The sequence below is a fragment of the Indicator indicator genome, chromosome 13, assembly GCF_027791375.1.
Source record: "Indicator indicator isolate 239-I01 chromosome 13, UM_Iind_1.1, whole genome shotgun sequence".
Lineage (NCBI taxonomy): Eukaryota > Metazoa > Chordata > Aves > Piciformes > Indicatoridae > Indicator > Indicator indicator.
The window spans coordinates 1,736,880-1,808,968 of NC_072022.1; positions in this window are offsets into that span (position 1 = coordinate 1,736,880).

Consider the following 72,089-nt stretch of genomic DNA (forward strand, 5'->3'; position numbering starts at 1 on the left):
AGGCACAGAGATATGCTGCTGAGGGCCATGGTTTAGCAGCAGACTTTGTAGAGTTGGATCTTAAAAGTCTTTTCCAACCAAAACAATTCTATGATTCTATGATATGACACTGAAATATCTAAGCACAATAATTCTGAAGAATAAAATTCAATCTCCTGTTTCAAAAGCTCTCATCCATGCTGTAAATATGAAATATTATACTGAGATAAAGGAAGGCAGGAAAGTGAAAAAGAGCTCATCAGCAGTGAAGTGATTCTTCACAGTTACTAATGCTTCTTCACTCTCCTGGCATTTCAACCACTAGCAGCTCCCTGTAAAAGGGCAAAAGTTGCTCAAATAATTGCAATACAGTTTGAAGAAAGTTACTCCACAGCTACAGAGACTAATAATGAATACAATTTTCCTAACAAGCACTAACACCCTGGATCATGCACAGAGAGGTAAAGGCCTTCTTAAGCTAATGTTCCAAATAAATTGCTTCTAACCAATGATTTGCCCGCTTCCAGTGACTGCATCTAGGAGAAAAATGGTAATTTTATAACAAAACAGGGCATCAATGAGCAACAAACATTATCATAAAGATCTGCAACAGAGGCATTAAGAGTAGTCTGAATGAAGCATTAATGGAAGCATCTATGTAAAAACATCAGAAGAAACAGAGGAGGAGCCAGAACAGTGACACCTTCTGATGACCTGACTGACAGCAGCCAAAACGGAAAGCACCACAGCATGTTGTTTCCATGCAGATCAGGAAGACTAGGTAATTTTTCTCTCCTTCTTACCCCAACAGAAAATCATACTGCAGCCATAAAGGTACCATAAACCAGAGAAACAAAGGAAATGGGCAGCTTAAGATGCATGCAGGATAAAGTAACAGGATTGAGGCAAGTCTCATGCCATTAACTGCTGACACCTAAAGAATATAAAAGACCCATCCAAAACTCAGCTCATCACTGCAGTCCACCTGAATCCCAAAAGATGTAGTGAGGATCCAACACCCAGCATCCTTGCCCCTTGGGCTGCATACAAGGGTGTTGACCAGACCCCTTGGGCATACACAGTTTGGTGCTGGTGTTCTTTCAATATCTGAAGAGGCTGAAAACAGGCCAGTTTTCCCAGTCATCATGAGAAATATTGCATGGTTATTTCCAGAACTCATGAACTAGATTTTCTCTGGGTTTATGTCATCACAAGAGCTGAACTTCCTGTGCCTCCACCCTTCTCAGAAACTCCCTCTAAAAGTACCAGCAGACCATCACAAAGCAATATATGGTTTCCTAAAGCATGTTTACCCTCTCCTGGTTCAAGCTCTGTGGTCGATTACCAGCACAGAGTAGTGAGCTGTATGGAGGAAGTGAATGCTACTTAGTTTTTCTGTAGCTACACTTCTGCATGCTTTCCAGGAGAGAGTAACAAAGAACTTTTTTTATCTCCTAGCAATTCAGCTCACAAACAAAACTTGATGACAGTCATACATATAATTTTGATATTTCCTTCTTGGCAGTTAAAAACTAAATAAAATACACACTCTTCTCTGTAGAGGAAGAAAATGAAGGAAAACACAGGAATTAACAGTCATGTCATAAAACTAAAATATGCCTTAACACTCAGTTAATAGTTCTGTGCTGGTCCAATTTCTTGAGTCATAGTTGCTGGGTCACCATTCTCACTAAAGAGAAGCAAATTACATATAAAATAAGAACCGATGCATGTAAAAGATGAGACATCGTCCACTTATCTAAAGCCAAAGCAAAAGTATTTCTCTCGTCTCTGTTAATACTGGGGTTTATGCTGTACCAGTTTAAAGATAGGTTTGGGGTATTTACTCTAATCATTCACCAAAAGCAGTCCTTTATATTTCAACCAGGATTACTCAGAATAATACACTTTTATCCTTTTCCTCAAAACACATTTGTACCCCAGGAAATTTAACTGCCTCTACCTAATCCCATGAAAGTCCTTTCTGAATCACTCAGGGATTGACCTCATGAATTTTTCAGTTACTTCTTGGTGGGACTGTCAATCAGAGATGAAAAAAGAGGAAAACAAAACACAGAACGTAGCGGTTTGCTAGAAATAACCTTAGCCAGCGCCTCAATCACATCAGATGGCATAAAGAACAACCACTCTGAAGAATCAGCATGGAAAAAAAGCGACAATTTTGACTCTTTTTCTCTCCACTTTGTAGGATTAATAGCTTATTTCATCTTTTTTTTTTTTTTTCAGGCACACTAGCATTGCATTCTATTTCCCAAAAAGCTCATGGGCACTTCACAGAAGTTTACAACAAAACCCCAGCGTCAGCTGTGTTTTTCATCGAGTCACCCTTTAACCAAACGCTGCAAGAATTACTTTTGCTTCACACTTCTGTGTAGTGACACTCACAGTAGTAAGAGAAATCTGGAAGGTGTGGCTCAGACCTCTGATCGTGACTGACAAATTAAACGTGAGCACAAAGAATGTCCTCCCACAGGCAGTCAAAGCATGAACACTGTCCATCAAAACCTGCACTAGGCACAGAAGCTTGGTCTAAGCACTCTAGATGCAGTATTAATGTTTTCTTTTCTTTGTGTATTAAAAAGGACAGAGGTGATGTATCAGTCAAATAACTTGTGTAAAGCTTAAAGGTAAATCATTCTCTATGAAATATATTCTTTGAAGTTAAAGGCTTTAAATAAAATAAATCTTTTAGCACAAGAAAGGCAAAAAAGAAGGGTTATGAAAAGAAAGTCAAGAGAAGTGCTCAGAACTGAGAAACAGGAGGCACAGTGCGATTCCCACCCCCGAAAGCTCCAAGGATCTGCCCAGCTCAGGTAAGGACAGTCAGCAGTGTTACTTTGAAGAACTGGTTCTATTCTTCATAGCCACAGTTCAGATTCAGCTGCTATCTGTATTTCTAGTAATATAGTTTTATACTCGTGAGACCTTCATGTCTTTTCAATGTAAGAATCTATCCCATCCGAGCTCAAGGATGCAAATATTGCTAAAGATGAGTAATAACCTGTGTATTTTCAGAAATCCAGGGATCTGATTTTATCCAATGTGTACATTCTCTTTCCATACTTTTGATACTGCATTAAGTCCATTTATGATGTCTTAGTGTGTTCAATAGAGTTCCAAGGCCTTTCAGTATCTGCTTTCTTTGAAACTGGTTCCTTAAACTTCCAGGCTGGAGCTCATGATGTACAATATCAGTAATCTACTATACCTGTATGGACTCAGGGACTGCTACAGAACCAGCATATAGGAAAGATGTATATATGCTCGAGATGACCTGTTCCAGTACAGTTCAGCATTGTGGGAGCTTTCCTTCCTCAGCCACTTTGTTCTGGGAAGAGTCAATTTCTTCTGAGGAAACATAAGTAAATTTTTGTTTGGGGAATAATTATCTGCTGTGAGAGCAGATCAATTAGTCCAGAATAAAGGGCTGACATGGGAGTAAGTCAGTATAAGTCATATTATAACATTGTGCCATTCTGTCTAACTGAGAAGAAAAAAAAAAAAAAAGAGAGAGAGAAGGAAAAAGACAAAAAAAAAATCAAACCAAAAGTGTTATGACACTGCATTTACAGGTTTCAGATTTCCTTTTGCTGGCTAACAAGGTTTACCTTCATTGTATTTGAGCAACATTGCTGACCTTGGATCATGTGGGCCTGAGTCTTCTCAACCATGACAAAATTCAGGCTCTCCTTACACATGCACATGAGAGAAGGGGTAGGATTTTCTTACACCAATGTAAATCAGAAGTTTCCTTAATGTAAGAAAGAACAACTCAAAGCATATAGTGGTCACAAGAGGGGAGTTCTACCTGTGAATCTCAGTAATGTTCGGGGGTATTCATGGTGCAAAATGAAGCTAAATTTCTTTTTTTCGTGATGAACTTTGTGTTTGATATTATACATATATATAGATAACTAACTCCAGCGTGGAATTAAACATGAGATTCTGGGGCAGAAGGGAAGAGAGGTTTCCTCCCATGTTACTCCTTGTGCAGCATGGCGTTTGTGCATTCGGAGGCCAAGCCTCCATGAAGACTTCCTATTACCACTGCAGCTGCTATGGGTCAAAAGAGCACTAAGAACTGTGGGTTTGTTTTCAACAGATAATTTCTGACTTGCCTACTTGGGTTTGTGTTGGCTGCTGGAGAAGTAATTCTTCTCAGGCTTCTGTGTTTGTTTTCAGTGGATTAACAGGTTGTCAAGCATGCAAACAACCCAACATGGAGGCTGTAAACATCACTGTTTTGTCACCCTTGACTTTTTTTCTCTACCAAATGCTTTACTTTTGCCTACAGGAAAGTTTACAACAGGATTTCTCACTCATTTTAGAGTAACTCCCAGTACTAGCAGAAGCAGAACAACTAAACAAAGGGTTAGTAGTAACTTGATGGTAAATAATAATCAGAGAAATGTAATGCCTAAAATAACACCAGCCACCTGAAGCCATTTAAACAAACCTCACCAATAAGTAAATTGCAGTTTATTTCAGCTCTTTCCTTTGGTAAACAAAAGCAATAACAATAAACTAAGTAAAGAAAAATCTGTCCAAAGCTAACTAACTAGAAAACTAAGTAACTAAGTAATATAAATTTTCATTAACTAAAGACTCTGCACCCAAGAGTGAGAGTTGAGAGAGCTGCAGATTAAGTTCAGTCATCCTTATCAGGCTTATCCAAAAGGTTCCAGAGTGAAAAAGGGAAAAAGATGGGGAGGTTGGTTTTTTTTGTGTGTGTGTGGTTTTTTTGTTGTTGTTGTTGTTAGTTGGTTTTTGTTGTTGTTTGTTCTTTAATGAAGTTTTTAGAAAAATAAGAATCCATTTATGTAAAACTCTGTGCCAATTGATTGCATCAAGAGGGAAGAAATGGCATGTCTACATTTTTTTTCTTTTCCAGTTAAGTTTAAATCTCACTTGAAGTCTCACTGAACTTTCTTTGTGCAACTTAAATCACAAGCCAGACTTCAAAAAGAAGTAATACAGCAATTATGTCAAAAAAGCAAAGTAATTGGGAAAGTCATCAGACCAGCAGACAAAGGACTGAACAGAGCATTAGTTAAGAGGAGGAAAAATATCTATATGAATAGAGCAGGATTCTTTTCCAAGTAAGCTGAGAAGTAATAAGCTTTGAGAGTCAGAAATAAACCTTTCTACACTAGAAACACCACATCCTTCCTAGTAAAGAGATGCCCTTTCTTCAGTTTCACTTTGCTTTCCTTCCTGTTCTGTAATCATTCTATCAGCCAATGAAATCTTTCAGCTTTATCTTTGAGTTTGGCAATTCTTTCCTTACTGGTTGTATCAATGGAGGTAAGCAGGGCACTGGTTTGGTATCAGCAGGCCTGGGTAGAAAGTGAAACATGTCCAAAGTATAAAAACTTGAAATACGCTCTCCATCTGCATTTATAATGCCAAGAGCTTACATGCAGATGTGAAAGTACTATGACATTTTACCAAGAACAGTTCTTTTTTCCTCCCCTTTTAACTTTCTGGCACCTCGCATCTACTGGCATCTACTCAGAGCCCCAGGTACTGCACGTAATTTGTTAGCTTTCACACACTGTCTTACTTTTTTGGTCCCCACTTCAGACTGCCATGTGTTGGTGGCCACACTATATGTAACTGCAGTATGACACAGCTGTCTCTGTCTTGCTCTAGACCCCCTTGTGCCAGAAGCTGCAGGTAAGCAGATCTATGCCAGAGACATGGTGAATGAGAGAAGAAATAAGAAAGCAAGGGGAGAAAAATGCTGCTCAAAGACAGCAACAGTTCTGCCCTACCATTCAAAACAAGACATTATCCTGGGTCATGCTTTTGCTATTGCTTTCCATCAATCCACACTAACAGAAGCAGTTAGTAGTTATATAGTATTGCAGAAAGTTTGAAAAGGACCTTTAAGATTGAGTCCAACAGTTAACACAGCACTGCCAAGTCCACCACTAGACCACATACCTCAGCACTACATTTGTGCATATTTTAAATCCCTCCAGGGATGGTGACTCCACCACTTCCCTGGGCAGCCTGTTCCAGAGCTTGACAACCTTTTCAGCAAGGAAATGTAAGACATGTATGATATACATGCAATGACATCTTTGATATAGCCATTGTATGGCAGCAGAATTGACCTATACACACTGAAGTCCACATTAGTTCAGTATGTTTAACTCTAAATGAGACTAAAGGACATTCTTAAAGGGAGAAATGCATGCCATATCAATAAATACTGCAATGCATTCTTCAATCAACTGCCAAATCTTCCTTCTATTAACATTCAGCCTTCTTTTACCTTGAAAAAGCCTTTACAGACATTCACAGGAGGAAACAGAAACAGCCTCATTGCACAAATGTAACTTCTCAAGCATATTCCAGAATACATATTTTAACATATTTATACAATCAAAAAGGGGCCTCAAGTTGTAACACGCTGTCAAATAGCAACCAGGTGCTTCCACATCTGATTAAGTAAGCACGAAAACTGGTCTTTGAGGCAAGAGAACGCAAATGAAAGCTCCCAATAATGGACAGCAATAAAGGGACAAAAGTGCCTGTAGCTACATTTTAAAAGAAGTACAACTCTAACTTCTGATTCTACTTAAGTATCTCCGGTAGAGCTTTGTTGTCAGATTTCAATTTTCTGATCAGGTGTTTCACATACTACATATGTACATACTCCTTGTATATAAAAAAGGCTAGGTTTGTGTATTTGTCAGAGCAGTTGGGGGACAGTAATCATCCTGGAAGAGACCAGAGGGATCTCAGGAAGTCCCTACACCTACTCAAAGCAGGGTCAGCTAAGAAGTCAGATCATCTTGTTCAAGTCAGGTCTTGAAACCCTCAAAGGCTGGAGACCGCATAATCTCTCTAAGCAACCTATTAATTACCTCACTGCCCTCATGTATTTAAAACAAAAATGTATTCAGTCTTAATATGTTTTGTTTCAGTTTATTTCTGTTGTCTCACCCTTCCACAGTGAAAAGCCTGGTGCTCCTGAAGAATGACATACTGTTTTTCCTAGAGGTTTGTGACTGCTTAATAAAATGTGAGGTTCTTCCTATGAGAAGAACCATGAATTTGTACTCCTTCGAGAAGAAAAGCCTACTACATTTGTATACATATCTCAAAAGAGTTCACTGTAAACTACACTTGCCTTACAGAAGAGCCAATTCCTCATTACATCATAGTAACAATAAACATTTTGGAAGAGTGGGAAATATCAATTAGCTAAAAAACAGGCAGAGAAAAGAGATCTCAATTTCAGGGACAAAACAAAGCAAAATGTTGATCATGGAAATGTCAAGATCAAAATTAGGCAGCTTAACTGTTTGGTTGTGACATAAACCACAATTTTCCAATCACTGCCTAAGGGAGAAATGTCAGAGCTGAACTAAATTGCCTAGATTAGGATGTTTAACTTGACGTGTTTATTCTAGCTGAAAGCCAAACAAACCTTTCTAACTTTCTAGAGTTTTCCTCATCCACTTTCTTTTTGCAAAAAACTAATCAACTCTTTCTAGCAATTCTACAATAAGAAAGGACAACTACTAGTGTATGTATACAAATCTGTTCATACAAATGTCCATAAAATATAATGATTCTATATTACTATATATATATATATACACACATATATACATATTTATTTCTATTTATGTATGCATCTATTTATAATTATATTTGTATTTAGAGTATATTTGTATTATTTATATATATAAATTACAAGATTTCTTGCTATTTGCAAGGGTAGCCTGAATTGGCAAAAGGTTTCATATATCTCTTTAAGTAATTTATACTGGTCAGCTTTAATAAGCAGTCACAGGCAAATGTACCTTGAACCACACAGTTTAGCAAAGTCAATCCAGCATGCTAAATATCAGTGAACTTCATTTTGGGGGATCAGCAACCCTTTGTGCTTGCTGTCACAACTAGAGAAGGAAGGGAGGAAGAGGGGTAAGAGACCAGGCTCTCAGACATGAAAAGCCCATTCAAAAGCAGGTTGGATGGGGATTTGAGCAATCTGGTCTAGTAGGAAGCATCCCTGTCCGTGGCAGGGGGCTGGAACTAGGTGATCTTTAAGGTCCGTTTCAACCCAAACCGTTCCATGACTCTACGAAGCTGGCACAAATGCTGGCTATGTCATCTTGTCAACACATCCAGCCAGCATGGTACAGTGTCTAAGTACCCCATTAACAGCAGGAGAAGCAAATACACTGATACATCTTAAAAATGGTCAGTATCCTACCTCATAGTCAGGGCAGAAGAAACATTTTGCATTCCAAATTTGCCTAATTTTTGGCTTAGAAAAGTCAGCAGGTACCTAGAAGAAAGCTGAAAGAAAAGGAGCCATTATAAAATACCCCATGTGCACTACAAACGGTCCTTACACAAGCACATGATGCATTCTAATACATCAGTGAAATCAAAGTCTTCTCAGGCATAGCAACTGGGGCATTGCAGAAGACTCTGCCATTTAGTCATGTGCTGCTCATGTGAGGCTGTATTACTGTGTCTCAATTTTTGTGGCTGTTTAACAGCAAAATGCTCCATCCAGGACACAAGAATGCACCTCTGTGAGGAGGACAGATGAGGGATTGAATGAGAAGAGCTGTCCTCATGTGTGAATGAGCAAAACAACAAGTATTCTCTATCTCTTCTCATATATTTGATTGGTAAGGGGTCATTGGATCCAGGCACTACATTCTCTACTGTCTCCTCTACAAAGAAAGCAGCCGAGAATGGAGTGCAGCAGACAGAACCTGACAAAGGAGCCACAGGCAGATACTTTGCACCACCATGCCACTAGGATTTATGGCTTGGGGATTAGAAAGTATTTGGGGAGAAACTACAATCAGAAATTAAGATTCTACTTTCCCAATCTCATGCTAAAGACAATTCTACTGAAAGGGACAATCTACTTCTACCCGTGTCTTTGGACCCAGAAATATAGACTCATAGAACCGTTTTGGTTGGAAGAGATATTCAGATTGAGTCCAACAGTAAACCCAGCACTGCCAGGTCACCACTAAACCATGTACCTCAGTACCACATCCTCCTGGCTTTTAAATCCCTCCAAGAGATGCTGAATCCACCACTTCTTTGGGCAACCTGTTTCAGGCCTTAAAAATCAATTCAGGGAAGAATTTTTTTTCCTAATGTCCAACCTAAACCTCCCCTTGTGCAATTTAAGGCTGTTGCCACTTGTCTTGTCACTTGTAACATGGGAGAAGAGACCAACACCCACCAACCTCCTTCCTGGGAGTTTCAAAGAACCAGAAGGTCTGCCCTGAGCCTCCTTTTCTCCAGGTTGAATAACCCCAACTTCCTGAGCTGCTCTTCTACAACTTGGGCGCTAGAGCCTTCAGCAGCTTCATTGTCACACACGCTTTTTTTTCTTTTTATGTGTTTAGCAAGTGGAACTTCACATTATTTAGCCTCTCTTTAAAAACATATCCTTTACATTAAACAAAGATTTCTGTTAATAAACTCCTCTTTCTACTAATATTTGAAATACTAACAACTAAGCATCCATTGTTCAATGCCCTAGACCTGCTAGAGTAAGACTAAGTACATCAAATTGGGCTGTAAATTACATGAGTTCTATTTTGAGCTTGACGTCACTCATCTTGTTGTTTCAACTTAGTTATATTTAGCCTCCAATCCAACCCCAGCAGCTCTAATATTTCATATTTTGTTAGTTTGTCTGCTTCACTCTAACTAGAGGCTTACGAAAATAACTGCACTTGAAAACATCACTTTAGAAAATTAACCCTAGAGCAGTGTTCACAACCCATCAACACTCCTGTGCAGAAGAAAAAATAATCATCAGTGCCCAGCTGACAATGGCAGTTGCTGAAAGCAGTAACAGAATGTGAAAACTCAGAAAAACACACATACAGATTTCAGTTCTGAGATGTTTGATAGCCTAGAATAGGAATTGGACAGCAAACACTGCAGTTATTTTATTATAACCTAGATTCATATGCATAAAGCTTTCTATTTAAAAAAAGCCTACACGTCTTTTCAGACAGTATTTCCTCTGCCAAATCTCAGACAAGAGATGATATTTTTCCTTCAGTATTTTCACCAAATTCAGTTGAAATGACTCTTATTTTTAATATGCTTTAAAGACATACAAATTATCATCATCAATTTTTTTTTTTTTTGCATTATTGCATTAATTTTCCTTGGCTCATGGAATAATACATCAAGTTATGTATTTAGTGTGGGTAACATACATATGAGTGCATCTCTAAGGTGGAAACAATTAATCTGATACCTATACTCTGCTATATCTAGTTCCTGCAAGCATTTACTAACCAAACTTGCTTGTTATATAAAAAGCCCTTTCTACAGATATACCTTGTTCTTCTAAACAGTATTGCCTAAAAAGTGGAATACTAAGAGTTCACATGCAAGGAATTGTCCCAGGACAGAATGTGGTATGATCAGAAGATTCCAGTAAGTACAAACATCTCCAAATCCCATCCTTTGCTGACCAGACTCGGCAGTTGATCCAGGTTTACCTTTGGCAGGATGACCCTTCCCTAAAACAAGGCCTGAGTCCCCACTGCACTCCACCTTTTTGGAGCAGAGTTGTAACACCTGTTGGGAACAAATGATGCCTCAACATTCCTTCCTGGATTACAGCATTTATCTATCAAAGAGGGACCCTTCAGCTTAGGAGAAAGTCTAAATATCTCATCTGTCCTGAATTCAAACAATCAGCCCGAACATAAATACAAAGGTCAGCGCTCCAACTAGCAAAAATTATTGCTGCTTTTCAGCTGTCGATGTTTCTAAACAAGGCAGAATGTTATTATTTCCCAGACCCACCAACTAATTCAAAAGGATGTCAACATAATTGCAAATTACTCAACTTTACACTAGTGGAAGTGACTTTTCTGTTACGTTCTTCCAGTCTAACATGAAAATCCTTTTCATCCACTCCTGCTAAGACAATGCTTAGCAGCATTAGGAACATAGGACAGCAAGGTTCATTTCAGCTTCTAATGTCTTACGGTACAAATTTCTCTGTTGTTATTGCTTAAAAATATTTGTTAAGTGCCAAATTTCTCACTGTTTGTGACATGAAGACAACTTACCAAAATCATCTTTCACAAGAGTGAGTACAGCTCAAAGCAGCAACAGAACTGCTTTGTGTGACTAAACACATTTTGAAAATAATCAGCATTGGATGATTGCAGACTTGGATGTGTAAAAAGTGGAGCTTAAAAACTGAAAGTGCAGCTAAGATCTACCCTGCTGTATTTCCCTGAAATCCAGATGTAGCATTGCCTCCTATTGCTGAGTTCAGTTCAGCATCTTACCTCAAGGTGTTGAATGACACTCTCAGGGTTCTGCTGGAACAGACTAAAAGTTTTTTCTCTCAGTTAACCAATAAAGAGCAAGTCAGCAGCACTCCAGGAACAGCTATTAAAGCCTACCAGAGTCTAATAAAACAGTTACTTAAACACTAAAGCCATTTCATTGCTAGTGGCTGGAACATGAGAAAGCAGACACTTCAACTTGATCAAGCCTTCATCAAAGGTTTAAAAAGAAAATTTGTGCTATTTATAGGCACAAGCATAGAAGAAGTGTGTTTGCCAGCCATTTTATTGCTAAATTTAAATAAAATTTATCTTTAAACCAATTATCTCTTAAATGCTGCACCTGGAACTGGTGTTTCAGGCACTCGAAGGACAGACAGCCCAAAACAAGCTATGATCGGTCAGAACCATTAATATCAACTATGGAGTCAGAGTTTATAAATCCTTTCAGGGTGTTAAACACATCAGAAACACCATTTGTGTTTAGATAGATGTAAAGGAACAACAGATGATGAACTCACAAGCCTTAACAAAAACAAAGGGTGCAAAGGGAAATGAAAGGAAATGGGTACAGATAAGATACCTGAAACTCCTCACCACTGAGTTGAAGATAAAAATACAACCATTTATAAAATAAACTTGTCTTAAGTCCATAATTACACCAAAACTTTAGAGTTTACTTTCCTTTAAAGTGGATTCTCTCACTGATCACTAACGTCAAGGTTTACTTAATCCTTTCCTCCCCTTCTGTTGCATACCATTCCATCCTGAAAAACAGCAGTACATATTGTTTCAGTTCACAGACAGTTTTGTTGTGAAAGGCTCAGCTTTGTACTAACAGCTGTGGGTTGCAAAGGAAGAAATGCTTATTGGACTGGGAATTTTGGCAGTCCCCAGGCAGAAGCCTGCCATGAAGAACTTAATTTTTGACTGCATAGGGATGTCCTCACTGCCTGTTCTCTTCTTTCTCTCTGCTTGCCAGTCTCAGAAATACATTTGATGAAGGATTGCAAGTTCATCTTCTTCACGTTTTGATTATTCACACAAGTGTATAGTTAACACCTTTTTAAATGTATGCTTGAAGTTGATTACAACTCTTACACTTGTTCATCTAGTTCTTGAAGCCATTTAGGGATGAACTAAAGCATACTCTTGTTCAGCAAGTCACTTAAATGTGGTGTGTCTTTAGCTGTGCTTTAGGGGAAGCAGTGCTAATTAACAGCCTTGTATCTCTTTGGATTAAAATCTTCTTGTAACATCACATTAAGGAAATTATTAATTATCCAAGAATATAAATCTGGGTTATTTCTCCTAAGTAAAACATCTCTAAGGCATGTGTATGTATGATCTAAGTATCATGAACTGACTATGCAGTAATCCCTGTCTTTCCTCAGCTAATATTCTTCTACAGCCACATCAGCAATTTGCATCACATCTAACATTTAGGATCAACACACTTTCATGGCAGATTCAATCCTTTTCTGCTCAATACACAGTGGATTCCTATAGTAACATTGGCTGCAAACATTGAGCTTCTTATGAAAAAAAAAAATAAAAGTTACACACAGAGAGATAATGCAAGTTTTGATAGTGTGTAGGGCAGCATCAAGCTGACACCAGAATTCTTCTGAGCAGTCCCAGAGAGCACATACCGTCAGCAGCAGTAATACAGTCATAGTCTGCAGGATAAGTGTGTTGGCAGCACTGGAGTTACGCGCACTGCAAAGTAGTAGATGCTGATCTTGACACTGCTCAGAAATTCATGCCATCCAGCATGAGTGAACACTAGGAATTTTTTCACACAGATGGGGAATGCTCCATCCACTTTCCAATAACCAGGTTAAGACATATGCCCTTAAGAAGCAAGAGTTACTGGAATGTAGTGTCTGTAAAAAGACAATCCCAGGACACACCGCAGTGCATAACCTCACTTAAAAAATAGTTAAGTGTTGACATATGGTAAAAATCTTAAGTACATCTCTTTCTCCTGGTTTGAGTTAGAACAGCGTTTTTGCTTCTCAGCTCAGTATCTTCTCAGTGACAGCACTTTAAGTTCACGGCATATTCTTAGAGACAGTGGCTGTTTCCAGCAGTGATAACACTCATATTTAGAGTTACTTCCAACAGTTGGGGTGCAGACCGAGGTCACTGCTAAACCTTGTGCTGCACATAGGGCTGTAGTAAGAGGTGACACTTACAGTGAGGAGCAGACAGGACAGGTAATCCTAAACTGACCAACAAGGGATTCCATTCCATGGATGTCATACTCCGTTGTGGTGGTTTGGCCCTGGCCTGGAGGCCAGATGCCCACCAAAGCCGCTCTATCACTCCCCCTCTTAAATGGACAGGAAGAAGAAAAAAAAAATTGACCAAAGCTAATAATAAGATAGAAGCGAATTTAATAACAATAATACGCAAAAGCAATAGACTGCGCGGAAGCAAGAGAGAGATGTTAGTCTCTACTTCCCATTAGCAGGACGATGGTCGGTCTCGGGAAGCAGGGCTCTCTAAGCTTGATAGTTGCTTGGGAGGATAGACGCCATGGACCAATCCCCCCACTTCCTTCTTTTACTTCATTCTTATATCTGAGCTGACGTCATATGGCATGGAATACCTCTTTGGCCAGTCCAGGTATGCCAGCTCAGCCATGTCCCCTCCCAAGATCCTGCCCATCCCTCAATGTACTCTTGGGGCAGGGAAACACTGAAAAGACATAGCCTGGGTACTTATTCAACAGTAGCCAAAACACTGCTATGTTATCAACTGCTGCTGCAAAACACAGCACTGGAGAATTAACTCCAGCTTGGCCAGCCAAACCGCTGCTCTTCTCCAATCCAATTTGCAGAGTTCAGCACAGGAACCATCCTCTGCTACCAAAATCTGTGCTGGTTTGGGGCCAGACAGATCGTCTCTTGCCCCGAAAGGGACAAAAGAATGAGACTCACACAAACGGATTGGAGAGTGATGGAAAGTTTAAATGGAAAAGCAATTGGTGAAGCTACAGAGAACTACAAGCTACAAAGCATAGTGACAAAGAGTATCCCAAAGCGTACAGAACCCCTCACAGAATTCCCAAAGGCTTCCCAATCCTTTCCTTCTTCCCACCTGAGGGTAAACCCAAACCCTCAGGGCTCTTTCTTCCCCCTCCCGCTGCTAGGCAAGTCTCAGGCTGGCCAGGTCTGAGACTGCCCCCCCCCCCCTTCCATTCTCCTCCTGGCATTAGGCCTAGACAGGCCTAAGAGGCCTTGAGGATACTCCCCCGGCATTACCCGATAAGAGAGGACATCTCCCATGGGAGCAGAGAGGGAAGAAAGAGGAAGAGAATGACTTTGCAGATGGCCTTATAGGGTGCAGGACTTATGGGCAGAAATACGTCATTTCCTGTGACCACCCCTTTGGGTGGGCACCCAGGACACCAGAGGTGTATCTCATGCGGCAGTGGCAGGGGGCATCCAGCCTAAACTGCCACATCCGTGTAAAGCTGAGGCATCACCAGCATCAAGCCTCTTCTTCAATGGCCAGCCTCTCAGGAGGACTCTCTCTGTTCTGCCTTTGATCCGAATCTCTGTGTTCCTGAATCCAGTTCCAGAATCCAGCTCTTGAATCTGATTCCTGTCTACCACTGAGTCAGTACCTGCCCACAGCATCAGTGGTGGTGGTGACGTGATTGTCAGGGACTTAATTAGGTACTGGTTTGTGTCTATATGTCTTTACATCAATTTATTTATACTTCCATTAAAGCTGGTTTAGTTTCTTTCCAAACCAATCAGTATCTTTCCCTTATTTGCTTTCTCTTCCCCTGGGAAAGAGAGAAGGGTTCATGGAGAGTCTGTCACTCATCTAGTGGCCAGCCCATCCCTAACCCTTGGCAACCTTTAAAATAATTTGCTATGTAAAAAATAATTGAAACTTTTATGTATTCCAAGAATCTTCCCCCTCAAATAAAGAGATGTAAAACACACAAATGAAAGCCCATGAGTATGACAGCAATGCCCATCTGCCAGAGGCATTGCGCTCACTATGGATCATCCAGTTCCCTTTTCCAGGCAAACCGTAATTACGTGGTCAAAGAAAGAGAATAGAACAAAACGAGCTATGACACAGCACTGGGAAACAGCAGCTCTGCCCTTTCAACATCCTCAGCAGCAGTTTGCTGTAGCTCAACTAAAGAATCATAAACCAGAGCCATTCATTTCATTTACTCTCTTATACCAAACGAAGGTCAACTACATTATGTAATTCTTACCTTTTCCTCTTAATGATTTTTATAGAGACTACTAAAAGAGTACTGTAAGCTATTATACTGTAAGATTTTACCATTAAGTGAAAGACATTATTTTTCCTACAAAGCCAAAAGGTCACCTTGGTGGCATAACTGGAATCCATTAAGAGTTTAAGCTCTCATCATTAATTTGCCTTTTTTTCCTTAAAGACTTGTGCCTGATGAATTTCTTTTGAAGAATTGATTTTAAAGTGTATGACAGGTCATGGTTTTCCTGTTTTTTCCTGACCCTGCTTCTGTAGATACAGAAGCAACCTGCAGGTTGCTCTGTGTGCACATGACACATACACACCAAAGTACATACAGGGCTTTCAGATCTGTTCTTTGGAAGTCACTTATTCGAAGGCATTGTCATACTCACCACATGAGGCTCCCCTGGGGTAGGTTTTGGGACAACAAGTCACAGAGCTTTGCTGGTTTATGCCTCTATGAACCATGTCGTAAATCAGCTTGGAGGAATTCAAGTGCTAGGCTCTGGCATTCTCTGCAGCCAGGGGCCTGGAAGCCTGCATGTTTGTGTGCGGTGTGTGTCTGGGTACCTACAGTTTTTCTAACGACAGCCTTCACCTGAGTTGTGACCATGGCTGAATCTCTACAGACAACCGAGCCCGCAGGACACGCCTGGACGACTCACCCTTGATGGGCCCCCCTCGGTACTCCCGGGCGTTTAAATAGCCCGCGGGGCTGGGGCTGGGTCTCGGCCCGCGCCTGTCCCCGCCTCCCGCGCAGGAGGGGCCGGAACGCGGCTGGGGGCTGCAGCTTCTCGGAGCTGCCGGGCTACAGAAAGTGAGTGAACAGGGACCCGTGGCAAACAGCCCTCAGGGACAAGGCAGAGGAGCAGAGCTGGCAGATCTTTAAGGATGCTTTCTATAGGGCAAAAGAAACCTCAATCCCCACATGTAAGAAAGCAGGCGAGGAAGGCCAGAGACCACCATGGCTGAGTCGTGACCTGCTGGTCAAACTAAAAGGCAAGTTGGGACTACACAGGAAATGGAAGGAGGGACAGGCATCCTGGGAAGAGTACAGGGATGCTGCCCCATTGTGTAGGGATGAGGTCAGGAAGGCCAAGGTCCAGCTGGAACTGAGCTTGGCTAGGGATGTAAAGAAAACCAAGAAAAGCTTCCACAGGTACATTAACCAGAAAAGGAAGGTTAAAGAAAGTGTGTGTGTCCCCTCCCTTGATGAGCAACAGTGGAGAACTACTAACAACAGATGAGAAGAAGACTGAGATTATCAACAACTATTTTGCCTCACTCTTCACTGGCAACACCTCTCATGGCTCTCACTTTGACAGCCCACAAGATGGAGACCAGGGAGACAAAGTCCTTCCCACTGTAAGCAACGACAAAGTGTGTGATCATCTGAGGAACCTGAAGATATACGAGTCCATGGGACCTGATGAAATCCATCCCAGAGTCCTGAGGGACTTAGCTGATGCAGTTGCCACACCACTCTCCATGACATTTGAAAAAGTCTTGGCAGTCAGGTGAGGTCCCTGGGGACTGGAAGAAAGGAAACATTACACCCATTTTTTTAAAAGGGGTAAAAAGGAGTACCCTGGAAACTACTAATCTGTGAGCCTCACCTCTGTGTCTGGGAAGATCATGGAACAGATCCTCCTAGATGACATGCTAAGGCACTTTGAGGACATAGACAGTGGAATTGAGTGCACCATCAGCAAGTTTGCAGATGACAGCAAGCTGAGTGGTCCTGTCGATATGCCAGAGGGATAGGATGTCATCCAGAGGGACCTGGACAAGCTGGAGAGGTGGGCACAGGTGAACCTCATGAGGTTCAACAAATGCAAGTGCAGGGTTCTGCACCTGGCCAAAACAATCTTCACTGTCAATACAGACTCAGGGATGAGGTGGTAGAAAGCAGCCCTGTGGAAAAGGACTTGGGGGTGCTGATGGACAAGAAGCTGGACATGAGCAGACACTGTGTGCTTGCAGCCCAGAAGGCCAATGGCATCCCAGGCTGCATCAAAAGATGCAAGGCCAGCAGTTCCAGAGGGGTGATTCTGCCACTTCACTCCACTGTGGTGAGACCTCACCTGGAGTACTGTGTCCAGGTCTGGAGCCCTCAATATAGGAAGGACACAGAGCTGATGGAGAGGGTCCAGAGGAGGGCCACAAAAATGATCAGGGGGTTGGAGCACCTCTGCTATGAGGACAGGCTGAGGGAGCTGGGGTTGTTCAGCCTGGAGAAGAGGAGGCTCTGGGGAGACCTGATAACACCCTTCCAATACCTGAAGGGGGCCTACATGAAGGATGTTTACAAGGGCTTGCAGTGACAGGACAAGGGGCAATGGCTTTAAACCAGAGAAGGGCAGACTAAGATTGGATGTTAGGAACAGGTTCTTTGCCATGAGCATGGTGGAGCAGTGGAACAGGTTGCCCAGGCAGGTGGTTGAGGCCCCTTTCCTGGAGATATTCAAGGTAAGACTTGATGAGGCCCTGGGCAACCTGATCTAGTTGAGGATGCCCCTGCTTACTGCGGAGGGGATTGAACTAGATGTTGGAGGTTGGAGGTCCCTTCTAACCCAGACCATTCTTGATTCTATGATTCATATGTATAAAAGCTCCTTTGGGTGATTTTTGTAACATTCTGATTAAACTGATGAGATGTAACTCATTCCTCCTTTCCAGGACAGTGTTGTTGGATTTCTATTACCAGACTGGCTGGGATTTATTGCAGTAGGGTACACAAACATTAAGATCTCAGCAACGGTAAATCAACAAAGTAGTTTAAGTGTAACAGATACGACTTCCATGGTAATGTGCAGTAGTTGTACTGTGCCTCTATTGGAATGCAGTCAACCCACATATCCTCACACAATTCATTATCCAGGAGAACTGAAATCATAACCCAAGCTTCAAACTTCAAGCATCAAATATCCCTACAGAGCTGAGTTGAAGTGGTTTTGATTTCCTGTCTATCTCCACACTTCAGCATATAAACAATGGGATTTATTTCATCTTAACTACGAATGATAGCTATCTGATGTAGACACTTGTCCAGTTTTCACATGCAGGTACAACAGAAATCCACACTGTCCACACAAGGTGGGATGAATTATCCCCTGAAGGTCATCCTCTCCCACACAGAAGCGTGGGAGAGGAATACCTTTTCATAGAACTGTAATCATAGAATGCTTTGGGTTGGAATAGACCCTTAAAGGTCATTTAGTCCAGCCCTCCTGCAGTTAGCAGGGATATCTGCAACTAGAGCAGGTTGCTCAGAGCCCTGACAATCTGATCTGGGATGTTTCAAGGGATAGGGCTTCTACCACCTCTCTGGGAAACCTGGGCCAGTGTTTCACCACCCTCAGTGCAAAAAATGCCTTTGTCCTTTCTAGTCTAAATCTCCCCTCTTTTTGTTTAAAATCATCACCTCTTGTCCTGTCACAACAGGCCCTGATAAAAAGTCTGTCCCCATCTTTCCTATATGCCCCTTTTAAGTACTGAAAATTTGCAATAAGTTCTTCACAGGCTGAACAACCCCCACTCTCTCAGCCCTTGGATTATTTGTGTGTCTTCCTTTAGACCCCTTCCACCAGGTCCATGTCTCTCCTGTGCTAAGCACTCCAGAGCTGGACACAATACTGCAGGTGGATTCTCCCCATAGTGGAGCAGAGGGGCATAATTACTTTCCTCAACCTGCTGGCCACACTGACGAGGATGCAGCCCTGGGCACACTTGGCTTTTGGGCTGTGAGTGCACATTGCGGGCTCATGTCCAGCTTTTAATCCATGAGTACCCTCAAGTCCTCTACAGGGCTGCTCTCCATCCCTTCATCCCCCAGCCTGTGTTGATACAACCCATGTGTCAGTGGCTATCAGTGTTCCCTGCCGTGAAGCTTCCCCAATGGGAGGCGCACCTGGGACCTCAGCTCTGCCCTGTCAGCTCTGGCTGTGGAAGGGCAAGGAGCTGGTCTGTGGCTGAAAGCGCTCCTATGATATCTGTGATGGTGTCAGGGCATTCCGGGAGCATCCCTGGCTGCCTTGCTGCCAGTGTCAAAAGCAGTCACCCAGCTGTTGGTGGTACTGGTTCTGCAGGCTGGGTTGTGTGTTCTACCTTTCTTTCACCTTTACTAGGAGAAAAAGTAGACATTTTTCTCTTCCAGTTGGGTGCTAAGTGCCTTTACTATCAGGTATGAAGACATTTGATATTGCTTGTTTCATTACCTTTTTTTTTCAACTGCACTCACTTTATCTGCACTATCTAATTTATTTTCTTCCAGTTCTGCTTTTATTACTGACATTTGTTATCTCTTGTATACTAAATAACAACATCTACAGTATCCAAAGTGAACAGAAGGGTCACTGTGGTAATCAAGTCTGGGAGCGGTGAGGCCACAGCTGGAAGCATCCTTCAGTGAGCACAGGATTGCCCAGAGCAGTAATGAGTGATGCAGTGAGATGTTGAAATAAGGCTAACAAGAAGCTTGTGTGGCATTGCCTCAGAGCATCACGGGTGACCTCCTTTCTGGGATGGTGGTGTAATGTTCATTCAGGCTTTTGGCAAAATGGTATTTTTGCCACCTCATTTTTCACATAGCGTTACATGTACCAGTGTTGTCACATGGCATAGCTCAGCATATCCTGTAGGGTGCTGAAGAGAGCTACTGTACAGTACAATTCAGAATTGCTTCAATCTCTTTTCTGCATAGGGTTTTTTTGTTTGGGTTTTTTTTTTTTGGAATGCTGGACAAGGAAGTGAAAAGACCTTAAACCTGTACTTTTATATTTTTCAAGACACAGACCACAAATGTCTATAAAGGGAATACACAGGATAAAAGCAAACATTTGTTTCCAGCGTGTTGCAAATGTGTCTCAGTGAGTAGTGCTGGTTTTCATTTTGCTTTCATTACAAATACAATACCTTTGAGGTCTCAGAGGATCTGGAAGAAGCTGAGACCTCCATGTGGAGCTTCCTGATCTTGTGTTAACTGACCTTGGAGCCTCAATGATTCTTGAACTGTCGAACGCTCTCTGGAAAGAGTTTGTTGGTGCAAAGAAATAAATCCATCGGATTTTTGCCTTTCTGCCTCCCTATGGGTGAGGGTTCTTGTGCGTGTTGCAGGGAATAGTTAGTGGTGACACCAGATGTGCCAAGATGGAATTCTGTGTGGAGCAATTCTCATATGTATTTTAACATGAGTGTATTAAAATCTACATAGAATTTACTATTCTCTGGAACTAAATGTGAAAATGGTGTATTTCAGTAAGCACCTCTTTCAATAAATCAAATTTAGGAAGTCTTCCGTAAATGATGCCTTAGAACAATGTAGGTGCTTTTGGACCATTAGGACAAAGAGGTTGATGTCACTAAAAAGTTATTCAAACTTAAGCTTACATCTGTGTTCAATGTTAGCAGCTTTTAAGCCTTATTTAATTCTGGAAGGCTTTAGAAGTTAAATGCTGTCACAGGAGAATTTGTAGAGAAGCTCAGTTTTTAGGTCACAGAATCATAGAATGGTCCAGGCTGGAAAGGACCTCCAAGCATGTAAAGCAAAGTATTTCAGCCTTCCATTGGAATAAAGCATTTGATTCTCACTTTGTTCATGAGTTACCAGCTTTTAAAAGTGCTACCAGTGCTACATCCATTTGTTTGAGAACCTTTTCATCATTAGAGTTGCACAATTCCTGATCTTAGGTTAATAAGATTTCTTAATCTCCACAGGCAAGCTTTAAATGCAGTCCTGAATGCCTGTTCCAGGTGCAGAACTAAGAGAGTTCAGAGCTTGTTTCTGTGAAAGGGTCAGTTCTGAACAGGATGCATCCATCCAGGAATTTTAGATGATTTAGTTGAATTGCTTGAAATTCACTCTGAAGTACTCCAAATGAAAGTGATGTTCCTTTGGTTTGTATTAATTTTAACAGTATAAATTTCTGTAATTCTGTAACTGAGAACATCTGCATTGGGGTTTACCAAGCTCACCGTTTTTTCCTAGTGAAAGATGTAAGTTTGCCAGTCAAGACAAATCTGCAGATTCTGATGGTGAAAAGGCTGACTCGTGTTAAAATCTCTGATAGAGCTTTAGCAACTTCCCAAAGTCTCCTTCTCAGAACCTATTCACTGGTCATGTGTTAAGCAGCCATAAAACAGATTACAGAGGCAGCAGTAAGTGTAAAAGACAGTTGATGTTACTTGGAATGTAGCTCAACTCTCAGTGCAAGCATTCCAATTATATATAGTGTCTCTGCTTCCTGTGATAAATATTGCTCATGCTCAAGGCCCTGCATTTGATATTTTACTGGACTGTGGTTCTCATTTCTTTTATGCTTGTCTTATAATAGTCATATGAATTATATGCTTTCAGTAAAGTTACTCCTGATTTTTTCTTAAGTGAGTTCTTAAGAGAATGTCCATCTTGGATCCCCTTTCTGTCAGGCAAGCACTGTAAAATGTAGAGAGACCTAATCGTGTCTGTGATACCATGTGTCTGTAATACATGGTGTGTGCCTGCAGTAGAATCCTGTCTCCCTTTGGAATGGAGGTTAATTAACTTCCCTTTTGTGGTTTCTGTGATGAGTTGGGTGTATGTTGATGCTGGCAAGGCATACCTTCTTGTATGCATGATCTGACCCAGTGGTCAGTAACAGCAAGTGATCACTCTGCTCTTCCTAAAGCATACTGTGGATAAACCAAACTTTCATATCCAACAAAGTGAAGAGCAATCATGTTCATTTTTGGGCTTGCCATCTTCATCTCTGCAGCAAAGGAGAGATTACTTCAGAGCCACACCAACAATGTCTGTGAATGGACACTTTCATTATGTGGGCTTAAAGGAAAAAAAATAGGCCTCTTCCAACTTAATTTAAACATTCTGTCTACTCAAAACAGCATTAAAAACAGTGAGCTGCCAAGTTTTTATTTTCAAAGCTTTGGTGTAGTTATTGCATTAAGATATAGCACAAAACAAAGATTAGAGCACACATTTCCTATGTGATTTTAGACACCTTTCATGGTGTGTTCTAGTGGTCTTGTAGTGTTGTTTGAATGTCTTGATGTTTTTGACACGCTCTGTAAAATGTTTCTTAACCCAGCAGTGCATTTTTTTCATAAGAATATTCTGTTGTCTGTTTATAAAACTGCCCTTTAAAACTCTGCTGAGTAATGGTCTGGTTACAAAGTACTAGTGAATAATCAGCTTTGTAGCCTGCAAATGTATTTTAAGCATCTGTTGAACAAAGTAAGAACTTATCAGTTATGGCCAAGTATGCCCCAGTTACTTCCCTTCTGCCCTTGAGGGAAACCCTCAGGGCTTTTAAGTCTTTCAGTTTTGAGATAAAGGAACAAAATCACTTTTTGGAGTAGAGCTGTATTTTACTTTAGCAAATATTATGAGCTCCTGCAAGCCCAATTAACCTCAATCTGCACTGGCAGTGCTCTGCATATTGCCCTTTGGAAGCTCTGTGGAAGCTTGCTGATGTTTACAGTGGCTGCTCACTATAATTAGATGTTGAAGTGATGATCCTTGGATAGCCAAGAGGCTGCAATGCATTCTTAAGGGATCAAGCCCAGCAGAAGGAAAGATGCTAACCTGCAATCTGAAGGTGGGGTAGAGCAGTGCTTAACCAAAATTCACAATTTGTGTTTTGTTGGCTGAGAACAATTGCCACTTTAGAACTAGCTGAGTGTTTCATGATAAGTAGAGAGTGCGTGTTTAAATGATGGTTCATTGATCATATGTTGTTTCTTTGTACATAATTACTTATCCTGGAAGAATGAGGGCTGGGAAAAGATGGGAGATTTCCAGAAAAATCTTTTAAATCCTGAAGAAAACAAAGATTATGTAAAGTCTGTATAAATTTATTCTACAAAGGAAACTCTTTGTTGATTCAAAAGCAGTACTCAGATGGAATCCGTGTGGATTTTTCATGTCTATTGTCTTTTTCATGACAGTCATTTTTCATGACTATTGTATAGCCTTTCTTGTTAATCTTGAGTTACAAACATGATAGAAGTGTTTTGGGGTTTTGTTTATTCGTTTTTTAAAATGAAAACAGTATCAGTAGTTCTGCTGCACTGTTACCAATGATGATACTAAGTATATTTGAATTAAATTATTCAGGAAAGGGCTAATTGATGGTGGTTCTGTGAAGCTTTTGTGACAAAATGGATATATATGAGAGCAGAGCAAACCTTAGTGTGGGATGAAGCTGGAATGAAGTCCTGTCTATTCTCCTTTTTCAAGGTATGGTGGTAGTCTGTTCTTCACTGTGAAAATCCTTTGTTCTGCAGTTAGGCTCCTCTCACACAGGTCCAGTTTTCAGTGAGCCTCTTTCTGAGGAGTCTTTCTGGGAAGGCTGAGCCTTCATCAGATGGGTGTCCTGTCCAGTTGCAGGAGGCTGTAAGTGCAGTTTGAGATGTCAGCTCATCTTCGATGTCAGCTACGGTGGATCAGCTTACGTTATGTCTTCATGAGGACTCTAACTCAGATTTGTCACAGGGCATTTAGAGGACAAGTACTTCAAGTGAAAAAAGGTCATTTCGTCTAGTCACGTTTTTACGTAAGTAATGACTAGTGTTAGAAGTCAGATACTACAGCTAGAAAGTAGCAGTGATTTTCATCTACTTCTTGTTCATTTCCCCATTTGAGTGCTCCAGAGTGTTCAGGATCTTTGTCTCTCAGATCTTTCTTACTGTTATTTTTTTTTTTAATTAACAAATGAGACAACCCTCTCCTCTGTCAGTACTGCTAACAAGTCTTTCTACTACTTAACCAGTGTAGTTTACTCGGGGTTTCTCTCTTGTCCCTTTCTCTCTCTGAGAGATTCCAAATCTGCCTGGATATTGTGATCCTGTGCAACCTGCCCTGGGTGACCTTGCTTTAGTAGGGGTGTTGGACTAGGTGGTCTCCAGAGGTTGCTTCTAGCCTCCACCATAGTGGGATTCTATGACAAACTGAACAGATAAATTTGCCCTTCCTTTAAGAACTGTTACAACTTTTTGATATGTGCATACCTGTATGTTTACTTGGTGCTCAGAAGAGGTCAGTGAAAGTTGATGGGATGAGGAATGTTTGTTGTCTGTCCACACAGGGAGAATGATCAGCACTTCCAAAATACAGTCAAGGGAGACTGGGTTTAACATGGTGGGGTAGAGGTTCCTGTGACAGCAAATCCTATGTAAATTGAGTTTATCCAAATGGCTGCATTAATTCAATTACAGCTTGAATGATGTTTACTTCTGCCTGTAAAGTCAAATAACATATTGACTCTTCCTGAGTAATTTCCTGCTTTCTTTTTCCTTCACCATGTCTCACCCGGACAGCTGAAACAGGTTTGATGCTCTATCTGGTTATTTGTTCAGTGGAAAGCAGAGGCGATACTTGCAGAAGAAAAACAGCAGTATGCACTCTCATCACAGAGAAATTCCATAGTCCTTTTTTACCTTCCCCATGACTTTTTATGCAAGTGGGAGGGGGTTTTGTTGCATTTCTTTGTTTGTTTGTTGCTTTCTTTGGTGCAAGTTCATCTGTTTAGATAATAACTGGAAGAAATCGAACTGCCTGGGAATTGTCATGTAAGGAAGGCAGTAGTCATATCACATATCAGTTTACATCAGGGGAGCTTCTTGCACAATCAGTTATTTGTGCACCAAAATATGTGAATAAAACTTCAATAATCTGGTCTAAGCATGAGAGATGTAAGAATTATGAGTTAGTCTTCACACATCAAAATATGTGAATGTTTTGGGTTTCAAATAAATTACCTCCTGGTGCATTTAGAGAATTACAAAATATCCATTTCCTCCAGAAATAGCTGACCATTCAGATTTAAAAGTCTTTTGGAAAACAGATTATAGAAAAAGCATAATGAAAGTAAAACATTCACTTTTGAAACTGTACATAATGAAATATTCGTAGTTATTCTACAGATAGGATGTAGTTTGTGGAGAGAAATGAAACATTTTGCTGCAGACTGCAGCTCAATTAATGTTATTTGACATAATTAGATGGCATAATACTTTGGGATAGGAAAGAGGTATGGTTTTGACTGAAAAGGTTGTTTTATACAGAGGAGGATGTCCTACCAGCACCCTGGGGAGTCTCTGCTGGTGGCCTAGACTGAGAGTTGAAAAAGTACATTGTTGTTTCATTTCTTTTACATCCATTCTCATAATGAGAAACATTTACTACTTTATTCTGTATATAGAATCATAGTATTATAGAATTGTTTGGTTGAGAGAGACCTTTCAAGTCATCAAGCCTAAGTATTAAGCTGGCACTGCCAAGTCTACCACTAAACCATGTCCCTCTGCATCACATCTACATGCCTTTTAAATCCCACAGGGATTGTGACCCTACCATTTCCCTGGACAGCCTGTTTGACAACCTTTCTGGGGAATAAATTTTTCCTAATATTCAGTCTAAACCTCACCTGGCACAACCTGAGATTGTTTCCTCTTGTCCTGTCTCCCCTGAGCCTCCTTTCTTTTGCAGGCTGAACAGCCCCAGTGCATTATACTCAGTATCCTGCCTTAGTCTTGATTCTCTTTCTTACTGCAACTCATTAAAATGATTTTTGGCAAGACTAATTCTCGTGTTTAAAAAATAAATCATTGTCTTTAACTTTTCTTCTTGAAGTAATGCCCAGCTTCAGATGCAACTGCTACTTCAGACTGCTGTTAAAGAGGGCCATTAGTCTTACCTGACTTCTTTGTTTTGCTTGTCAGCTCAATTACAGATTGTGAGGGGCAAAGAATATGCTCTTGTTAGAGGAGTGGAATAGATGGACACGTTAGCACCTGCTCTCCACAGAGTTCCTGACTCTGCTTACTGCTGCACTTGGTTTTAGGAAAGAGGCTGAGCTGTACCAAAGATATCTTCACTTCTTTGAAACTTACTTCTGTGTAAGTTACAGTAGAATATTGTGTCACTTCGTGTGGGGAACTACTTTCTCATCTCTTGCATGGGTGTTTAGTAATATCAGTTTTTTCCCTCACAATTCTAAATTGGGAACAAACTAAACTGAAGCTGAAATAGTCTAAGAATGCATTTGGTTTGCTCCTTCAAAGGAAACTGTTGTATACCTAATTTACAAATTAATATATATTTAAAAGTCCTATGTTTAAATCTTGTCATACTGATCTCACCAGGCAGTCTAAGAGCCAAGTCCTTGTTGGAGGTATTCTTTTGAAGAGGGAGGAAAAGCAAAGAGGCAGTAATTGCCACAGTGATCATCTATGGTTAATTTGAAACTCTTCCAAAAACACCTAAAAGGGCCTCTTGAAAATCAGGGGGACTTGGGGATAAAGTACCCAAATTATTTGTGAAAATGGCACTTAGGAACCTGGAGCATGTGGAATGCAGACTTCTGACTGTGCTTGTATTTTCTTCAAAAAGGTTTTGGCGCACATCTGTGAAACCAGAATTAACTTTCCCAACTGTGGACTGTAAAATAATTTCTGTGTACCTAGAAAAATATATAAAATATAAACTCTGTCATCTTTATACCTTTCCTCGTTTCAGAGCTATCTAGGTTCTGATCATAGGTGCATTCTCAGTTATCATAGGTCAGTGGACTGAGGAGGTTTTCAGAGGATGGAAAAGAAGGAAATCTATATTTTTGTTCATGTTCTTTCCTTCCTCATTAAGCTGCTGCTTCTTTATGTCTTCTGATAAGCATCTTAAATTGAACATTACTAGTGAAGGGACTGAGCCTCAGGTGCTAGACGTTCCTGTGGTTGCTGGTGAGACTGGTTCCTTTAAATAGTCTGAAAGAGATAAGCAATCTAGTCTGCTGACTGGTGAAACTGCTGCATAAGTTCATGCTAAGTTCATGCAGTTCATTCAGTTCATTCACTAGAAGTTACAGTATCAAATAGGTCATAATTTTGAGCTGTCTGTGTCCCAGCACTGGATAAAAAGACTCCATTGTTTGCTTTATAATAAATACAAATCTTGTATTATTTTATCAGATCAGCAGTAATGTCTTTAGCAAAACAAATGTATGTTTATTGCAAATTACAGAAAATCCCAGAATCCCAGCATGGTGGGATTTGGAAGGGACCTCTGGAGATCATTCGCTCCAACCCCCCTGCTAAAGCAGGGTCTCCCAGAGCAGGTTGCCTAGGACCACAATGTCCAGCTGGGTTTGGAATCTCTCCTTCGTTCAACCACTTTTTCCCCAAATTATATTCTATATGCTCCTTGTTTCTTTATATTGTATCATTCTTTAAAGAACAGGAGATAAGGGAACCTTGCTCAGAGTTTTAGAAAGTATCTGATGACTTTCATCTTTCCTTTTTAAAGAGCACAATTTGTATACTTTCTGCCTGCTTCTTTTTGAGTCTCACTTTTGTCAGTTTTAAAAATTTCATTGGGAGTTTGAGGTTATCAGAAGCCCTTGTGGGCGGTCTTGAGGATGTGTATACTCTGTTGGGTGTGGGAAGAGTACTTATCTGTAGAACTATCTGCCCTCAAATATTACAGTCTTTATAAAACGATTTCTACAATGTTTGTTATCAAACAGCCATTTTTGATTTGTAGACTTGTCCATGAAATCTCCTGGTTTTCTTTAAGCCCTCTGAAAAATGACCATTGTTACATCAGTATCTTCTGCTTTGCGTGGTGCATGTATATTTAACACGTGAAACAAGAAAAATACTCTGTTATAAATATACAGCAGCATGAAATAGATGTGGTAAAATCAGTCATCAAGTATGTCCTTGGCCACAGTATTCAAGTGCCTTTCTGATAAACTTCAAGAATTTCCATGATGCAAAGTACTATAATTTCACTTTAATATTATTTTAATACTCATATTTGGCAGAAATATAGGCTTTTAGTTGACTTAAACTTCTTTGTGGATTTATTTGTCTTTCTTCAGACTAAGTTTTGTTTTATAGAAAAGTCATGAAGTTAATCTAGTTTCTTCAGGGTTCAAGTAAACCAGGCTAAAACACGGATATTTACTGCCTCTAAACTGCCACTTCTGTTTATGAAAAGGAATCAAGATATCTTAGTTTCACAGCAAACAGGTACAGATAGTGAGCTGCCCTTAGGTGCCGGCTGAAGTCTTCAGCTGTATTTATGGGAAACTAGTTGGGAGTGTGCCATAAAAATTTACTTCATGTCCAGTAAAATAAATGCAGCTGAGGCTCCTGCTACACACATCATTAAGGCCTGAAATACTCCTCTTTTCTCCTGTTGCTGAAGTTACTTACATGTGGTCATAAAGACACCAGGTAGGTTGCAAAATGATTATAAATAACTATGTAAGTAATTAAAACCCATTTCTTCCCTAACAGTAATAAAGTACTGGCAGTCCAATGGGTTGACACCTATTGATCCTCACTTGTAGATGCAATTTTTTACCTCATATATTGAGGACTTGGAATTGTGGCTACAATTACTAGCAGATCCAAACAGCACTTATCCTGGACATGATTGTTTTATTTCAACCTGCTGAAATCAATAGAACCTTTTTCTATTGTCTGCAGTAAGTATTGGGATTGGGCCTATTATTTACACTTGCAAATAACTATGGGCACAGAATTACATCTGCAGAAATGAAGGCATTTCCTCAAACCAAGGCTACCTTCTGCTGACAAGTTTTTTTTGGAGGGAACTCAGTAATGGGCTGTGGTTTTCCCTTAGCCTCTGGGGCTATCACAAACTCAGTCATTTTTAGACACTGTCAGATCACAGTGACATGATGCATAGTTGCCTCTCTGGAAGGAAAGGTTTCTTTAGACTTAAGAGGAGCTGTGCTGTGATGAGCCACAAGGACCTTCATCAGAGAAAAACTGCTGGTTCAGTAGGTGTGACTGTTGTCCAGGTAGTGCTTGGGTTTTCTGTTTGCATTGATCCACACAGAATTTGACTTTCTGTAGGAAATAGCATAATTAGCTGAGGTGTGATCAAAGGTGCAAGGCAAAAATGCCTTTTACTTGTAACAGAAACAAGGCAGATTTTGCTCTTTCAACTCACAAATTCAGACATGAAACTGTAACAATGGTGATAGATGTAGCTGGTAGACACCAACCAAAACAAAACAAACCCAAAGGCAAGCAAAAAACCAAAAATAGAGCCTTAGTGTGCTGCTTTAAATGTTTGCATGACAAAAATTCAGTGTATTTCCTATCGATTGTTTAGTTCAACATAACTAGAAATTGCAGGACAACTTGAAGTCATACTCTAGAAAATATTTCTTTATTCTTAGGTAAAGCTTAATTTAGAAATAGTTTAGAAATGCCAACTTTAAAATGTATAGATGAACCTTAAAGAAAGAATACAGTATCAGTGCAAGAGATGGATGATTTGATTTCTCCTATGTGCTGCAGTAGGAAGAGTTGCAGTTAGACATGATGTACCTTCTCAGTACAGCACCAATGGGCCTGATGCTGGAAGGCAGCATTTTGACTGTGGCATTAGGACTGAGGCTTTTCAGTGTGCTGAATCCTCCTATATGACCTTTACAGTCCAGGAGGAGTTCATAGTAAAGTGTTTATCCTCTGAATGGCTTATTTAAAAAACAAAACAAAACAAAACAAAAACCTCATCTTGCATGTCAGGGACAGGAATTTCAAATGCTCTAAAAAGCAGAGACTTGTGAAGTTTTCCTTGCATTGTTGTTCTCCTGTGTTAATTGTGACCAGGTAAAAAAAAGCAACACTGCTTCCTATACAGAGAATAAATAGCTCAGTCAGTGTTACAACTTTCTGGAGGTTTCTTTCCTTTACAAATACTCAGCATTCATGAACCTTTAATTGGAGTGACTTCTATCATACTTGGTGTCTACAAGCTGATTTGTAATTATTACCAACAAGCTTCAAGATATGGTCCTTTTGTACCTCTCGATGCAGATCAAATTCTTCTTTGCCTTGTGGCTTTTGTTGTTTTTTTTTTTTCATACTGCTCTTTGCCTGTTCCCAGCTGTGAAGGATATAACCTTGGAAGTAGTCCAGTGATTGTTTACATAATGACATGATGTGGTTTTCACCCAGAACATGTAGGTGAAGAAGTTAACACTACAGACATTTGGTCTCAGTTTTCTCTTGTCCTGTCTCAGTTTTCAAAGGATCAATTCAAATCTGAGCTACCTTTAGTTGTGATAATTAGGGGAATGAATATAAAATTTTTAATTATTATAGTTTGTCTGCAAATGTTACTCTTCAAGATAAATTAGGTAACAATACCAGGTTATTTAAACATTATTAATAGGTGAGGCCAGAAGAGATGTCTTCTCCCCTAACAGGCAAAAAAGGGAAATCAGGACAGCTGGATTGAAAAGGCCAGACAAAAAAGAATTTAAATCTTGCAATTTTTAGATGTAAATGTGATTAAGAAGAAACATTTTAAACCAAAATGTTGTGCAAATGTTGTGTTGAGACAGACTATGACAGTCAGGAAGCTCAGTGCAGTGAAAGCACTGCACTCTGGTAAGGAGGAATCAAAATCTGTTCAAGTAGAGGTATTTGCCCTTCTTGCCCACACTCTTGGCTCTGTGCTTTTCCTGGGTACTCAGGAACAAATCACACTGTGCTCAATACCTCAGTACAGGACCAAATTCTCATGCTGTGATGGATCAAAGGCAGAGGCAGTACAGTACTGCAGTAGCAACTTACCTGTTATCTCTGTCTTGTGTCCTTCATAACATCAGACCTTTGCAGTTTCCAGATTCTCTGTTCCAGGTGGGAAGTGAAGGGAACCTGCACTGCTGTCATGTCACATAACTCAGTGCTGTCTTTGGGCACAGGGATAAGGACATAGCTCTTTTGTGTGTGTGGGATTGTTTGTTTGGGTTTTGTTTGTTTGTTTGTTTTTAATTTTAGTTTTGTTTTCCCTCACAGCTTTGCATATGTTCAGTCTGGGCAGGGTAGGAACCAAGTTCTGAGCAAGGATCTCCAGACAGAAGAGACCAGAGATGTAAGATCAGGTAATGGCTCCATGCTGCTTTGTCTTTGGTTCCCAAGTGGATCTTTCTGGATTTGACTACAAAAAGACCCAGTTAAGCAGTCCCAGGTACAGTACAATTCAGAGCAAGAATTCACTTGGGGGTAGGTAAAATGATGAGTAGTATATCAGCCAGTTGGGTTTAAAACACACACAAAATGAATGAACCATTTGAATCATCTCTGCCAGCTGTCCTTACAGCTTGTCTTTTTAACAGCTTCAGAAAAATGTGCTGTCAAAAGTAAGCTACGCTGTAGTTTGTAGAAGCAGCCTGCACTCAGCATTTAAACATGGGGGAAAAGAAAAATATGCTTGTAAGTGGAAATTAATTCAGCACAACTTTTTATCTTCTGTACTGTGCACAGTTCAACTGCTCTGTAGAGGGTATGTATACCAGGCTGGCTTCCTGGGGCAGAACTAATCCAATAATTTATGAGTTCAGCAGATGTTTCTGCTTTTCAGGCCAGGTGTAATCTCCTGCACCATTCTTTTCTATTCTTCTTTATTTTTTCCCCTGGAGTCAATACTAGCTGGACTGATAGTTAAAAACTTAATTCCCTTTTTTCTTTTTTTCCTCAGTCCTTCTAGATGTGTGTAGTGTCACCTTACATTAGACTTCCTCTCTTTTAAGGAAGAGTATGGTGATGCATCTGCTCATGCTTCCAGGAGAAAATGGTCCCTAGTTGCTTTACCTTTACAATAGCAACTACTGAGTTGTATGGATGTGTTTGGCATAACTGGAACAGTTGCAGTAGTGAGTTTTGGCATTAAATAAAGATTTGTGTTGTATATCCTAATGGTATTTGTATTGTTTTCTGTTTACTCCACCCACAGCCTAATTCATCATTTCTTTACCCTGATTTTACTCTGAAGTCAGTGTAAAACTTGAATCAGAACTGGGCTGGGAAAGTGAGTCATCACAGCTACAGACATTGAAGATATACTGTGAGATGTGAAATAACTCTCTGGAGATCTGCGTTCCTCTAAGAACCATTCACTCATATCCTGCAGGATGATGTGTCTGTGTGGCTGCTGATTGACTGTACCAGTAGATTGACCAGGAAAAGAAAGAGTAATGACAGCAAGAAAAGTATTGAACTGTAAAGATGCAGGAATGGTACCTCAGGGGTCACTGCTAGGGCTGGAATGACAAACTGTCTTCTCACTTACCTGGAAGGAGAAACCAGCATGCTAGAAAAATTAAAGACATTAAATTAGGAAGAATTAGGTGCATTAAGAAGATTGCGACCAGCAGATTGAGGGAGGTTCTCCTCCTCCTCTACTCTGCCCTAGTGAGGCCACATCTGGAGTATTGTGTCCAGTTCTGGGTTCCCTAGTTCAAGACAGACAAGGAACTATTGGAGAGAGTCCAGCAGAGGCTAGAAAGATGATAAGAGGACTGGAGCATCTCTCTTACAAGGAAAGGCTGAGAGACCTGAAACTGTTTAGCCTGGAGAAGACTGAGAGGGGATCTTATCAATATCTAAAGAAGAGGGTCAAGAGGAAAGAGCTGGACCCTTAAGTGATGCCCACCAAAAGGAGAATGGGCAGTGCAGTGGGCACAAACTGGAAAACAAAATGTTTCACCTAAACACAGGAAAAAACATTTTTCTTGAGGGTGCTGGAGCACTGGAGAGATTCCAAACCAGCCAGGACATTGGGGTGTTTAACTAGATGATCTGCAGAGGTCCCTTCCAAATCTAACCATCCTGTGATTCTGTGAAATGATAACAAATACCTAGAAAACAAGTAAATGTTGCCTGTGAGGGCTAGAAATCCTCCATTCATCTCTCCCGGTGCCGTACCTAAGGTAATTGTAAAAATTAAACATAATAGACCATGATCTTTCAGCTTTTTCTGGCATAAACAAACTGCCAGTAACAGAAGGATTTAATTATTTAGATACTGAACGTGAATTCTTTGCTAGAGGACTTTTTCTGGCAGACTTGTGATTATCAAGGGAAGGCAAGTTTGCAGCCCTGTCTATCTTGTCTGTGAATGTAGAAGCACTGGACATAGTGGTAATTACCTTAGCCAGAATGCCTTTTGCCAAGACAGCTTGTTTTGCTGGAGAGAAGAAGCATATGCACTGTGCTGGCCATTCTGCTGCAGATAAAAGTATTTCATAGTTATGATTACATAGGCAAAATTAAACAAAAAAAAATAGCTGGTATTTTTATACTGTCAAAATGATTCTGCAAAGAGCTGGCCTTGGGTGCTTTAGGAAATTAAGTTTAGGTGGTTTGAATCACTACTATTACATTATTATTACTATCACATAATGAACTATGGTCCCTAAATTAAAATATTGTTTGTACTGGGCTCTGAAAAGAGTTGGTTTTGGAAGCTGGCTCAACATTTCAGTGGTTCTAGATTGCTCTGCAGGCATCTGTTTCTAATTGGTGTTCAGCCACTTCAGTTAGGAGCTTAAAGTTAGGTAGTCTGAAAGTACATATCTATACTTTAAGCTAAACTTGTGAATATGGCTCATTTAAAATACTAGATGTGCTCTCTTAGCAGCTAACCTGCTACTGCAGTGTCAGTCAGGTGTGTGCCAGTCAGCTAAGGGACGGTGGCAGCAGCTCACTTGTGCTAGAAACAGAGGATTGACTGAAATGTAAAATGTGGGATGATAAATTAACACCTTGTTGAGTTTATTCTTATTTACAAAACTAGTGTCCATATTTCCAACTTTTTTAATCGTCTGGAATCTTGGCAAATATGTTTTCTAAACAAGAAAGAACAGCTCTGTGAGCTTGCTGTTACTACAGGTACTTGGCTGTCAGAGTGGCATGACTTGATGGTCTTTGTTGTGCAACAAAATTCACTGCCTACACCAACTTAAATTTGCAATATGTAAAATTTGAAAATGTTAGTAAGTGGTCTGTAAATATTTCCAGACAGATTTTGAGTCCTTGGCTAAGTACTAGATGCATTAGGAAGAGTGTGATCAGCAGCTTGAGGGAGATTCTCCTCCTCTACTCTGCTCTATTTAAGCCACATTTGGAATATTGTGTCCAGTGCTGGACTCCCCCATTCAAGACAGACAAGGATCTACAGTAGAGGAGATAATGAGGAGACTGGAGCCTGTCTCTGAGGAGGAAAGGCTGAGGGACCTGCATCTGTTTAGCCTGGAGAAGAGAGGACTAAGAGAGGATCTTCTCAATGCTTATCAATATCTAAAGGGCAGGGGTCAACAGGATGGGGGCAGACTCCTCAGTGATGCCAGCAACAGGAGAAGGGGCAATGGGCTGCAGCCACAGATGGGAGCCTGGAGTTCTCTAAATGTTTGCTGCTCTGTGTTAGTATATTCTGGGCTGTTCCTCAGCTGCTGCATTCATGAAAAGTAAATATGCAAATGTGGGTTATGTCTCACTGATAGGTGCCAAGTGTTCTATAAAAAGCATTTCAGAAAAGTAGTAACTTTAAGCTGACATTTGCTTGAAAGAGAATGAAGATTATATGGGCATGTAGCTGCATTTATTGCTGGGCAAGAGACAATGGTGGAGCCTAAAGCAGGTCAGATGTAGTGATTTTCATTAGAATCTTTAATTCTGCATTATCAGATAATTAATGGTGTTGTGTAACTCCCCACACCAAATATAACTTGGTAAGAATAATTAGGTAAGAAGTGAAACTGCTTAGTTTTGATGTTAGCACTACAAAATCAGGTGTTAAAACGAACAGCCTAACTGTGAAAGGAACCTGAACTTCGGTGTTCTGCTCTGTGGTGCCTCCAGCGCAGAGTTCAGGGTGTGATGCTCATGCCAAAATTCACTGATTTGATCATGCCAGTATTGAAGGACTGGGTGTTAAGAAGCTTGCTTGCTAATGTGTCCCAGTCGTCATGTGCAGGGACAAAGTTTTCAATCAGTGACAGACTGGCTCATTTTCTGGAGCAGCAGTAGCTTACTGTCAAGGGTAAGGGCTGGCCCCACCACTAAACAAGTGATGGATGCTCTCTATGAACCCCTCTTCCTTCCCAAAGGGAAGAGAAAAGGAATAAGACAGAGAGACTGAGAGGTTAGGAAAGAAAACTAAAACAGCTTTCATGCAAATAATAATAATTAAATACACACAAATTACACAAAACTAGTATCAAACCCAATCCCCTGATGGCAATTCTGTCATGCCGTGGGCAGGTACTGGGGAAGTCAGAGACTGGACTCAGCAGCAGGTGGGAACAGGGGTCTGGATCTGCATTAAGGAACACACAGATTGGGATCGAAGGCAGAACAAAGAATCTTCCTTGGATGCTGGCCATTGAAGAAAAGAATTGACACTGGTGACCCCTCAAATTTATACTAAATATGACATCTATGGGATGGAATCCCTTGTTGGTCAGTTTAGGGCCACCTGCCTTGTCCACTCCTCCTCACAGATGCCACCTTTTATTTAAGTAAAGCCAGACATGGGACACAAGATTTAGCAGTGACCTTGGTATGCACAGGAGCAAGGATAAGCAAGAACCTTTCAGCACGCCAATCCTTGGTCGTAGCTAATCATTAGGGTTGTCACTTCTAGAAGCAGCCACTGTTTCTGAAAACATGCCCTGAACTTCAGAAAGGGCCGTCACTGAGCAGAGACTGAGCTGAAAGGTGAAATCACTGGACAGAATTAGTTCCGGTCTAGCTCAAACCAGGGCACTTATTTAAAAGCTGTCCTTTAATAGCAAGATAATTTTAAACGAGGTATATATATAGTTTTGCTTTTTTTGCCTGCTTTGAGCTGTTCCTAACAGAACAATCAGTTTTGAGTTTAGTAGTGATAACAGCTAATGCCTTAAGTGCTTTCCCTCTGTGAATAACAACAGTGCAACTATATAAATAACTATTGCTTCAATGCCTAGATATGGTTGTGCCTTATAATGAATTAATCTTCCAATAAGAAAACCAATTTTAGAAGCCAGTATTTTTGCATATCTGTCTTTCTTCAGAGGAATTTAATTTCACAATAATTCAATTATGTAACCACACTTATTCACTGTTAATGTTATTAGAGCAATTCTTTCTAAAATAATTGGATAACTTTAAGTGTTGCTAATGATTTTGAATACTTTGCCTTCAAATTTCTCATTTAGTCAGTACTTCAAGTGAGCATGGTCGCAATATTTGCATATTTTCTGCTTCTTCATTATTTTTTCCTTTTAAATAATTATTCTCTTTTGCTAGGCATTGGCTCTAGAACGTGTCTGCCTTGACCAGCTGGCTCTTGCTTATCTACTTTATTCTCCTATTTTTATAGAGTCCCAAGAGATTCATGCTGTAACAGTGCAAAATGTATATGTGGGTGCTCATTTTTTTCTACTATGAATTGTATTAATCACTGTTGGTGGGGAAAACTACAGTACATAAGTGGAGGCATATGCCTCTTCATTTAGAATGAAAGCTTAACTTTTTAACTTATTTTGTAGAAAGACATGTTTATGGTGATTTTTGTTTATACTGGGTAGGTATGAGAGCAATGTGTGAGCTGGGAAATCATAGGATGGTTTGCATTGGAAGGGACCTTAAAGATCATCTAGTTCTAACTGGCCTGCCATGAGCAGGGAGACCTTCCAGTAGATGAGGTTTCTGAAAACTCCATCCTACCTGGCCTGGGACACTTCCACTTTGGACTCTTCTCATTATACCAAATTCCTGTGGTGAAGTAGTTCCGTAGCACTTTCAGTGTTGAGCTTAAATTCCTAACAAGGTGATTGACTGCATCGTATCAGTCTAGCAAGTATTCTGTGGACGGATGCATAAGGTAAATTAAAAATATATCCAAACTCCATCACTGATGGCTTCTCAACTGGCAAAACAAAAGGCAAGAGATGACTCTTGATACTGCTTGACAGAAATGTGAGGGCAGCATCCAACTAAATACCACTGTCAGGAGAAAAGACAATGTTGGAGGTACCAAGCTCTCATTGTAGCAACAGCAGGACTGAAAGCTGACTTGTTCAGTGCTAATACTGTTGGGATCTCCAATCCTGAGTCTTAGAAACAGTGTAGTAAAGTGCATCTAATTTCCCAGTGTCCAGATGTACTATCCCGTGTACCTCTGGGTTTGTTAAAAGCTACTAGAAGATTTTGTGTTAGGTGAAGCAGCTTAATGTTGTATAAATCTGAAGAATCATAGAATCTTCCAGGCCAGAAAGGACCTCTGAGATCATCAAGTGCAGCCATTTTGCCCACGCCACCAAGTCTGTCACTGCACCATGTCCCCAAGATCTGTATGGCTTTTAAACACATCCAGGGATGGTGATTGAACCACCTCCCTGGGCAGCCAATTCCAGTGCCCAACAGCTCTTTCTGTGAAAATTTTTTCCTAATGTCTAGTCTAAACCTCTGCTGGTGCAGATTAAGGCCATTCCCTCTCATTCTATCATTAGTTACTCGTGAGAAGAGACCAGTGCCTACCTCCCTACAACCTCCTTGCAGGTAGTTTTAGAGAGCAATAAGGTCTTCCCTCAGCCTCCTTTTTTGTAGACTGAACAGCCCCAGTTCCCTCAGCTGCTCCTCACAGGACTTGTTTTCCAGGCACTTCACCAGCATAGTAGCCCTTCTCTGTACCTGCTCAATGTCTTTCCTGTACTGCAGTGCCCAAAACTGAACACTGTACTCAAACTGCAGCCTCACCAGTACAGAGGCACAATCACCTCCCTGGTCCTGCTGGCCACACTATTTCTAATGCAGGTCAGGATGCCATTGGCCTTCTTGGCCACCTGGGCATGCTGCTGGCTCATATTCATCCTCCTATCATTTGAGACTGTGCATAGAGCTTAACCTTTGTCAACAGCTTTTGTGGCATTTGCTCTTCTTTATCTGCAGCCGGTTAGATCCATGTCCACATTGCAATAATTAAACCTCCCTGTTCAGTCTTTTTAATCCATTTTGGGCTGTTTTGCAAAGAACATGGCTCCTCTGTCTGACATCTGGGTATTTAGTTTTTCTGAGGTCTTGAGTTGGTCATGTAAATTGAGCATCTCTGGTTTAGCTCTACTTCTTGATGGATAAATACATCCTTGCAAATGGGCTGCAGATCTGCAGCTGGAGTGCTGTGTCATATTTACTTGCTTGGTGTTGCTGATTGGTTTTGTGATGGGTTTTTGTCTATTGTGGGGCTAGGAAGTTAAAGACAGGGAAAGCAGCAGAGGGCAAGCAACTAAGGAAGTGGTACTGGGACTTGAAATGCGTATTCTAAGGTGTTAATAGCTGTTATGGGGATCTGCAAGTCAGTAAGTGCATTTCTGCTACCTACACAGAGTAATTACATGACTGTTTCTGATAGTTCTGTTTCTATCAGTGTTTCCAGCATAAAATTTTTGTTTTCAGGGATTTATAACACAGGCTGAGTCTGTATCTGGGTAATTTTGTTAAAGCAGGTTTCAACAAACTGTTTGGCTGTGCAAGCCTGGAAAGAATATTAAATAAAAAGATAACTCTGAACCCAGGGAACCTAATGTTCTGATATGTGACATTAGGCTCTCTCATCACTAATACATTGTATAATTTTTGGTTTGCTGTTTGTTGCATGCAGTCATGGGTTTTTCAGCACTGGTAGCTTCAAAACTAAGTGTTTTAATCATTGTAGTCATTGCTATGTTAGTCTGAAAATCACAATTTCTTAAACGATTTTTTTGCTTTCTTTTTTTTTTTAAACTTACCTTCACTAAGCTCGTGATTTTCAGTGTTCTCATTTCCTTAACCACCAGGAGAGTTCAGTGCTTAATCTTGTCAATACGTATGGGTTGGTATGTGACCATACCACGAAGCATAAGTAGCATTATCTGCTTATTACTTGCAGTTCAGGAAGGGAAATGCTTTCACTGGATTCCGCAGAGTGACCTATAGTGTGTTACTGTAAACTTTGGTATACCAACAGCAATCAACAGTGTCCTGCCAAGAATCTTTATCCATTTCCTGCCATTCCTCCCCCCTTTGCATACTGTCAGCAGTTAGCTAATAAAAGAGCATCCTTCAATTCCACCTGAACATGAGGGAAAAAATTCTTTCCTGTGAGGGTGCTGGAACACTGGAACAGGCTGCATAGAGGGGTTGTGGAGTCTCCTTCCCTGGAGAGATTCGAAACTTGCCTGGACACAATCCTGGGCAGCTTGCTTTGGGTGATCCTGCTTTAGCAGGGGGTTTGGGCAATCTCCAAAGGTCCCTTCCAACCCCCACCATTCTGTGATTCAACTCCATTGCTATGCAATTTCAAGGACTTTTTGGGGATATGACTCTCGGTTTCAGAAACTGAGGTTGCAGTTGGCCACCATCCCTTCCAGTTTGAAAGAATGTTTGACACTAGGAAGTAGCTGAGCAGACCCACTGTTGTAGCATGAGTTTTGTCTCTTAGCTGGAGTAGCAAAGGGGTGGTCGCAACACCACATTGCTCAGATGTTCAAAGAAAATAGAAGATGTGTGACTGTCAAAATTTTGTTCCTGGGGTCACAGTATTTACAAAGGTTAATTAGAGCATCAGGAATAGAAGTTATTAACAAGACAAATTATTTAACAAATGGTTTTCCAAGATAATAGCTGAATAGCAGTGTCCTAATTTTATTGTGCGTTATCCTAGATAACACTAGGATGTGATGGGTTGTAAGGATAAGGAAGGATGATCTGAGAAAACCCTGTCATGATCAATGCAGGAGCTTTGGCCTTTTATGTCTTCATCTATGTTTGTACGCGATATGATCTACAATAACAAATCTGAATTATTTCATAATCCTCACCAGCCCAGTGTATGTGAACTCTTTAATGCCTCCTAAAGACCCTTTTTTTTCTTCTAAATGACTGTAAAATCTGGGAATTTGACTTTGATTTCAGTCTAATGGATTTGTATGAGGATGCCCAGTGCAGAGCCGGAAGATTGTTATGAATATGTATGTGGTGCTGTTAGACTTTTTAGTGTGTGGACGCCTGAGGGGATGAGATGGGTGAGTTCCAGACTTTTGTTCTATGCATCAGCTCTTCATGAGGGATGTTTGGTAACTTATTGTTGAGGCTTTTAATGGTTTGTTGTTTTCCCTTCTTTTTAAAAGAATTCTTTAAGGAAGAGATCTCCTTAATCTCTTCCTTCTCCAATCTCTGATTTTACTAGTACACAGCTTAATAGTATTTTTTAGGGGTTTAGTGAATTAAATCTTTCTGCTTTCTAAACAAAGGAAACCTAAACTTTCTAATTTGTTTTAAAAATCTCAAGACTTTGTAGTTAAAATAGTCAACAAAGGCACTGAAATGTCTGAATTTCACTGCTTTGTCCCAACACCTCCCATCTCAATATTTCAATTCATATTAAATTAGTTAAGTGGTAAGAAAGTTACAGAATTATATTGTGCCTTTTGTAGTCTTCAGCAGTATTTAGCGTATTTCTGTGGCAGTTATTACAGCTGATGTGAATTTACATTATTCCATGACCAGACTGTACTGGACAAACAATTTTTGATCTATTTTAAAAATACAAATGCAGTATTTATATTGTCTCGTATACCCCTTCAAGAATTTCAACTACATTCTGTGGCTATAACCATAGATTCTGACAACCAAATGTGGCATTTTGATGGGGTTTGTAATTTATTTTATTTCTTCCTGGAAGCTTCAGGTAATTAGTTTAAGGGAAAAAAATGCTGTATTTTCTCTCTCTAATGGAAAATGAAATATATATAATCAAAAGAAATTATATTTTTAATTGGAAAGTAAACAAGTGTACTAAATTAATGGGTGTTTTTAAAGTATACTGAAGGTATACAGACTGCTTCCAAAAATTGTCAGAGGAAAGAAAAGGTGTTCTGGCAGTAGAATAAAGTTCAGTGGATCTTTTGTCACATGAAAGGTAGCTGGAACTCTGGAGCAGTCTCATTAATTGAATGGCTTTGCTTATCCTGGATAATTATTACCCATGTGATATTCAAACAGTTGTCATCTGAGCTTCAAAATCAATACCTGAATTTAAGGAAATTGTTTCTTTATGAATATTTATCATTCTGTTTTATGTAACTACTAGTATAGTTTCAGGTTGTCTGCGTATTCAGCGGGAAGCTTATGTTTCAGCTGTTCCTCACAGTCCAAAGGGCTGTGAGAGTAAGCTTGGATTTTGACTTTTGCATCTTATGAGCTGCTCACTGCACCTATAGAAACACTTAGGAAAATGGGAGAAGACTGGGACTGAAGAGAAAATAACAATAACACTTGTAAATGATCCTGCAAATAAAGGCACTGGAGCTTTGATTTGTTAGAAAGGAGATGGAGGAGAGGCTGTATTCACACACATCAAGTTTCCTGAAGAGTTTCACGAACACAACATAAAACTGCAAAAAGACTCTGCTTATTAAACTCTGGCAGAAGTTTGTTGCTTACAGAACTCCAGTCTGAATGCCACAGCTGTTAGTAATTACAGCTAGGAGTAATTTCACCATCAAAGATTAATGTAATGGTATGTTTCAGTGCAATACAGGATAATGGAAACACAATGGATGTATTCAGGATGATTAAAGTTTAATCTAACCCACACATTCTTAGCTGGCTAATAATGATTTCATGCCTTTATGTAACACTTCACATGTCTACACCATCGTACATGCCTCTGCTTCATAAGTCTTTAAAACATCCTAGCAAAAGAAACTGGCTTAACATCCCAGCTCTGCCACTAACCTGTATGTTACTGAAGAGTCTTTTATCAGTAACTCCTTTTTCTTTCTTTCTTTTTTTTTTTAATTTATTATGTATCTCACTTTGGTCTAGTTTTGTGAGTTTCAGTGGTATTTTCCAAAGCAGCAGGTCCTAAGAGATACAGTGTTTCTATTTTTCACTTTTTAACTATATTACTGTTTGGTTTAGCTAGAAGGGATTTGCTGTTTTGATTCTGTTTTTTTCACCATGTGACTTCTTGGACTTATTTTAGCTAATTTCATTAGCAATTGCATGCTGCTTCTAGATCCAGACTTATGAAACTGGTCTGCAACCTGCTGGTATTGGCAGGGCCGTAGTAAAAGGTCTGCAAAGGCAAGTGGTCCACAGGGCCTTTGGATTAAGAGTTTGATGATGAAGGGGCATGGTTATTTGGGAAGAAAGAGTGCTGACAGGAAACCATGAGGCAACTCTTTTCTCATGATCTTGAAGAAGGTGTATTTTTATTTAATGTTTCCCGTGAGCTGGGAATGTTCGTGCAGTCAGTTCCAGATCTGGTGGTGGTTAATAACTTGTTAAGGAATAGTAAATGAGTCACCTGCATACCATTTCATCTGGGTTTTAATATGTTTTCCTATATCTATCTCTGTTGTGCACCCAGCAAATCACTTTCTGAGACCTTTAGGCATGGAAGAAAGAGCACACTTTCTTTGATGCCCAGATTTAGCCGTTCCTTGAAGGTGTTTCACTCTTCCATATGCTTCTCAGAAGATGGTCTTAATTATCTACAATGGATTTTTCCTTTTTGTTCTCTTCAGTGTCAGATTCCATCTTGCATTTAAATAACCTTGAGACAACAGTTCCAGTGGGAATTTTTGTAGCTGAATATTGTTACTAGCCCAACATGTGACTCAAAAAATGCCAACTTCACTTTCCACCTCAGTATTCTCTAGGAAAGGTAGCCATAGTTTCCAGCTCTTGCAGTCTCATTGAGATGTCCTGGCAAAGCTTTCTTATCCCCTGTGGGTGAGGAACTGCAGGCCGGGCAGGATACCTCTAGCATGTAGCTCAGTGTACATTGCCTGCAACAGAAGGAAGTAGAGAAGAGTGTTCTGAGTGCTTGCTGTGCATTTGTGGTGCTGATTGTGGAGAAGAATGTTAAAGTTCCACTAGCCCACACCAGCAGAAATGGACATGCTTCCATCCTCTATCATCTGGCAGGTCCACATGCATCTTTTCATCTGTTTTTACTATTACTCCCTTCTTTTAGTTTAAAACCATCGTCCCTTGTCCAGTTGCAACAGGCCCCATCTTTCTTACAGGCCTGCTTTAAGTAATTTAATTTTATATTATATATATTAATTTTATATTATATATTATACCCATTTAAATTTTACATAATTTATTGTATTCTATTAACCATTTCTGCATTCTTTCTTACCTATTTTTTTTCCTTAACTCTGTGATGTGTTGTGAACCTCTCACACCTTATAGGAAAAGGATTCAGAGAACTTTTACCTCCATGAGGAAAATGGAATACCCCAGCTGTGCTTCCCAGACTTAATAGATATGTTTTATTGTCTTCTGTTCCACTGCCAGAGAACTTTGTCAGGCAATCCATAGTGATTGATTCTAGGGAAACAAAACACCATTGCCTCCTATTTTCAGTTTCAAATCACGTTGTAGCTCTCTCACTGGAGGCACAAAGCAGCCAGTTAGCTTTTTTCCCAAGCAGTTCCAGAATTCCTGCACTTGCTGACAAACAGCTGTACAAAACTAACTAAAAATAACTTTCATTTCTGGTCTTCACACCTAAAATGTATGGTTTAGAGGCTGAAAGAAATGGCCTGTCATCCTTCTGGATTTGACATGCAATGAAAAAGCCACATCCCAGTAATGGATTATCTTGAGTTTCATGCTGTTTTTCTTGATGTAAGGTGCTCCAGTGCTAGGTGGAATTATTTTTGTTGCTATAACTGCTGATCACCAGTAACAGAACTTGTGGCTGAGTATTTGATGCATCATTTACAGTTTACTTTGTCTTCTTATGGTGAAGTACCACTCTGGTAGAGTTAGAATGCAGGAAGTGGAATGTAGCCTTAAAAATAAATGAAGTAAAATCTCATTCTGTAGATATTACAAAATACAGCATTCCATGTTCTTTCACGTCTTCATGCTCTGATGTAAACCCCTGCTTATGCTATTGCTGTGTAAAGTAAGATTTTTTGCTTAGCAGTTGGGCAGAGATGTGATAAGAGGCTATAGCCAAACAAAAGAGAATTGGAAAACTGCTTCCTAGTCAGGCTGACACGATCATTACCCTGCCCAAGCCTGTGTGTAGGGGTTATTGCTTTACTTCTGCAGTGGAAAGTCTCTTATGCATGTGAAGGGCTGATGTCCATAGTTGAAAAGCACAATCTATTATGTAAAATTACATGAAAGAAAGATGGGATCTTTGTCCTTCCTCTAGGACAGGAGATTTTGATGTATTGGAAAGTTCCTAAGCATGGATACAATATTCTTCCTAGAAATACTGCTACTCTTGAGAATCTTTGAGAATGACCTTCAGTTGGTACCCTTCCCATCTTCATTCACCACTAGTTGTCTGAAGATCTGCCCTTGATTCATACTGAACTTTTTCCTCTCTGGTTCTATGTGAAATAAGTATTTTAAGAGTATGAGAAAGGGGAAGCTGAACAAAGGTTGGAAAAGGCTGCTAGGACAAGTAAATTGAACAGAGAAGAAGAGGTGATGAATTGGCATGGTTGAAGTAAGAGACATGCAGGTCAAAGGAGAAGTGAGAACTTTGAAAAGAGTTATTTCATAATAAAACACATTCACACTCCAAAATATAGCAATCTACAAGGTGTGTGAGTCCTTGTAGACCTGACAAGCTAAATCTGTGCAGAACTCTCTTCTGCCAGTGTTAGAAACTTTTGGTCTTTTCCAACCCATTTCTCTCCTTTATTCTATTTCCTTTGGGAAGGGAGAAGTATTCATAGAAGGTGTCTGGCACTTGGTTGATGATCTGCCTAGCCCTAAACCATGACAGTCATATTACATAATATGAATGATACCGATTTTATTGAAAACAATCACTAATTCTTTTCCACCCTTAGATGTGAGGGGACGCATCTTAAGAGAACTAGCTTTCACATTTTTCCTGTTGTCTCAATCTCAAACTATTACGGCTGAGCGAATGTGGATGTTATACTGAAACAGTAACAGAACTTCTTACTTGCTGTTCATTGTGTATGTGCTTCAGGTAATACTTGTTTGGAATAAGAAACTTGGATGTCATTATTTTGAATTAATTAGGTTATTGGGAACTGCTTAGCATGCAAAATTCGAAGCATATTTGATTTACTCTAATGAAATCTATAGAGCAATGGCAAAGGTTTATCTGAAGGATATCATGTTCTCATGGAATAAGAGGAGTAATGTGGGTTACTGTGGGTCAATTTTAATCCTAAATATATATAATTTAATCCTGGAAATATATTGCTGACAGAATATTTGTGAAGCTCACTCCCCATTAACAAGCATGACAAAGACTCTACACAGAAACATTGAGTAGTGATGTAGTGTGTTTCTAGAGCAGTTTTAATTCTGTGGGATGATCATAGGGGTTATTTGAGTGTACCACGTTCTGATGTATTTTTTGGAAGGGTTTAAGCCGTCAACGTTGCTCTATTTTTCAGTTAAGGTCTCTGTTGATTCATTTTCAAATTCTCCATGAATGAAAGGACAAAAATGTCCTTGATCAGAATATTTCTTTTGATAACCATGCTGTCATAATGTAACAAAATTAATACTGAATCACTTAAAATGAAACTCTGCCACATTTCCTTTGTAGAAGGCTAAAATATTTTCATGTCCTCAGAAGTTTAATCGTTTGGGTTTTGTACCTCACAATTTCTTTGGCCAATTTTTCCCCAAAACCTATGCTAAGCCAGCATCCTTTCACAGAACATGATTCCATAGAATACTATACTGGCTCTGCATCTTTGGCTGGATGCAGAAAGCTGACCTTTGGGTGAACTTCTTGCACTTTGCTTTTCCTGTTTATTAATGATTTGAGATTTCATAGAGGATTTGCATGACAGCAGAAGAGGTGAACAATAATGTATGTCCTCATTAAATCCTCAGTATTTCTTTTTCATTGCAGTTTTCTGAGTGGAAAGATCTAAGCCTTTATTCAACAGTAACTGGAATCAGAATTGTCTTTCTGTGCCTACTATACTTCTTAATTTGCTTTTAGCGAGAGGATTACACAGTGGCATTATTTGGAATTTAGCACAGGAGTTAGCACATGTATATTTGGGGGTTTATTTCTGTTTCTTTGACATGACTTTTCCCCTCCTTCCAAGGTGATGAAAAGTTCCTTGACTATATGGTGTTAGAACAGCCTAGGGATAGCCAGAGTCCAGTGCAGTCCCACATCTCTATTTCCCATCAATAACTCACTATCTTGTCACTACCTTCAAAGTTCATTATGTAAATTAGCATGAAGCTTCAGACACTTGGCCTTTCCCCCCCCTTTCTGGAGATTTAATTTATTTTGCCGATTTTCTGCAGTGGTTTTTAACATTCTTTTGCTTTTCTTTCCCCTTGTTTGATCTCATCATTTTGCTATAAGATAAGAGCAAGAAAGAGTCTTTCTTTTATTTGATCTTGCTATTTTGTACAAGCACAGAGAAACTTACATCCCTTAAGTACATGACTTATGAGTAGAGTCATTTGTTTGCTGTGAAATCGTTGCTCTAGATATTATAAAATTACTGAAACTGGTATTAAAATGTCTGTTTGTATCATCCCATACTTTTTAAAGTGAAATTGCAGACAATAGGGAAGTTCAAGCTGAATTTTGAAGTGACACACTTCTATGCATTTAACACATGGCAGCAGCTTTTCTTTTTCTGGCTATGATCCCTATGCTTGAGTTTCTTATCTTCATCTAGTCATGAGTGGAAGTGAGGAAGAGCTACTAGAAAATAAACGGCAAAATAATGGTTTATGTAATGAGAAGTAGATGAAATGTAGTCTAAGCTGTGTAGTTAACTGCATTCTGGTGCTGTTTCTAGATCATCAACACAGTTCCAAAAGAGTTGTTTGTTTGTTTTCTTCTTATTTTGTAAATGTAAGGCTACACTGCTTTGGCTTGGAGTGTCCTTTTCGCCATCGCAAATGAAAAACACTTATTTGTAAAATTTTTGCCACTGGTATCTTATGAAGTGAATACCTTAGTGCAATCAAGGTGTGACGTCCCCTTGCAATTAGTAAGCAAATCTAATGGTTTATCACATTTAGATCACTTCTAGGATAATGCCAAGGAATAGCTCTTTGCCTGCAGGTCTTTGTGTGATGAGAACAGTATGACAAATCATTAAAATGTTTTTTATTTTTACAATGCTAAATTTTTCTCTTTAGAAAAAAGTACTGTACAAAACATCCTTTTTTGCAGTTCCAACACTGCATTCTCCTTTACAGCAAAGCACTTCAGATACACCTAAGATATCCTTGGATATGCCTCATACTTTTTTCCAAATGTTTTTTTCTCTAGGTCTTTCTTGAGTTGTTTTGCATTTTTTTTCTGTTCCTTAAGCAATGTCTTCCAACTGCCTGATGCACAGGATCACATTTTGCCCATGTCAAATGGGATTGTTCTAAAGAGATCCACTGACAGGGTGAAAAGAAACACGCTAACCCATCAAGTTGTTAAAATGAGAGTGAATAAGCCTGGAAATGTTAGCATTTAAATTAGAAATTGTTGATCTCCTGCCAACCCTCTACTTTCTCTTGTCAATTCCTGTGAACTGATAGGATATCAAATTAGGCAAGTTAACCTCTTGAAGCTTTAACGGGGAAGCTGGTTTGTCTCCTTCAGTTCCCTGCTGACTCAAAAGAAGGAAGCTGGCAGGTTGAGCTGTGAAGTGTATATTTTGAGTGGACAGCATTCTCAGATTTACTTTTCTTCCAGCTCTGCTGGAAAGCGAAGAATTATTAAGAACCAATTCTGAAAGTAGTACTGAAGCAATTCTTCATGCTATGTTTATCCCTCTGCTAGAAGAATTAGAAGTATCTTAAAGCATTTATAGATAGGATATAGAGGGAAAGCTGATATGCACAGTTGGAACCTGTTACACTTTACCTTGTCACTACTGAAAACACCAGGTACCCAAAGAATGAGGCCCATTTAAAAAGCATGAGATGATAATGTGTTATTTTTAGTTGCCCTTAATTTTGTGAGCCATTATGACTTTTTAGACCATATCCTGACAGTCATGAGAGCGAGAGGCCCTACTTTAAAGGCTTGGATTGCCATGGAAATTCTTCATCCTGCGGTACACCCTTCAAGGAAGGCTCAATTTTATGAGACCCCTGAAGCTATTAGGAGCTGGCAACACTTTGGCTGAAATTTATGTCTGTGCCAAAAGAGTTTGATATCTGTGTTTCTAATACCTACTTAGAAAGAGGTGAAGAAACTAATGGCTGCTTTGAACTTTCAATTTTAAAGAAGGCATCCAACAAGCTAAAGAATCATTTCCTTATCTGCACAATGCCGGGATATGACCCTTTAGTGGTTGGGAGGGAAGTGCCTGTGTCGTCTGTATAGCCAAAAGCAGGCACATTGGTAGGAAGGTCAAGGCAGAACAGTTCAAGATGATGATGAGCTTGGAAGTCACACTAGGCAATCTGTGTGGCTTCTGTCACCAGAAGGGGACGGATATGTTTGATGTATTAGTACAAAGCTCAGCCAGTTCCAGCCTCTGCAGAAGGCTGATTGATTTAGCAGGGACTGAGGCAGAAGGATTTTCAGAACTTTTTGAGAGTGTGCACTCTGCAACCTCACCAGCCACACACTGTAGACCAGCTAAGCACTGCTGAAGAAATAGTATTTAAAAGGCAGTTCAAAAAGGTGAGAAGTCTTCATGTGCCTTAGCAGAGAGACAGACTCAAGAGCTTCTCACTGGGTAAAGGAAACACCCAGGTGATCACAGAAAGGACAGCAGAGAACAAAGGTGAAACCAGCAGTAACAAACCCTTCCACTGTTATCAAGGATGCTGCCAGTTTATTTCCAGATTTCCAGCTTTTACAGTGACCCCATTCTTTTATCAGAACAAATAAATATTCTTTGTTCTGCAGCACAGGCTTGCAGAGCAGTGATACCCAGAGGAGGTTCATCTGCAGAAAAATCTTACTGGTGGAGATTTTTGCTTGTTATTTAATAACTAAGACATTGTTCATTGAAAAAAATAAAAACAAAGTTTATAAAAAGAATTAAAAGCAACCATGTACCTGCATTAGGAAACAGAAGCCTTCAAATATCATGAGTGAATAAATATACATAATTGTGGCTGTTATTCAAAGAATAATTAGGCATACAAGGATAAGAGTAATCATCAAAAATATATATAATTAACACATCCAAAAAAAGTAATTAAAGGGTCCATGTGATTAAGAGCCTAATTAGTATGCTTACTAAGAACATTTATTTTCGGGAATAAAAAAAGATCCATCCATTTTCTATACAGGAAATATGCATTTGGCCCTTCATTAACCTGAGCTTAGCAGGAGACAGGACAAATCTGGGGATGGGGAGGAAGAGTAACAAAATCTTGCAAAACCGATCCGTGGCACTAAAAATAAAGAACAGCTTGGCAATCACAGTAATGAATTCCTTTGAAAAGGGAATGATAACCTGTTTAATTTCTCAGTTTCAGCCCATAACTAGATCAGGTTGCCCAGAGCCCTGTTGAGCCTCACCTTGAGGATCTCCAGAGATAGGCCCTCAACTAACCTCCCCGGGCAATCAGTTTCAGTATTCCACTACCCTCATGGTAAAGAACTTCTTCCTAACATCCAATCAAAATCTACTCTTACCTAGTTTGAAGCCATTGCCCCTTATCCTATCACTGCAGGCATTTGTAAACAGTCTCTCTCCATCCTTCTTGTAGGGCCCTTCAGGTACTGGAAGGTCGTTATAAAGTTTCCCCAGAGCCTTCTCTTTTCCAGGCTGAACAACCCCAGCTCCCTCAGCCTGTCTTTGTAGCAGAAGTGCTCCAACCCCCTGATCATTTTCACGGCCCTCCTAAGCACCTGCAAGTGTTCCTCTTCTGCCTGTATGCTAGTGGAGATAATTTTGGTGCTGCTGAACTGGCAGGTTTTTTAAAGGAATTTGGGAGAGAAGGGGGCATGGCTTGCACTGAGAAAGGCCTGTTAAAGTTCAGCCTCTCTGACACTGCTGTGTTTCACCCATGGATAAGAAAGATTGTGCCCTTTCAAGACAGCCACAGTGCAGCTCTGCCAATTAAGATTGCTGTGAGATAGGGACATCCTGAGTTGTAAGTGTGCAATCATTAAAAGCCTTGTGAAATAATTTATTGACATATTTAATAAATATGCAAATGTCAGCCAGGAAGATAACTCATATTTCCATTTGCTGGTTTAAGTAAAAGAATAAATTACTGAAAATAGAGGCAGGAGCCAGCCACCTGTAAATTCACTTTGACAGGAGCGAGTAGGAGATGAATTGTTCTGTTCACTACTTCATTATAGGACATAATGGCCATGGCACCTTAGTTGCAGCCACATCTATTCATAGACCTGTTTAGGCTGGAAAAGACCTTTAAGATCATAGAGTCTCCTTGATCTATGAGATAAGACAATCTCTGCATCGTGACTGTGTATGGAGAACAGCTCAGCCCTGTCCTCCCATGGAGGAAATTTTACGGGTTCAGAGATCTCCTAGGAGTGAAGCTGCAAGACATGCAGGCTAGGGAATGGTGAGGCTAAAGGCTTGATAAAGACATACCTTACACCAATCCTGTAAGACAATTTGGGGCTTGGCTGCATTTGTATAGGAAGAAGCTTCTAAGGAGAGTCTGAATGTCCTTCAACCACAGCACAGATAATGGGGACCTAGCAGTGTATAGCAGTAAACTCATCCTGGATTTAATGACACCAGTCTAGTGCAAACCACAGACCTGTGCACACCCATGAATGCCATCTATAGATGCCACTGCACTGAAGCCTCAACAGGTGCTGGCTAACCTAATCAAACCCTCTGGTGTCTTTTTCTGCTCTATAGGTTTTCCTTTTACTTGTCTGAGGCCTAAGATAACTTTGTGACAGGACCAATGAGCTCATGTACTCCAATCCTTTGAGAAATTGAGAGAATACAAGGTATGTAATTTGTTTCTTCTGATATTACATGGTCTTTGTTCAGCTAAAATTACCTGGTTTTTCAGTGAGGAAATACTGAAGGTAGAGTTAGACTCCACACAGCAGGCAAAGGGTTCATGTTGAGATGCTTCACCAGGAAATTTGAAACAGATCCTACTGTGGACAGTGATTGAATTATCTTGATGTCATTATGTAACACAATCATATATTAAGCCAAATCTGAAAAAAAAACAAAGTAATCTTGTTCATATATGGAACACTCAAGTATAAAATGAAGATAAGTTTCCAAAGAGATTATAAAGTAGATTATCTGAATGCAAAGTCAAGTCTGTGTGGTAACCATCACTGGGTTATAATAAAGTGGCCTAAAACTTTGAAATTTGGGATATATGAGTTTCACTTGTTAATTGGTTTTCCCACTCCCATGTCTAGTTGGAGTAAACTGGACATTAATTTTGATGGTAGCTATGTCACACCCTGCAGTTTCTCAATTCACATCAGTAACAACTGAGCACTGTAATTCAACAAGTATATTTTCTTTTGCCTCTCCTTTCTTGATTTATACTTTCTAATTTTTTTTCCCAAAATCCCAGTGCTAGCCCTATAAATAGTCAAGAGTAAATATGACAGCGTACATTTTAGAGCAGTCTGAATCAGGGTAATAGCTATAATTGGCATTAGATATGCTTCAGCTGCTGAGGAAAAGATGGATTATAGCCATGAATAAACAGCAACCAAACGCCAACACAACATTCCAGTGCTAATGTAATAAGCAGAAGTTTAGCTTGTCATACTCATATTTGTTATACCCTTGATTTCCATAGACCATAGGAGTAAGCTGAAATATATTAGCTGTCTGCTGTACAACTAAGAAAAGCAGAGCTACTCACCAAAGCTGAAACATGTAACTTTGAACTGACTTTGTGTTGTGAAATAACACTGGCAATCAGAATTTATGAATAAGCTAGTGAAGCTATGTTCCTTCAAATGATGAAAACATACTCTTTATATGGGATGGAAGTTAGGGGGAAAGGAATATGTAGTCTAATTAGAAAGAACAGTGGAGCAGAACAGTGTAGTCTGCTGACAAATCTGTGGGCTGGGAAGCACACACCCGAGAAACATTTGGATTAGAGAGCATTAACACCAACAGGATCTCTGCAGCACAACTGCCTGTTCTCAGGAAATGAGATGAAGAAAATTAATTTACTCAAATGCATAGTTAATAAAATACCTGATGCCTCCAGTGAAATCTTCCAAGTGATTCTTCACAGAATGACATAATCAGCTAGCTTCCATTTTCCTCTAGTTAGAACTGTTCAGATAACAAACAACTTAAAATTAAACTAAGTAAAATAACAGCACATAGTTTGAATAGCTTGTGAATAGTCATTCATGTTACATTAACATTAAAAATAGAATGCTTAAAAAATAATTATGCTTTCTTTATCATCCTACACCATGTTAACTGTATGGTTCTAACAGCTTGGACCAGTCCAGGTAGCTACATGCAGCAGAGGGCATCCATGTTCAGTGCTTCATGATGAAGTACAATGCTCAAACTATCTTCCCTAGAATATTAGAGTCCAACTATAAAATTTAATCTGAAGCTTGGCTTCTAAAACCTTGTGACATAGGTGCATCTTCTCAACAGTTCTAACAAATCTCTCCTCTCAAAAGTGCCAAATTTCATCTACAACAGAAACAAGTTACTGAACTTCAATGCCTCCCCAGACTTCTCACTTCAGAGATTAAATATCTATATTTACAAGTGAAATCCACTCCTGGATCATTCCAAATACAGCAACCCAAGTCCATAAACAAGATGTAGATGTGACAAATATTTCAACTCTTAACTACAATTACATTACAATTTTACCAGTTTGTGGCAAACTTGTGAAAAATGCTGATGGTGGAGAGACAGGCAGTCCAAGTATACTGATGACACATATCAGTATACCAATATCATATTGTCATGAGTTAGGGCTAGGCCAGCCACCAAATGACCAACAGACTTCCTATGAACCGCTCTCCCTTGCCAAGTGGAAGAGAACAACAGTAGAGGAGACAGATTGATGGGTTAGAACAGAAAATGGAACCAGCAACAATGAAAACAAGAAACTTTAAGAAATACACATTGGTACCAACCAATACCAAATCAACCCCCCTGGATGGCAATGATGTCACCACTGATGCTGTGTGTGGACAGGCACTGGGGAAGTCCCAGATTCGGCTCAGTGGTAGGTGGGAACAAGATAGAGGAGCTCAATTCTAGAACATGTAGATCGGGATCAAAGGCAGAACAGAGTACTTCTCTGATGGTGACCACTGAAGAAGAGACCCTGGTGATTCCTCATATCTACAGAATATGATGTCCATGGAATGGAATCCCTTGTTGGTCAGTTCAGGGTCACCTGTCCTGTCTGCTCCCTCCCACAGGTGCCACATCTTATTGCAGCCCAATGTGGAGCACGATTTAACAGTGACCTTGTTCTACATAGGAGCAAGGATAAGCAAGAGCCCTTCTGCACCCTAATCCTTGGTAGTAACTCTAAACATCAGTGCTATAACTCCTAGAAGCAGCCAGTGTCTGTGAAAACATGCCATGAACTTCAGAAAGCGCTGTCACTGAGAAGAGGCTGAGCTGAGAAGTCAAACCACTGAACAGAATTAGTTCTAACTCAAACCAGGTCAAATATACATCTCATCTTCTTTTCAAACACAAGAATTGACTTTTTTTCCCCTCTTAAAAGACAGTGGAGAGAACTGAAAAGCTCAAAATTATTTCTTTCTTTCCTACTGTGTAAGTGCCAAGTTAGGAAGTACAGCATCATCCTAAGAAGCAGGGAAACATGATTTAGTGATGGCTTCTTCAAGAGAGCCATCTTCTTCTTAATGAGGAAGTGAGCACAGAAACTGAGCTGCTGCCTGAACTGTGAATCAAATATTGGAATTCATTTTTATTGTATATCATTTTTATTGATGGCTATCCACAACCAGGTGCTGACTTCAACCTTTTCTACTCTCATCACAGCAGGAGAAAACAATCATAACTGAGCCATAACTTCTTATTTTGCTCAGCAGTCAGTCATGGCAACAAAAGAACCTGTCATTCAATTTTTTCATGGAAACTTGTAAAATAGAGGGTGTTTTTTCTCAGGCAGTATAGATGATCAGAAAGGGACAGACAATAAGGAAAATACCTTGACTAAAATTGGACTTGAGAAATTCTGTTCCCATTTGCTGATGCACTACACTTTAAAGTCGTCATTTCATTACCCTCAGATGAAGTGGTTTTGTTTTTCCTTTGTTTGAAAGCTATTATTTTTTTAAAAAAAGTGGTTAAACAGACAAGGTGTATGAAATGATACAAAATTCATACTGATTTTTAAGTGAGGATACATTAATTTGCTAGGTTTCTGTGGACTACTGGATTTTATCCTGGTTTGAGTTTTGTTTGGGTTTTTCCACCACTAGATGATGCTTTTATTTGCAAGCAACCAAAAGCAAGAAGATGCTTGAAACTTGGCTGCTCTGATAGCTTTCAGCAGAATCAGTTAAATAGCTTCCACACTGTAGATATTCTAAGAGTTGTTCTCTTGCAAATATTACCCTTCATATTCTGGGGGTAATCAGTATCTTGGTGTTCATAGAATCATTTTGGCTGGAAGAGACTTTAAACATCATCAAGTTCAACCAAAATGACAACCCTTTCGAGGAACATATTTTTCCTTATATACATCCCCTGGCACCACCTGAGGCCATTTCCTCTTGTCCTGCCATTTGTTACCTGGGAGAAAAGACTGACCTCCACCTCACTACAACCTCTTTACAGATAGTTGTAAAGAGGGAGAAAGTCTCCCCTCAGCTTCCTGTTCTCTCTTCTAAACAATGCACTTCCCTCAGCTGCTCCTCACAAAACTTGTACTCTAGACCCACCAGCTTTGTTGTCCTTCTTTGGACACACTCCAGCACTTCAGTATCCTTCTTGTAGTGAGAGGCCCAAAACTGAACCTATTATTTGAGGTGTGCCCTCCCCATTGCCAAGTGCATGGGGACAATCACTTCTCTAGTCCTGCTGGCCACACTACTGCTGATACCAGCCAGAATGCTGTTGGCCTTCTTGGCCACCTGGGCACACTGCTGACTCATCTTCAGCCAGCTGTCAACTAACACCCCCAAGTCCTTTTCCACCAGACAACTTTCCCTAAGCCTGTAGTGTGGGATTATTGTGATTATTTTGGGATTATTGTGACCCAAATGCAGAATCTGACACTTAGCCTTGCTGATCCTCAATCCCATTGGCCTTAGTTCATCAATCCAGCCTGTCCAGATCAACATTCCCACCCAACTTGGTGTCATCTGCAAACTTACTGAGGGTACACAAGATCCCCTCATCCAGATCAGTGATAAAGATTATCAAAGAGAACAGGACCCAGTACTAGCCCTGGGGAGCTAATATCTGATGTCTAGATGGCATCTGTTTGGAAAAGTCAGAGTAGCTACCAGTGAAAGCAGATAGCCACACTTACAGGCAATTTTTATGCTTCTGTAGCCTACTGAGCACCTGGTGGGACCAGATCCTTCATACGCAATCGTAAACTGTATTACTCTGGATATTAACAGGCACTCAATACAGGTAATTATTTCTGCTCCTCTTCCAGAAGGTAACTGTAGGTTCTGTAGCAGTACTTTTCCAGGTTATTAATATAAGCAAGATAAAGATGATTACACAGACATGTCTCCTTTCATGCTGAACTCCCCATTTCATCTCTGTTTGGTTAAATATGCCCTTTGATTACATAGAAAAGTAATTATCAGAAGTGTCAGGGATATGCTAAAAATAATTCCTCAGCCACAATAGATAGGTAGGTGGGTTAATTTGCCTAGTCAAGATCTTGCCTGCTTTTCATCTCAAGTACAGAGCTACTTCCATAGTGAGTTTCACCTGAAAAATTGTGTCACAGTTGCATTTATAATGAAGATCGGCATGAAGCTTTGCACATCTTTAATTAGCTCTCCTTCCAATCACAGTTGGTTAAAAGAAAACATGAGGAAAGTCTGAATGTGTCTGACTCTGGTTGAACAGAATCAGTGCTTTAAGAGTGACAGAAGCTTCACCCCTCAGAGAAGCAGCCCTGTGAGCTCATGTACATGCTCTACCCATCCATAACGATTCCCGTTGATACTCTTGCAAGCAGCCAGATTAAACACAGCACTTGTTTTACTCTTTTCCAATACAAACACTCAGTACTGACTTCATGGTGTATATGCCAGACATACACCAACCAGGGAAATGACAGAAGCTCATTAAATTCCTACATTAACATGCCTGTGTGATGTGTGTTCTTGAGCTCCCAATAAACCAAACAAAGCAATTTAAGCATATCCAACTACACTTCTTGGCAAAAGGATCTGGGATGCAGGGGTATAACACTGTTAATTCAATTGAGAGACAAAGACAAAACAGAATTGTGCTGAGATGGAAAACTGGAATCACAAAGAGGTTAAAAGGATGTATTTGGTGTACTAGATTGCCTAGGTAATTGTCCTTGTTCAATCCCATGTTAAACATTTAGGCAGCAATGTAAGATTTACTAACTTTAAGCCCATGAATAACTGGATTCAAGAAAATGGCTGATGCTTAAGTAGATTGAACACACGGAGTAGACATTCTGAATCATTTGGCTGATGAAGAATGCATCCAAAGAAGAATTAAACCACGGTTCAAAACATTCAAACACTTTCAAACTGTTGCCTGGCAGGGAGCCAGCAACACTTTGCACCGAATGGTTAACCAGTACATTTTTTGTGTCTGAATGAACAGCATCTAATTCTCAGCTGATGCTTAAATATTTATTCTTCTTTTAAAGCCAGATGTAACAATAGCATCTGTGAAGCAGATACTGTCAAATTCAGAGCTGAGTGGCAACTGCCATGGATGCTAGAAAGCAACTCCTGAACTTTCACATTACCTCAATGAAATCAGGACTAACACTCCCTTTCTCAGCTCCAGCTGTGGAAGAGATTCTTGGAACAAACCAAGCAACTGTGTTCAGAGGAAATTGAGTGGATTCTCACCCATACTGCCCAAGAGTCATTAATAAAGCTGACAGCTATAAAAAAAACAGAAGTGAGGGTAGTAGCTGGTGAAACAAAGAGATGGTGGAGAAAGTACGTTATTGGGAGGGCTTGTCTATGGGATTGGTGCACCTTCTGGAAACTGGGACCTTTAAAGATCATCCAGCCCAACATTCCTGCAGTCAGCAAGGACATGTGCAATTAGAGCAGGTTGGTCAGAGCCTTGTCCCACATGACCTTTGTCTAGGGTTGGGGCATCTACCACCTCTCTTAGCAGCCTGTCCCAAGACAAGACAGCAGAAGTTGCAGAAAGACAGTACCTGTGTAAGCAAGGAGAAAACCATTTAGGTTGGCTTACTATAAATATCTCAAAGATTAACTATTTTTCCAGAATAACTCCAAATTTGCTATCATATACACAAATAAATCAAAGCTTATGGCTCACTTCAGGCACTTACACTTCAATAAGTGCATGGCACACTGCCATGTTCAAATATATTGCACAGCCTGGTTCCGTTCATACATCTTCATTCTCCAGAGATGGGGAGGACACATTCAGTGCATTTGACCATCAGATTTTAAGCACCATTACAAAACATTTGCTGCTTCTGGTTTTTTTTTTTTTTTGGTTTTCAGAGCACAGTTATGGCTTCAATTCTTCAATGTCAACAATAAAAAAACCCCAAAATATGATAAAAAAGCCTGCAGAGTGAATACACATGATCATTAAAGTATTTAGTTTTTCAAAGTAGACTTCTTTAAAGATGCCAGTTTAAGAAATTAAATTCTGAAACCTGTTATTGTGCAGAGCACTGAAATGGAACAAGCTGAAACTGAAGCATGAAGAAGGCAGCAGCCAAAGGTGACCTTCAGGGGAACTGGAAAGGACTGAATGGCTAAGCAGGCAAACTCGTTATCAGCACGGTTCCTTTGTGCTGTACCAGGCACGTTTTCAACAGACTACTGAACACTACCACCACAAGAAAATTAAGGTAGAGGAGCACAGAGTTCCCTGGGAAATAATCACAACCTCTCAGTAATCATGTGCCCATAGCAATACCATGAGCATTGCTGGCTCTTTCCAGCCTGTTGCAGGCAGCTGCCCTATTTGCTTTTTAAGAGGGGAACAGGACATACAAACACTTCAGTTAGATGTAGAGGCAACCTCACTTTCTAATACAAGGGGAAAAGCAACAGGGACATTATGTAATAACATTGTTTTCTGTGTTTGTTCTGCTTTCCTGTGGTGCCATTTGACAGCACGAGTTGTCTGACAGCACCTGGGCAGAGCAGAATCCCAGACAACAAAAGGCAGAAACTGTGAGGTACATCAGGCTAGTCAGTCTATGGATGTCACACTGTGTGACAAAGCATCTCTCAGACACCTGCCATAGTGCCCAGATTTAATCTCCCAATTCCATCACAGACACTGGAACTTTCAAAGAACCAAGCTGGTTCTCTGGTTGCATACTTTCCATTTTTCTCTGCTTATGATTCTCACTGCAGCAGAGATAACTTTAGAGGGCTGTAAAAGTATAAATATATTTTTCAGTTCAAAGATATCATGCTACACCATTTTAGATTTCCCTTTATATGATTAAAAAAAAGAAAAAATAATGTTAGTCAGTCCTAGTATTTCCCCTATTAAAAACATGTTTCATCCATGAGACAAATATTTTCATTTCACCTATTTTAAGAAACATTTAAGGTGGAAGTGGAGAGAAAGTTACTAAAATCACAGAACTGAGCTCCCTAGGAGACAGGCTTTCTGCTTATTCCTTCAGTGACGAGCTAAATGAATCCTCCTTCATTGCCCCAGTACAAATTACAACAGCAACTGCAGAAAGATAAAATAGTATTTATTCTCTGTTTTGAGTCCTGCCTCGCTGTATAGTTACAGATGTCTCTTTCCCCAGGGAAATGTTAATGTTGACTTCTTTCCCCCTATTATCTCTCTATAAAAGTAGAGAGATGAGCCCAGAGTCATCTGATATGACTGGTACATAACTTGCTGACCATGACTTGTAGGTGGGTGGAATACATTCTCATCTTTGTTTTAGCATAAATCCGTGGAGGTTATGAGAATTTACAATAAGCTGCATAAAGAATCGGAACAGAGAAATCAGGATCCCTCATGACAATAGCCATGCCCATCTCTAGTCATATGTGCCTTTCCATGCTGTGAAAGGACTAAAAGGAAATGCATATTGAAAGCCTGCTTAATACTATGATGAAGACAGCTGGAAACCTCAATAGCTTTTAAGCCACCCATAATGTGCTGTCACTGAGGAAATCAGAGGGCGGATTTGTCTCTCCCTCAAGGAACTGAGAGGAGAATTCCTGGAGATAAGAAAACCACATCCAAAAGCACCACAAGTATGTATTTCTGGCAGAAGGATTGCTGTGGTGCTGGTGGCTGTCTCTACACTGTGTAGATTCTGGAATATTCTTCAAATGTCTGAAAACAAGCAAACAAATGTCCTCTCAAATGGCACCATAGCTGCCTTTCAGACAGTAAGGCAGATAGGGAAAGAGGAGCAAAGTGCTAGATTTCCAGTCCATGACTGCTCTATGACTCAGCCATTCACAAGCATCAAATTTCTTTTTTTCTCCTTGAAAACCTAAGCAGAGCTGCTGTTTGCAAATTAGCACAGCTATTTCATTCCCATGACTTTGCAAAAGCTTTCTCATTTTCAGTGGTGGGAACTGAAGCAAAGAGCGGTACTTGTCATTTGTTTGCAGATTTTTGCAAAACAAGTGCTTTCTGCATTATTTCAGCTATTACTCAAGATTAACCCTTGTTAAACCCGATGGATATTTAGGGCAATTTGCCCTAGTCTAATGCAGTGAAGATGGACTGAAAGTCAAGGTGGGGAAGCCCAAAAAAAAAAAAAAAAAAGAAAAGAGAGAGAAAAGAAAAAGGCAAGGCCCTGATAGTCTCAAGACAGTGTTTTTCTAAGTGCTCCAAAAGAAACTAAGGCATCAAGTTACCGTTAAAGCCAATAAAATACAAACTTGGAAAACAAAGTTTCTTCTAGTGAAAGACATTTGTTGACATAATGCCAAGGGCACCATCCTACTTATGTGTTTAATGGCTGTAACATTCGTCTCCACAGGAGTAGGTCTTATGGCCCTAAGTAACCTAGAGACATCTAAATATCCACTCTCCTATGCAATTCACAGTGATGCAAGTTTTCTGTGAGCAGCAGAGCTAATGAAGTTTGCTTTCCTATGCATTCATACACCACAACTGACTCAGAGCTTTAACTGACACTTTGGCTGAGCTCTCACTGTCTGATGGTTTCTCTGATGCTCAGTAATGTGCCAACTCAAGCTGTGGTGTTCCCTTCCATAAGGGCATTTCACTGAGACATGATCCATATTTGGGAGAAACTTGTTTGACCATAATTTCTACTGTTGCCTCAAATAAATCTGACTAAAATTAGCCAACAGGGAGAGAAACAAATCAGCAGAGGTGATCTGAGAGACATAGGACAGACACTCTCAAGGATAATGGGAATTCTTGAACATTTTTTCCTTCAGAAGCAAGTGGAAAGCAGGATAATTCCTCTAGCACAGTGGACAACAATATCCAACAAGCACTATTTAATTTTGTCTTGATTTGCTCTCAGCACAATACTGTCAGCTTGACTGCATCAGTCAGTTCCACAACAAAATGAGCACCAACATCCAGACGTTAGTAAGTGGCTCTATACAACAGTAGTCCCACATTTTCCAAGGTGCCACTTGTAATGTTAAGTAGTATCAACACACACCTCCTATTATTTGCCATTTAGACAAGGATGTTGGTGGCTTTCTCATCGCTTCCCTGACATAACTGTTATTCACGCCCATGAAATGTACATTCATGCAGCTTACTAATTGTGTTGCTGAAACCAGTGCCTCTGGCTTCATATCAGTACTCAAATATAAGGATATTGCTTCAAGATAAATACTCCTCTTTAATCCAGCTGCTCAAGTGAACTTTCAGCTTTGGTTGCACAGCCACTTCCCTCTCTACCAATAAATGGGAACTTAAAGGGGCACCTGGAATACACAAGTGTTCCAGGAAGAATGTCTCTGGCTATCTAATGTATCAGCTGGCAAGTTTTGAAGTTCTGAAATTAAACCTTTAAACAGATTGATTCTTCTCCTTTCTGAGGTCACAGTGTGCTTGCTGCTCGTCAGCTGCAATACAAAAAAAAAAAAAAAAAAAGAGAAACAACATCCTATGGAGGGACCAGAGTTCATGTGCTACAGAGAAGTATTGCTATAACACTCCCCACTTACCTTGTAAGATGACTCTAGTAACAAAGTGTCCAGTTTTCAGAGTTCTTTCACATGCAATTCAATGCTTAAGATCAATATTCACAGTATCACAGTATATTAGAGGTTGGAAAGGACCTCAAGAGATCACCAGGTCCAACCCTCCTGCCGAAGTAGGATCAGTTACGGTAGTCTGCACAGGAATGCATCCAGGTGGGTTTTGAAAGTCTCCAGAGAAGGAGGCTCCACAACCTCCCTGGGCAGCCTGTTCCAGTGCTCTGTCACCGTCACTGTAAAGAATTTTCCCCTCAGGTTGAGGTGAAATCTTCTGTAATGAAGTTTGAACCCATTGTTCCTTGGCTTATCACTGTGAAACACTGAAAAGCGCCCGGCCCCCGCCACTTGACACCCACCCCTCAGATATTTATAGACATTGATCAGATCCTCTCTCAGTCCTCTCTTCATAGGGGAGATGCTCAAGTCCTCTAATTGTCCTCGTGACTCTCTGTTGGATTCTTTCTAGCAGTTCTCTGTCTTTCCTAAACGGGGGAGCCCAAAACTGGACACAGTATTTCAGGTGTGGTCTCACCAGGGCAGAGTAGAGAGGTAGAAGAACTTCCCTAGACCTGCTGGACACACCTTTCTTGATACATCCCAGGATCCCATTGGCTCTCTTGGCCACAAGAGCACATTGTTGTTCAATGGAGAACTTGCTGTCCCCCAGCACTCTGAGCTCTTTCTCTGTGGAGCTGCTTTCCAGCAGGGCAGCCCTTAACCTGTACTGGTGCCTGTTGTTATTCCTCCCCAGCTGTAGGACCCTGCACTTGTCCTTATTAAACTTCATGAGGTTTGCCTGCACCCAGCTCTCCAGCCTGTCCAGGTCATGTTGGATGGCTGCACAGCCTGACAGGTGTCAGCCAACCCCCCCAGTTTTGTATCATCAGCGAACTTGCTGAGGGTACTCTCAATACCCTCATCCAGGTTGTTGATAAAGATATTGAACAACACTGGAACAAGTATTAGTCATCAACTGACAGAAACCAGTGATCCCATCCAAGTCTGGAAGAATCATATTAAATAAAACAAAATGTTAAGACTTCCAGACACCTTCTGCCTGTAATTCCTAATCCTCACTCAAAACTGAAGCCAGTCACTGATAAAGCCATGTCACCAGTACTGAAGGAAAACAAAGACAGAGACCCTGATGACTCTAGCTGATACTCTTAATTACTGAACCATAAAGAACTGAGAAAAAAGTAGCAAGAGTTTTCAGTCCTTTTCTGAAAGTAGCATCCAATAAGTCTTAGCTGGAAATAAAAGCACATAGCCATCCCCTCATGGAAGCTGGACTGTGCTAACATAGCCCCCATCCTGCCTCTTCAAGCCCCTCTAAAACTGGGCTAATTGTTTCCTGATTTTTAAAAGCCAAACCCTAATCCAAACCCCATTCCCAGGTCACAATATCTACAATGAAACTGTGATTCAAGGCACAAGTTTAATACTTTGGGCTTATTCTACAGTACACAAAGAGAGAAGATTCAGCTACAACCTAGAAGATTCTACCCTTCTTATTCCTAAATCCTAATCCTTACAGTACACTTAACAAATACCTCCCCAGAATCCTGGCACCATTTCCTAAAGCTGGGGAAGACCATAATCCAGCAAAACTGAAGTTCTTAAAAATGCTTTTGCAGAAGAAACCCAAAGTTTAGACCTAAATCTAAAAGTGAATTAGGACCTGTCATGATACCATCTACTCATCCTAGCACAGAACTCTGCAGAGTCCAGCCAGAATCTTGTGTCATGTATCTCCATGCTGTGACACTGCAACCACAACAATAAAAGGCCAGCTAATACCAAAGGTACAGTTCAGTGCAAATTATGTGATTCTCTGATTATGGGTACCAGCTGGTGCTGACAAGTTAAAAATCATAGAATGGCTTCGGCTGGAAGAGATCTTAGAGGTCTTCTACTCTGATATCCCTGCCATGGGCAGGGATGCCTGACAACTAGACTCAGCTGCCTCAAGGCCTCATCCAACCTGGACTTAAACACCCCCCAGGCAGGAGGCATTCACAACCTCCCTACACAGCCTATTCCAGAGTCCCATCACCCTCATACTGAGGAACTTCTTCCTAAACCACAAATCTTGCTAAATGTTTGAGATACAGGCAATGCAAGAGGGGCTGCAGATACTAGTCCTTTTCTGAAAGGCCACTCTAAGTTCCAGCTTTAAACCTAAGCAAAAACACAACCCAGGACACATTTGCATGAAAGAACCCACATAAAAATGAAACATTCTGACATCTTCACTGCAAAAATCATCTCTGCATGATTCTGTCATTCCCAAGATGAAACTCCCCTTCAATGCAGAAGAAGTTTTCGATCTCTGAGAGTGCATTTTTCTTGGCTAAGATAATGCACAGCTTTGTAAGTGAAAATGAATGTGGATAATTCTGAAGAATAAGATAGTTACACAGTTAATTTAACATAAACTCTTGAACATGGTGCCAAACTTCTCAATCACTGGAAATTCAGAGAATTAAAAAAAAAAGTGTATTATGTTAATTAGATAACATATGCCCTTCATTTTAGCATAGTACTCTTTCATCACCATCCACTGCAGTATGGTCAAACAGAATAGTTTTAAAGCAGCACCATCTGTGTTATCAGCAGGGAAAAAAAAATCTGCAAGTTTTCACAGCCCCTTAATAGCCCCACTCTGCTCTTGACCTTGACACTTGAGTCTATGTCACCATCCTAAACTCAGCTCATGTCAGTTTTGGATTATGCTTTGATTTGTGTCTTGTCTTTCAATTTTAACTTATTGTGCTTCAATGCATCAAGATACATCAGATCTTCCATAAAAATCTCTGCTTGGCACAAGCAAACACCTCCCAGACAGCAAGGGTGCTTGCAGAAAGAGCTGATTAAGAGACCAGAGAACAAACTGTCTCCATAGCTCTCTTCTGATGAGCACAGCTTCCTTACAAACCTTTGTATAATGGAATTGATCTGTACTCTATGCCTTCACAACACTGAACACCCAACACATGGTAAAAAGGCTATAAGAGAAAGCAGGAACTGCAGTTATGTCACCACCGTTACAGCAGAGATTCCCATTTTGTGATTAGAAATCAGCTGGTGCCTACAGAACAGATAATTCATGACACTAGATCTCTGTCCTAATTTGAATTAGACCAGAGCTAATTCTGTTCAGTGGTGTGACCTCTCAGCTCAGTCTCTTCTCACTGATGGCACTTTCATGGCATGTTCTCACAAGCAGACTGTGGCTGCTTCTAGAAGTGATAATACTGATGGTCACAGTTACTACCAATGGTTTGGGTGCACAAAGGCTCTTGTTTATCCTTGCTCCTGTACACACCAAGGTCACTGCCAAGTCTTGTGACCCTCATGAGGCTGCAGTAAGACATGGCACCTGTGAGAAGGAACAGACAAGACAGGTGAGACCTAAAACTGACCACCAAGGGTTTCTATTCCATGGATGTCATATTCAGTATAAAGCTGAATGACCACCAGTGTCAAGTCTCTTCTTCAATGGCTGGTGTCCCATAAGGACTCTGTCCCTTCTGTCTTCAACCCAAGGCTCTCATGCTAACTTCCTATACATGACAGACAGCAGATAAGTTTACCTGTAAGTATAGCACAGAGGCAGATTGTCACATTTGGCAAATACTAGAGCACAAATTTAAATAAAAGGCATCAAGGGTTTGGTGCAAATCCCACAGCTGCTTCTGCCTTACATAGTCTTTCAAGGCTGCACCAGGGAGACACTCAGCAAAAGAGAAAGCCAACAGACTGCAAGAGGGGAGCCTACTGTATTGCTTAGAGGGCATTTTGTCAACAAAAAGGGAAACACCCTCCCTCCCTGGTAACACAGCTATTAATAACCTGTTCCTGACTTGAATTCTTAAGCTCTGAATTTATAAGCCATAATCAATACTTGGCTCCATTTTACAATAAAACTGTAGTTTTCAAGATAAAATTCCTTTCTACAATGATTTCTCAACTTCAAAGGGCATTTTATTCTGCATTTTCAAACTAGCTTACTCTATACAGATGGCATTTGCAAAAAAAAGCAAGACTAGCAATGAACTCCTCTGAGTAAATGCAAGAAGTGAATTGATAGAGGAATGCAATACTCTCATCTGCTTATGCAGTTCTCAGTTGGAGGAAAGAAAATATTTAAGTGCCATGTACATCTGGACCTGACCTAGAATATTGCTTTGTGCTGTGCATGTCCAAATTCTATATTAGTTTGACATATTCCTGGGCAACCTGCTCTTGGTGGCCTTGCTTTAGCAAGGGGGTTAAACTAGATGATCCCCAGAGATCCCTTTCAACCCCTCCATGCTGAAAAAGCCTTTAACAGTGTGAGGCTTTGCCCTTAAGAATTGACATGCATGGAAACAAGCTAGGGATTGTGCCAGCCTTGGAGCTGGGAGGCAGATGGGATACAGTTATGTAGAAAACTAATGGAAAAGAGTCATTCTTCACTGCAAATTTAGATGCTTTTGTCAGTTAAAATCACAACACAGAATGAGGAGTATGTTCACAGCAGCCTACCAGGGATACTGTTACATGAGCACTACTCATACTGCTAGGAAATACCATGTTATATTTGCAGCTACTTTTACTGTTACTGACCTAGTCAATGGGTTCTAGCACAGAAAGCATTGCTGAGCCATATGGTGGTACTGCTCAGAATGATTTCATTAGTCACCATCCAGGAAGGAGCACCAGTGCAGGGAAACAGATGCTACAAGCTGGAAGAGTGGTAAGAAAAGAATACCAGACCCTGTCTGGGTCACCAGAAGGGACACCATCTCACAGGCACATTTCTGCATGTTTATCTTGGCTTCCTGACTGTTCTCACTCATTTCTTCGTAGAGCAAATCAAGTAGCTGAGCTGCAGCAGGAGAACCTCAGAATAGCATGAAGACAGCTCTGACTTGTGAAGGGTTTTACCACAGCTCCTCTAAAAATGTTTAGACTTACTTAAGCCCCCTGAAAAGCTGTTAAATGGGCATTTACTGCCTAATGCATAGACAGTGTAATACCCACTGTGCAAACCTCTTGATTCATTCACCAGCTGTTTAGATATAGAATCATAGAATCAAGAAGGCTGGAAGAGACATCAAACATCATAGAGTCCAACCTGAAATATGATAACTGAAATGGAAAGGTTGTCACAGAGATACAGAGGAGGAAGATGGCAGTTTAACAAGTGACCTGAAATGGCACAAAGAATTTGTCTCTTTCACATATACCATATTGTTGTCCTCTCTTCCCAGGTTGCAGTGTTTTTAGTGACTATATCTACACATCCATACTAACACAAGCATAGGTTGTGAGGAGACACTTGTTTTACTGAGCCAGACTTCCCAATTGCTTCGTCCCACAAGTCACCTCAGCATCCACAAGCTTCATTAAAGTCAGAACTTGCACAGAACCCCCTAATGCTAGGAACCTAAGTCCATATTCAGGCATCTTTGAAAGCAGTTAAAGATTTTTAGCACTGGAAGTATTTTCTAGTTTTCTATTACAAAGCTTTCCAAGTTCCAGCTGAGAAGATGGCTCAGGTTATCAAATGGGGAGACCTGAGAACAAGTCTGTTCCCTGATGCCAGGAGAATTTCATAATGATTTGGGACTGTACTCAGGCTACACAATGCAAGTTCTTCTCTTGAGTGTTGTGACTGCTTTTGTAATGTCCCTAATGAGGCAGAACTCAGGCTTGGACAAAGGCCATCTGAATCATAACACCATGACACAGTGGCTTCGAAATCTGAATTAGGCACAAAATACAGGTGGTTATTATATGCCCTTTAAGGCTGCCCATGATACACAGTGCAAGTTTAATACAAAAGTTAACCAGTTATACATATTCAGATGGAAAGCTATATTGTTCATCTTTGGCCTAAAGAGGTTCTTGGATAACCATGGCCTATGGATTTCTTTTATTTTATATGCTTTGCACTGGAACATGTAGTTATTAATAGCACTTCCATGTGAACTTCCAATAATATTCTGTATTTCTATCCAGTCCTTGTGTGGAGGTTTCTTTAACTGCTTTGAGAAGAATTAGAGAGATGTCTTACTCCTTAAATGAAGACACTTGGGTATAACAGTTTAATGCTTCAATTATACAATCATAGAACCCCTTGGGCTGAAAAAGACCTTTAAGATCATGGAGTCCAACCATTACCTAACTCTATCAAGTCTGGTAGATTGACCAGTTCCATGAACTAAGACTGTCAAGGGTACTACAGAAGCACAAACAAGATCTCTGCCAAAAATCTGACAGACTGATTCTTACACATATTTAGAAATGCTTTGTCATGAGGCCTCAGGTTAAAGATTTCAAACCTTGACTCTAAGACCAAAGGGACCTTCTGCTGGCTCTGCTTCTTTACAAGACAAATGTAAATTTCAATAAATTCAAGTTAGATTTAGCTGAACTGCAGTATTACTTTCAAATCTTCTCACTCATGACCTCCAGAGAGGCTGTAAGCGTAACACAGGGGGTGGTCAGTAGCCAGGTACAAGACTTGGAAGAAAAAGTCCATGTGCAGTGATCAAGATCTCAAAAAAAGAAGTGATTGTGTGGGTATATGGATCATCAGGGAAACAGCATTTAATCCAACAAATATTCAGTCCATTGTGAGGGAAACACAATTTAGCACTGAACAGAAGGACATCACTATTTACCAAATCAAGTCACTAATATTCTGGGTTTTCCTTCTCAGCCTCTGAACCAGTCTGAAATATGCTTTGTTTGCCAGACCTGATGAAATCGTAGCTCCATATGGGATAGCTAGGAGATGCTATATGTGAAAATAAATTTGCTTATTTTTGGATATTACAAGGAGACAGAATTATTTCATGTGAATTTTCAATATGACCAAACTGAAGAGTTACTCAAGGGAGTACTCACATTAACAGCAATTTCCCCACTGGTTTCAATGGACAGAATGATCATCTTTTAGTAGTGGTGTACAGAAAATGACATGGAGCTGGTGAGGGAGGTACTGTGGGGTGCTCTGTGTTCAGTTTTTAAACTACCTGATATCCAAACACCCTTGAAATGCACCTGAATTCCAGTGTTTGTCCTCTTGACACTCTTTTAAGAAAAGCCTAATTTTACAGACAGTGGTCAAAGATAAAACTACCTGCCAGCAATCTTACAGACCAGATTTACAATAGCAGTGATCTGAAGGCAGAGCCCTCAAATCTCTGGCAAGTATCCTAACAACCATCTTCTTTTATATTATAGCATAGTTTTGGTTTGAAAAGACCTTTAAGATCATTGGCCAACCATTACCTAATTCTGCCAGTTCTGGTGATATACCATGTCCCTCAGCACCACATCTATGCATCTTCAAAGAAAACCTCCCTAGGGAGCCTGTTCCAGTGTTTGATAACCCTTCCAATGAAGATGTTTATTCTAATATCCAATCTAAATCTTGCCTGATGCAACTTGAGGCCATTTTTTCTCATCCTATGACTTATTGTGGAGTCAACCCTCAACCTCTCTCCAACATCCTTTTGTGTAGATGCAGAGACAAGAAGGTCTTTCCTGAGACTCATTTTCTACAGGCTAAACACCACCAGTTCCCTTAGCTGCTCCTCAGATCTGTTCTCCAGATCCTTCAACAGCTTCACTCCCTTTCTCTGGACTCACTCCAATACTTCAATGTCTTTCTTATAACTGAACACAGTAATCAAGGTGTGGCCTCACCAATGCCAAGTACAGGAGGACAATCACTGTCCTGGTTCTGATGGCCACACTATTTTTGATACAAACCAGGATGCAGTTTGCCTTCTTGGCTACCTGGGCACATGCTGTCTCATCCTTAACTGGCTGTCAAGCAGCACTCACAGATCTGCTATGCAGTTTCTACCCACTCTTCCCCAAGCATGGGCTTGTTGTGACCCAAGTGTAGGACCCAGCACTTGGCATTGTTGATTTCATACAATTGGTCCCAGGCCATAAATCCACCCTGTTTAGGTCCCTCTGTTGAACCTCCCTACCCTCAAGCAGATGAACAACTCCTTTCCAGATTAGTGTCATATTGTCTCACTATATGCAAAAGCCTTGTAGAGACAATGAGTCACACACTGATTTTGGTTTCTGCATTCTCATGAAGTTTTTTAATACATTCTGTTTGGAAAGTACAATGAAATCTGATTGGAAATATATTTCCTTCTAGAGCCAGCAGCAAAGGGAGGACTTGCCATTTCCCTAAATTTGCTGATGAAGAGAAGGAACAGACATTTAGTTTCACAAAAGCATATTTAGTGCAAATTAAACAACTGAAGCAGAAAAAAAAAATATGAGCTTCTCCTAATGAGAAAAGAACGAGACAGGAGCGCCCATTTTTGGCTGCTTAACAACGTTAACTTGAGAACATTAAATAATTAGTTGGCAGCAGTGAGCCTTTGATTCAACTTCTTTGCTATGAATGAATTCTGCATTGCAAAGCAGGTTTGTAAAATTTAGCAGTGCTTTCACACCATCCATTTTTTTCCTGACGTTAAGTATCTCAAAATCAGCTGGGCCTGCTGGACTTCAATGCTGTTGCACACTGGCAAAATAAAAGGGGTGGTTTTCAATGACAAATGGAAGTCAAACATCCAGCTCCTGACTTTCAGGATGAATCAAATAAGTGCACAGCTAAAAGATAACTCTCCTATAGGTCTGGCAGCTCTTGCTGTACACCTCAGAAGTGGTCAGACTGTTCTGTCCAGACCACTGAAACACATTACCCCAAATTCCTTCTCAGCTGCTTCCCCAATCCCTTTTTGGTGCAGCACACCACCCTACACAATGCTGCTCTAATGTTTTCCTGAGAAGATAACCAATTAAAACCCCCACTATGCTGAAAACATAGCTCAGATTGTTATGAAGGACTTCTGTTAGAAAGTGGTTTCATCAAGATACAGATGATAGCACACCCAAGAAGAAAATCACATCCACCAGGGAATGGTAACAAGCGGATGGCAAATAATTCAAGCTGATCCTAGAAGCAGCACACCCAAACACAGTTTTATTTATGCCCAGTTGTCTCCAGGCCAAGGGAATGGTCAGCTCCAGGAATCTCTCTCCCAGAGCAGTCAGAGCTGTGTATGGAACGGCCAAACACAGCCTCCAAGTTTGGTAGCTAGAGAGCTGGAGAACTTGGGGCACTTGTGGAAGAAAATATATCCTTGTTTCTTTCTATCTACAGTTCACATCCCTTCATGACTGTGAAGGACACAACAACCCCCATGACAAGACAATACTCACAGCTCTTCAGAAGGATGTGCTTGACAACAAAACTTACGGTTTTGTACTTGTTATCTGGGTCTACTTATATTTTCATTATAGAATCACTTGATTGGTGTGTGATGATTTTAGAAAAGCTTACTTTTCATTTTACATTTTGGTGGATGTTCTTTACATTTTGACACAAGAAAAAATTCTTTCCTCAAGTTCTATTAATAAAAATCATTACAAGCAATAAAGCTGATCAGATAGCTTCATTAAGACTAGCCTTCAAACTAAGCCCTGCATGCAAGCACATAAGTTATCTAAATACTAAAAAATTCAGCTGTTCTCCCATTCCTGGAAGCCCATCCTAGGAAGCCAACAAGTTGTCCTATCTCATGGGCAGGAACCACATGTCTCAAATACTTCTGATCACTTCTCCCTCTCAAATACCTTAACCACAGAAACTCACCTTCCTGCACATCACACATCCTTAAAACACTGTTTGACCTAGAAAAACCTAACAGGGAAGTATGCTAAGAGCCAGTGACATGTATTGCCAGAGACAAAAGCCAGCCCTATTCTGCAATGTATTGCTCGGAGAAAACAAAGACAGTGATACATTTCCATTGTACTCACTCAGCACAGACCCTGAAGCTGCTCTTGGTTATATAAAGAGATCTGTCTTTGTCTCAGAATAGGTGTAAAAATGCAAAAGGTTCTCATCTGCCAAATCTCAACTGAATTACGAAAACGCAGGATCCTTACTAAAAGCATCCCAGAATCTGAGCCACAGAATCTGTTGCTGATTTGATTTTTGTACTATTTGAATGATATACTAACTTCATATCAGGAAATAAACTCAAAGCATGAGTACAGTAATTAGATTTCACAGTGACAGTGTCCATAAACTGCTAAACATCAAATAATTCACCACAGTTTTACACAATTTCCCAGATGCCCAAAGTAATCCAAACAAAATTCTAATAATGAAATGGAAAATTGACTATGAATTGGCTTATTTAAGCCTATAATTTGACTGCTATGTGACTGAAATATCTTTCCCACTAGGTCATGTTAGTTTAATGGTTTTGCTTATGCAAGACAAGAGAAGCAAGTTATTTTGAGCACATCACTTGGAGATTTCAGAGACATAAGTG